At 47.3% G+C, this 71,021-nt stretch overlaps 1 protein-coding gene across 1 annotated transcript; it reads left to right on the forward strand.

Annotated features, from left to right (window-relative positions):
* Positions 1-15,057: 15,057 nt before the first annotated feature.
* RPIA (ribose 5-phosphate isomerase A) lies at positions 15,058-47,941 on the forward strand. Its single transcript, XM_062209830.1, has 9 exons — positions 15,058-15,342; positions 21,455-21,515; positions 23,673-23,728; positions 33,613-33,672; positions 37,051-37,115; positions 37,881-37,949; positions 38,879-39,020; positions 40,833-40,932; positions 46,973-47,941. Exons 1-9 carry the CDS (start codon positions 15,058-15,060, stop codon positions 47,068-47,070), a joined length of 936 nt encoding a protein of 311 aa, XP_062065814.1. The 3' UTR covers positions 47,071-47,941.
* The last annotated feature ends 23,080 nt before the right edge of the window (positions 47,942-71,021 follow it).

Raw genomic sequence — 71,021 nt, forward strand, 5'->3', positions numbered from 1 at the left:
ACTTTTACCTTTATAGTTTCCTTATGATCTTTTTATTTGTGGCTCAGCCAGCTGCTGGGCTCCCCAGGAACCTTACACGTACCTTGCTGTGAGCTTCTAGCTTCCGTGTTGAGCCTCTGGATTTGGGGTCTGGACAGGTGGTCATGGTGAGGCTGCAGACTGGTGTGTTTCCATGGTGCTGGGGCTCCGCCACTGGATGGGGCCCGGGCCAGACCCGGTGTGACCGTAAGTCTTCTCTGCACAATTCTACGTCCTGGATATGTTGGAGAGGCCGTTCCCCCCAGGCATTGTCTTCACATCTGCCTGTCCTCGATCCTGTCCTAGACTTTGCACCTGCTGTGTGAGCCGAGGTCCCAGATGGGTCCTGCCCTTCAGAGCCATCCTGAACACGACGTGGGTGCTCAAGACCCAGGACAAATGGATGGGGAGCTCTGGGGACAGCACCTGTGTCTGGCACCTCAGAGGCTTATTTAGAGTAAGGCTGGCTGAAGCCCTTTTAAATTGGTTGTGGTTTTCTCAAAAGAAAAAGATGACTTAAGATGATGGATACCTTTGTTTTCCATAAGCTGAATTCATTAAAAATGAATATTAGGTAAATGTAACTAGAATGTTTATAAATGAACTCTTTGGAGTTTCAAAATTTTTAAAGATTTATTTATCTATTTGAGAAGCAGAGTTACAGACAGAGAGAGGGAAAGACAGGTCTTCCATCCACTGGTTCACTTCCCAAAATGGTCACAAGAGCTGGAGCTGGCCTGATTTGAAGGCAGGAGCCAGGAGCTTCTTCCAGTTCTCCCACACGGGTGCAGGGGCGCAAGCACTTAGGCCATCTTCCACTGCTTTCCCAGGCCATTTGTGAGGAGCTGTATTGGAAATGGAGCAGCCAGGATTCAAACTGGCATCCATATGGAATGCTGGTGCCACAGGTGGACGCTTAACCTACTATACCACAGTGCCAGCCCCCAAAAATCTTTTTAAAAACTTTAAATTTTAAGTTGAAATTTGTAAAGATTTATTTCTTTACTTGAAAGACAGAGTTACAGAGAAGGAGCAAGATCTTCCATTCAGTGGTTCATTCCCCAGATAGCTGCAATGGCCAGGGCTGGACCAGGCCAAAGCCAGGAGTCAGGAGCCAGGAGCCAGGAGCTTCTTCTGTGTCTCCCACGTGGGTGCAGAGGTCCAAGGACTGGGCCACCCTCTGCTGCTTTCCCAGATGCACTATCAAGGAGCTGGATAGGAAGTGGAGCAGTTGGGACTCAAACCAGCACCCATATGGGATGCCGACTCTGCAGATGGAGGCTTAACCCACTGCCCCACAGTGCCAGCCCCTAAGTTGAAATTAAGTAATAGATACTCAGATGTCTGGGTTATTTCCAAATAACTTAAAATATTAAAACACTAATTATCAAGTATAAGTTTAAAGTTTATATACTTTGGTATCTTTTATTTATTTATTTATTTTGACAGGCAGAGTTAGACAGTGAGAGAGAGAGACAGAGAAAGGTCTTTCTTCCGTTGGTTCACCCTCCAATGGCCGCTACGGCTGGTGTGCTGCCCCGATCTGAAGCCAGGAGCCAAGTGCTTCTCCTGGTCTCCCATGCAGGTGCAGGGCCCAAGCACTTGGGCCATCCTCCACTGCCTTCCCGGGCCACAGCAGAGAGCTGGACTGGAAGAGGAGCAACTGGGACAGAATCCAGTGCCCCAACTGGGACTAGAACCCGGGGTGCTGGCGCCACAGGCGGAGGATTAGCCTAGTGAGCCACAGCAACAGCCAACTTTGGCATCTTTTAAAAACAGATTTATTTATTTATTTGAAAGGCAAAATCGCAGAGAAGAAGAGGGAGGGAGAGAGATCTGTCTGCTGGCTCACCTCCCAAAAGGCTGACATAGTGCTGGACCAAAGCCAGGAGCCAAGAACTGTATCCAGGTCTCCCGCTTGGGTGGTAGGGACTCAAGTACTTCAGCCATCATTGCTGCTTCACAGACACATTAGCAGAGCGCTGGACCAGAAGTGGAGCAGCTGGGACTCAAACCAGTGCTCTGATAGAAGATGAGACTGTTTCAAGCATCAGGCTTAACCTGCCATGCCAGAGTGCCTACTCTGACACCTTTTTTTTTTTTTTAAGCTTTATTTATTTGAATGACTGAATGACAGAGAAAGGAAGAGGAAGAAGGAGGGAGGGAGGGAAGGAGCAGGGGTAGGGGTGGGGGAGCAGAGAGACAGAGAGAGAGAGAATGAATCTTCCATCACTGGCTCACTCCCCAAATGCCTGCAACAACTGGGTATGGGCCAGGCTGAAGCCAGGAGCCTAGAACTTGTCCATTCAGGTCTCCCACAAGCCTGGCAGGAATCCAGGTATTTGGGCCATCATTTCATCATTTTGTGCCTCCAAGGGTGTGCATTAGTAGAAAACTAGATCAGAAGTAGAGTAGCAGGGACTCTGATATGGATGCCAGTGTCCCAAGAAGCAACTTAACTTGCTGAGCCACAAAACTGGCCCCAGCTTTGAATGACTTCAACTAAAATTCCTGAAAGGAACAACTTAAGAGGAAGACTTATTTCAGCTTAAAGTTCGGAGTTTCACAGCCCAAGACTGAGTGCCCCCATGGTTTAGGCATCCAGTGAGGCTGGAGGACAGCAGAGCAATGTTCACACAGTGAACCAGGAAGCAGAGAGACAGGAAACTGGCTCAGCTTGTGCAACCAACTTTCTTTTCTTTTTTATTTTCCTTCTTTCTTTTTAAGATTGTATTTATTTATTTGAGAGGTAGAGTTACAGAGAGGGGGAGAGACAGAGAGAGAGAGAGGTTATACCTCCGCTGGTTCACTCTCCAAATGGCTGCAATGGCCAGAGCAGGGCCAATTCAAAGCCAGGAGCCAGGAGTTTCTTCTGGTCTCCCATGCGGGTGCAGGGGCCCAAGCACTTGGGCCATCTTCCACTGCTTTCACAGGTGCATTAGTAGGGAGCTGGATAGGAAGAGGAGCAGCCTGGACACAAACTGGTACCCATATGGAATGCCAGCACTGCAGGTGGAGGCTTAACCTGTGAGAACCACCACCTTCTGAGGGCAAGTCCCCAATGGCCTCAAGACCTCCCACTGGGCCATTCTCAGATGTCCTCATCAGATCAAGTGTCTGTCCTTAATCCATTAACCGTTAACATAAAACTTGTAATTTAGACATTTGCATGAATCTAGGCAACTAAATCCTGTTCAAACTATAACAGTTACTAAGAGTTAAAAGTTCTAATTAATATGTGGTAACTAAAACTAGAGCTAATAAGAGAAACAAGGAAAGTTAGATGTGTTTTTGATGAGGAACGTTCAAAGGAAGTTATGAGGATATGTGTTTTCTGTTGTTAAGAGAAGGAGTAGGGGCAGACACCTGATGTGGTTAAGATGCCAATTGTGGCACCTGCATCCTCTATCAGTCCTGCATTTGAGTCCCACCTTTGCACTCTGGGAGGCAGCAGTGATGGTGCAAGTAGTTCAGTCTCTGCTGTCTACATGGGAGAACCAGATTGAATTGCTGGGTCATGGCTTGGGCCTGGCTGAACTCTGGCTGTTGCAGGTATTTGGAGAGTGAATCAGAAGATGGATGATCTCTTTCTCTCTGTCTGTCTCTCTTCTCCTGCCTCTCAAAGAAAATTAAATACATAAATATGTATTTTTTTCAATGAAACTAAAAAGAGTAATGTTTTTCCCATTTGGAGATTGTTTCTGAATGATTGAACACAAGAACTGATTGGATAAAACTGAAATTGTTAAGATTTACAATTTGATGGCCGGCGCCGTGGCTTAACAGGCTAATCCTCCACCTTGCGGCGCTGGCACACCGAGTTCTAGTCCCGGTTGGGGCGCCGGATTCTATCCCAGTTGCCCCTCTTCCAGGCCAGCTCTCTGCTATGGCCCGGGAAGGCAGTGGAAGATGGCCCAAGTGCTTGGGCCCTGCACCCGCATGGGAGACCAGGAGAAGCACCTGGCTCCTGGCTTCGGATCAGCGAGATGCGCTGGCCGCAGCGGCCATTGGAGGGTGAACCAGCGGCAAAAAGGAAGACCTTTCTCTCTGTCTCTCTCTCTCTCACTATCCACTCTGCCTGTCAAAAAAAAAAAAAAGATTTACAATTTGAATGAACTCCATAAGATTGCTCCAAGTCAAATTACGTATGATGATGATTATTTTTTTTTTTTGACAGGCAGAGTTAGACAGTGAGAGAGCAGAGAGAAAGGTCTTCCTTCCGTTGGTTCACCCCCGAATGGCTGCTATGGCCAGTGCACTGCGCCAATCCGAAGCCAGGAGCCAGGTGCTTCCTCCTGGTCTCCCATGCAGGTGCAGGGCCCAAGCATTTGGGCCATCCTCCACTGCCTTCCCAGGCCACAGCAGAGAGCTAGACTGGAAGAGGAGCAGCCAGGACAGAACCAGCACCCCAACCAGGACTAGAACCCGGGGTGCCAGCGCTGCAGGCATGACTTCTTTTATTAAATAATCATCATAGGTGGCCGAGCCGAGGCTCAATAGGCTAATCCTCTGCCTGCAGCACTGGCACCCCGGGTTCTAGTCCTGGTTGGGGCGCTGGATTCTGTCCCAGTTGCCCCTCTTCCAGTCCAGCTTTCTGCTGTGGCCTGCGAGTGCAGTGGAGAATGGCCCAAGTCCTTGGGCCCGGCACCCCATGGGAGACCAGGAGAAGCACCTGGCTCCTGCCATCGGATCAGCGTGGTGCGCCGGCCGCAGCAAGCCGGCCGTGGCGGCCATTGGAGGGTGAACCAACGGCAAAGGAAGACCTTTCTCTCTGTCTCTCTCTCTCACTGTCCACTCTGCCTGTCAAAAAAAAAAAAAAAAAAAAAAGAAGTCATGCACCTGAATTGGTGAAACAAAGTTAGCATTTAAAAATATGTACATCTATGGTTAAGTGTAGACTCACAATGGCGTTGTGAGTCTACCACAATACCACAGACTAGGTAATCATATAGAAATGAGGTAAATTTTGGCTGCTGATTGTGGTCCAGGGTCACCAGGTTCTATCTGGTGATGGCCTTTCTGCTAGCAGAGTCCCGAGGTAGTGCAGGCGAGAGGGCGTGCCTGTGCGATTGCTTTGCACTCTCTCCTTCTTATAAAGCCACCAGGATTTATTTACAAGGGCTGCACCCTGATGCCTTGGGCTAATCCTAGTCACCTGCTAAAGGCCTCTCCTCCAAACTTCACAGTCAGATTACGTTTCCCCCCTCTTAACACCTCGCCACGGGGATTAAATTTCAACACACTCAAACTATACCTCTACCTGGTCCTTCTGGAGTCCTTAAAGCTTCCATTGTTAAAAGTTCTGCATTCTGGGGCCTATGCTGTGGCACTGTGTGTTAAACCACCGACTGTGATGCGGGGATCCCAGATGAGCATCAGTTCCAGTCCCGGCTGCTCCACTTCTAACCCAGCTCCCTGCTATTGCACCTGGGAAAGCAGTAGAAGATGGCCCAAGTGCTTGGATCCCTGCCACCCAAGTGGGAAACCTGGATGGAGTTCTGGGGCTCCTGGCTTCAGACTGGCCCTGTCCTAGCTGTTGCATCCATTTGGAAGGTGAACCAGTGGATGGAAGATCACTCTTTCTCTCCCCTCTCTTGGTAACTCTGGCTTTCAAATACATAAATAAATCTAAAAAAACAATCCTTATTCCATGACTCATCACGGAGAAGAGACAGTGATGTAGATTATAGATTGCCATTTCAATGCATGTTTTCTGGTTGCATAGAAGCTTTCTGATCAGGAAGCCTGATTTTATAGTAGTAGCTAAAATGTTATTAGAAAATATGTTCTTCTCATGAGACATTCCTAGAAAATCTCCTGCAATTGAGGGACATTTCTCATTTTTCAGGACAAGTTGTGAAACAGTTAAATAAGATGTTCCCAACACAATGGCATCAGGCAAAGCCAACTGGATCCAATAGATTGCTTTTGTCAGAGGTATTGCAGATTGAAGGCAATCAGACCCGTGCCTCCTGGAAAACTGAAGTCGATCCATTATGAATTAGTCACTGGGAGGCTATGCCCCTAGTAATAGAACTTCATGTGCTTTCCACTTTCCTAAGCTCCAATATGGCCAAATACTGCAAGGTTTTAATGTGGTACGCCAAAGTGTGTGACAGTGTGTTTTCTTCTGGCGAAAGAAGCTTTTCATGATCCACTGACTGAGGCAAATGAAATCCTGCACAGTCGAGATGCCAGAGATTGGGTCTCCAGGAAACGATATCACATCAGAGAAAGACTGTCCTTGAACCTCCAGGAGGGGGTGGTGCCAAGTTCTTCTTATCACCTGCATTGCTGCAGAACTTTGGGGCCTCAAACCTTGAATGCGTATCTTACAGTTCCAAAGGGCATCTCTAGGCCCTCGGAATTGCATACTTATTGGAAACCTTAAGGTGACACTAACCAGGGACGTTTTTCCCCAGAAGCAGATGGTATCCTACATGGGCGGTACGGATCTGGTCTTCATAAAACTCTTACTTAATTTGTCCGTGTTTATGCCTTCCTCTTTCACCTGGTAGGATAATCCTGTGATTAGGATGTCACAGTCAGTTAGCTTCCGTGGCCAGCTTGGCAGAGTGCTGGTTCTGTCATGCCACGCATGACTGAGTAAGTTCTTCAGTCCACCTAGTAGCGAATTTTAACAACATCCCTAGTGCAACTGTTCAAACTGTACAAGTAGTCCCCTTTATGGAGTTAGACTTCTTTTTTTTTAAGATTTATTTTATTTATTTGAAAGGCAGAGTTACAGAGAGAAAGAGAGGGAGAGGGAGAGAGATGTCTTCCAGCCACTGATTCACTCCCCAAAGGGCTGCAATGGCCAGGGCTGGGTCAGGCTGAAACCAGGAGCTAGGAATCTCCCACGTGGGTGCACACGTGCCAAAAGGAGGGCTGTGAGCTACAGGTGACCAAAACCTACAGGTGATCAGAACCAAAGCTGTGCTCCTTCTTCTGACTCCCTACTCCTGGTACCAGAGCGTGGAGTATGAGTGAAACAGAGGGGCCAGACAGCTTTAGGAGGCAGGGGGCCTGAAATTACAACACCCACTGACTGGCCTCTTCCCCCTTTGGTCCCACATGGTCTGGCTGCAGGCCCCAGCAATCTGATAATGCCCTGTGAATGTGTCCAACTCCTGACTTCTCTTTCCTGATCCTATAAAGCTTTCCCCAGACCCCAATCAGGGAGACAGATCTCCCCAGTCTCCATACTGGCCAGTCATGCATATGAAGCCTTTCTTTTCCCAAAAGATCAGTTCTATAGATTGGGTTTGGAATGCAATGAACAGCAAACCTACTCGATAAAGAAAGAACCAGGAGTGGGTATTTGGCACAGCAATTGGGATGTCTGCATCCATAAGAGTCCTGGCTCCTCTGCTTCTGATCCAGTGTCCTGCTTATGCACACCTTGGGAAGCAATAGGTAATGACTCAAATATTTGGGTCTGTGCCACTTACCTGGGAAACCCTGATACAGTTTCAGGCTCCTGGCTTCAGCCAGGCCCAGCTCTGGCTGTCGCAGATATTTGGTGAGTGAACCAGTGGATGGAAGCTCTCCCTCTGTGTCTCTGTGTCTTTCCAATAAAAGTGAAAATATGTAATTATATATTAAAAAATTCCTTCAAAAACAGAAAAGGAAGAGACCAGTTCCTGGGATAAATTCCCATAACTACCAGCAGCAAAGTTAGGTGACAGGTAGAATGTGTCTCCCAGACCAGAGCTAACAGAGTATTTATAATTCTGGGGTGGGAGAGTGTGGGGGGGGGGGAACAGGAAAGCACTGTAACCTCATCTGGGTATAGATAATAGGGGCAGGATAATGTGAAGAGGGCAAAGTTTTGGGGTAGGGGAATGGTCTATAAGAAGTACTTTCTGCTTTTTGACTGGTTGCAGTTTTAAGCAGGATTCAATGCTGGGTTTTGAGTACAGGATTTTATCAAATGCTTAGGAATGTGGAGCAGGTTTTTCATTTTGAAATCCGTTATTAGTTTGGCCCAGGGCTGTTAGCTGAGTTTCCTCTCTTATTTCTTCTCCCCTTCCTCCATCCTTCAGCCTGTAACTAAGTTCAGAACAACTCAGATTTTTGTTTAAAAGATTTACTTTATTTATTTTAAAGGCAGAGTGACAGACAGAGGGGGAGAGACAGAGAAAGAGACCTTCCATCCACTGGTTCACTCCTCAAATGGCCACATGGCCAGGGCTTGGCCAGGCTAAAGATGGGAGCCAGGAACACCATCCAGGTCTCCCCCGTAGGTGGGCGGGGCTCAAATGCTTTGGTCATCATCTACTGTTGGAACAGAAGCTGAGCAGCTGGGACTCAAACTAGTGCTCTCACCTGTGATGCTGGCAGCATCACAAGCTGTGGCTTAACCTGCTGTGCCACAACACCGGCCCTGTAAGTTTTCTGTTATCAAAAAGGTCTTGACTCATCTTTAACAAAATTGTCCATGAAGAACCCTGCACAGAGGAGGAGGAGGGTGGGTATCAAAATTGAGGTCTGAGAGAGTTCTCATTTTCTAAACAATGGAAGGAAAATACCATGGGACAATCAGCGACTTGTTTTGTTTTTATTTTCCCAGAAACAATAAGAGCAATGGTCTTTTCCTGAAGCTTCCTCTCCCACGACTACTACTGTACGTGAGGCCCCATCTAAATGATGTTCGAGACTTGCCCAGATTTTTTTTTTCTTGACAGGCAGAGTGGATAGTGAGAGAGAGAGAGACAGAGAGAAAGGTCTTCCTTTTTGCCGTTGGTTCACCCTCCAATGGCCGCTGCGGCCAGCGCATCACGCTGATCCGAAGCCAGGAGCCAGGTGCTTCTCCTGGTCTCCCATGCGGGTGCAGGGCCCAAGCACTTGGGCCATCCTCCACTGCCTTCCTGGGCCATAGCAGAGAGCTGGCCTGGAAGAGGAGCAACCAAGATAGAATCCGGCGCCCCAACCGGGACTAGAACCCAGTGTGCCGGCGCCGCAAGATGGAGGATTAGCCTGTTAAGCCACGGCGCCGGCCTCATTTTTCTTTTTTTGCCCAGCTTTTCTAATGGAGAGAGCAAAGGTAGCTGACATCAGGTAGCTTCTCTCCTGCTTGAACCTGCTCAAGTGTGAGATGGCTCCAGGCTCAGCAGCCTCACCAACCTCACCAGCAGCCCTTCCCCACCAAGCCAGTGCTGGGCCTGACATCAGGGAGAGTGGTAAGGAGACAGTTGCTGTGAGAGACGTCAGAATGCCATACACAGCATCCAGTAGTGACCACGGTGTGCTTCACACAGAGCTCACTGCTCCAGAGATGCAGAAGAGACATCTGGGAAGGAGCTAGCTCAGTCCATTGAAAAAACCCACATAGTTTCTTGATAAAATTATTCAATGCTTAAACTGCTTGCAAGCTAATGAAAGAGGGAGGTTATTCGATACCTTGGACGAGGTGGAGGAGGGGAACTGGAGGGTGAGGGGAATAAGCCAAGGGCTGCTGCCCTGCACTCATTGATTCTGAACGTGCTGCGATCCAGCCAGGGCAAGCAAGGCAAGTTTGCTGCTGGTGTTTTAGAAAGGAGGGCACAGGGAAAAGGATTGCATAATACGACGATGGCAGAGCACAAGAGGATGATATGATGGGAGTGACGGAGAGACTCGGGCAGTGGCAGCTGAGTCACCAATCAGGGCAGACCTTGGGGTAGCAGAGACCTGAAGGGGGCAAGCGAGCCTTGTGAAGGTCCGAGGCTAAAGTGTGTGGTCCCGTCCGAGAGGGGTCCCTCCAGCTCCCCGGCACAATGCGTGTACACGAGACCACCAGACCAGGTCATGCATTTTCTTCCTCTCACGTCCTTTTTGGAGGACTTGATACCTAGTCAGTTAGGCTGACACTGCTCAAGCCTGAATGAAGACAGAGGCTCCTTGGGGAACAGTGCAGGCCCAGAGGCCAGAGCGGATCCCTCCAACAGTGTGGAAAGGACTGACTCCCTTCCTGTCCTCAACTCCTATCCCTGCCAGACTGCCAGAACTCTATCCTCCTCCTCCTCTCTCCTGGATCTGAAGAGGGGAAAAAATTGGTTGAACTGAAGGACAGTTCTGAGAAGAGGTGGGCACCCAAGGGTGCTATGGGGAGCAAGGAACTGCCAACGTGGGTGGTGGTGTTAGAAGGTGCGGAGTTCCTTGGCGGTAGCACAGGTCTGGAGAAGGCTAATTGTGTAGAAGCTCTGGTGTCGATGAAACAAACTGCAGAGGGAGATGAGCTGCCCAGGAATCCTGCAGAGCAGGGGTGGGCTGCATCAGGCTCCTGAACTCACGTGGTCCAGCCCTGCCTAGGCAACCACAGGCAGGACTCGAAATTCAATCATCTGTAACAGGCTAATTTTTAATTTTTAAATCGATAGTTTCGCATGGCTTGTGAATGCTGTTCAATACCCAAATGGCTATGGGCAGAAAAAATGTTCCCCACCCCCTGCCCCAGAGATTCTTTAAGGCAGTACTTCTCAGTCTTGACACTTCTGACCCTAGGGGTAGTAGACTCTTTGGGCCTATGTGCTGTAGGATGCTCAGTAGCATCTGTGGCCTCTCCCTCTTAGATGCCACTAACCTTCTCTCAAACTTGGCAATAAAAATGTCTTCAGACATTGACAAACATCTCCATGAAAGGAGGAGTAAAAGTCACTCCACAATGACAACCACTGCTGTAAAAATTTGAAAAGGCAGCCTGATTCATAAGCAAGAAATAGTGTTGCAGAGCAGCAAACGATTGTTGGATACTCAGAACTATGTGGTCTTGGTCAACCAGCAGGACTTGGTTTTGGTTAATGGACTGCACTATGCTGCCTGCCTTCCGGTATTAAATGCACAGCAATGTGGTAACACTGATGACACATTTGGACCACTAGACCACCACAAATAAAGACCTATCCTTTTCCAAGGACTTAACTCTTCATTAAAGTTATTAGTAGATAATAGACTTGCCCTCATAAAAATGGGAGAAAGCAATGCAGACCACAGGCTGGGGCTCCAAAGGACCAGGCTAAGTGTGTGAGAGTGGAGGGAGGATGGGAGCGTGAGTAGCTGTTTTTCAATGAGTGTAGCTACCTAACATAAACAAGGCATTCCAAACCCAAGCACCAGGTATCTCTGAGTCAGCATCACGGCAATTTCTGGAGGGATCCTCAAACCCATTCCAGCATTGCTTCGTAGCGCTGTACAGTCTTCCCTGGGAATCATTTTCTAAATGAATACACGTCAAAGAAATCTAGAGGAAGAAGGCAGAGGGAATGGAGGGAAGTAGGAAGGGAGAGTTTTTCTTGCTTCACTGAAGCCCAGGCAAGCAGAGAATGGTGGCTGTGTAGTTCGCTGGTGGTGCTCACATCCTGGCATTAAGGGAAGTGCTGTGATGCCCCATTGCAGACCAGACCACACTAAGCCCTTGCAGGCCCAGGCCCTCCCTCTCACCACCAGCAATAGTACTGGATGGTGGGCTCTGCCCCCTGGGAAATTTCATCCTGTCCTGTAAAACCTTTACTGAAGGTTTTCGTCCCAGCTTCACTCACAAGCGATGAGACCGTGGATAAGTGGGGGCTTCTTTCATGTCTCATTTGTACAGTGGGGATAATAATTCCCACTTCTTAGAGTTGTTCAGATTAAATGTGATAACATTCGTGAAGCATTTAGCATGGTACCTGGGACAAGTTTCAATAATTATGCAAATGAAAAGTACCATAGGGATATGTTGCTCAAACTATTCAAGGATCAGCACAGTCTTCAGCCCTGCTGTTTTCTGGAAAAAAAAAAAAAAAAAAAAAAAAAAAAAAAAAAAAAAAAATTTTTTTTTGAGAGACACACAGAGAAAAGATTATTTTGACATGTTGGTTCACTCCCCAATCCCTGCAATGGCCAGGACTGCTCTGGGCCAAAGCTGGGAGCCAAGAACTCAATCCAGGTCTCCTACATGGTTGACAGGAACTGAAGTACTTGAGCCATTACCACTGCCTCCTAGGGTCTGGATTAGCAGAAGTTTGGAGTCAGGAGCTGGAGCCAGGACTGGCATTGTGGTTCAGTGGGTTAAACTGTTGCCTGCAATGCCAGATCCCATAAGCACTGGTTCAAGTCCCAGCTGCTCCACTTCCGTTCCAACTCCCTGCTAATGAACCCAGGAAGGCAGTGGAGGATGGCCCAAGTGCTTGGGCCCCTTCCACCCACATGGGAGATCTGGATGGAGTTCCTGGCTCCCGGCTTTGGCCTGGCCCAACCCTGACCACCATGGCCATTTGGGGAGTGAACCAGTGGATGGAAGATCTCCACACACCTCACTCAACACCCCGTCTCTCTGTGTCACTCTGCCTTACAAATAAATACAATAAATCTTTTTAAAACTAGGTACTGGATCCAGATGTCAAAACTAGCTATTCTAATATGGGATGAAGGTACCTCAACCTGCCATCTTAACTGTTGGCTAAGTGCCTGCCCCTCTGTTACGGTTTGATTGTGTCCCTCAAGTTTGAAATTTAATCCCCATTGTGAGGTAGTAACAGGGTAAGAACAATCCAAGGATGGCGATGAGAGGTGGGATCTCTGGGAGGTAATTAGGATTAGGTAAGGGCATCAGAGGAGAGCCTCCATACGAATACCAGTGGCCACATAAGAAGACAGAGAACAGAGGATACAGACACACTGGTGTGCTCCCCATCTCTTGCCAGGTGATGTTGTTTGCCACCTCATGCAAAGAACTTCATCAGATATGGTCTCTCGGTTTTGGACCTCCAGAGCCAGGAGTCAAATAAATCTCTTTATAAAGTTACCCAGCCTCTGGTGTTTCAGACTACTTACAAGCCTGAAGAATCACCAGTGGGATTTCAGAATGTCATGAGAGTTACTGGGCATCATTAGTAGACTTAAGACAAAGGATTATCAAAAGGTGAGTAGGAATGAAGAAATGGGTGCAAGATAGAAGGAAAGAGTAAACGAAGACACACAGACAGGCAGACTGTTGTAGAACACTCTTAACCTCAAGATATTAATTTAGCCAGGTGCTATCCACTCCATGATGAATAAAAGTCTCTGGAATCAAGGCACTTGGACTTTTGAGGCAGTCCAGTGAACCCAGCAAGATGGACTATGACAGAGAAGGTACAGTTGAAAGCCAGAACAGCAGCCAGTCCAACTAGGAGTGGTGTTCTGGGTTGCAGAATAACAAGTATCAAGGAGTCCTGAAGAAGATGGGAGAGTTAGAAAGGTAGCATGTGCAAAGACACGAGGCAAGAGTGTGTGTGCAGGGAGTGGACTTCCTTGGGGCTGAAGGTGGAGTATGGGGTTGAGGCATGAAGTCTATCTGTTATTCAGCAATGCTTTAGTTATTTGCTGAGGATTACCTACATGTCAGGTGCAGTTTCAGGAATGGAGTTTCTGTAGGGGAAGGAACAAAGCCCCTCTTCTCAGACATAGACAGCATTTAAGGTGGTTCAAAGAACCTAAAACTGGAGGGGTATAGGGAAGATTGGCCAACACTTGCTCAGTAGACCTTCTGGTAGTGGGTGCTAAAGAGCCTGAACAGGGGAAAGACTGTCCTCAAGGAGATGAAAAAAAAAAAAAAAAAGTCATAAATTTGCTTACCGTGGCCTTCAACTTTGTAAACCAACAAATCCAGGAATCCAGATGTTTTATTCTGCATCTTAGCCAGAACCTGTGCTAACTTTTGAATTCAAATATCCCCTCAAACAACTTTTCTTCCTACAGATCAAGGAGGAGGTCCAGGGGATGACAGCCTCAGGTGCACAGCACAGTAAATAAAGTCTAGGTGATGATGGGCGGTGATAGTGGTTCAGCTGGGTCCTCACACAGGTTAAGCCTCTGCCTGCGGCCCTGGCATCCCATGTGGTTGCAGGTTCGTGCCCTGGATGCTCCTCTTCTGATCCAGCTCTCTGATCCGGCCTGGGAAAGCAGTGGAAGATGCTCCAAGTGCTTGGGCCCCGCGCCCATGTGGGAGACCCCAAAGAAGCTCCTGATTCCTGGCTTCAGATTAGCTCAGCTCCGGCCGTTGGGGCCATTTGGGGAGTGAACCATCGGATGGAAGACCTCTCTCTCTGTCTCTCCCTCTGTTTGTATCTCTGCCTCTCAAATAAACAAACATTAAAAAAACTAACAAAACCAAAAAACTCCCTACATTTGGGGGAAAAAAAAAAGAGAGAGAGAAGGCCGAGAATAGGTTTGAAGATGAGTTCACGAGCAGACAGAAGGGATCCCACGAACATGGACGGGAAACTCAAAAGGCCACGTGCTTTTATGGAAATCCAAGTGATAGGTAAAGCTAGAGCCGGCATTCGTCTCCTCGGCTGTAAGATGGGGTAAGAATCCCTCATCCCTTTCCATTTCAAACACCAAGAAACCTTAAAGATAGACTAAAAAAATTTCTGTCCACACGGAGTGAAAGTTCTCGTCGGCCACCCGGGACTATCCACCGTCTCCAGAGGGCAGATTCGTCTTCGCGGAAGCAGGCCCGGTTTCGCCGAAGCACGTCACTCGACACCACCAAGTGCACAACGTCCAGGGTAGGGCATTCTGAGTCTGCGGGTTCTACCATGAACAACAGCGGGACCCCGGAGTGGCAAGTGCGTTTCCTCGGGCGTAATCTAGAGCAGCCACCTCTAACAGAAGGTCGCGACGTCCACATTGAGACACTGCTGAGGGGTTTTTGTCCCCCGCCATGTTCTCACTGCTGGGGAAAACAACAGGGGCAGGCCTGAGGTCTTTTTCACGGTTGCATGGACGGACAGAAAGCCCTTGGGATTCATCTAACGAAAAGGCTAACACAACTCCCCAGGGTATCCCTGCCCGTGGCTCTCTCGGACCTCAAACGACAGATGCGCCGAAACCCGTCACCGGCGATTTGCACACCCGGTTGCGGTGCATTGTGGGGTTGGTAGTCCCGACTGGGGGGCACGGCTACGGACCGACGAAGCCACAGAACTACATTTCCCAGTAACACCCGCGAGCTGCGTGCCGTGTGCGTGTGACACGAGACTTCCGGACGAGCCAGGGGCGGGGCCGCGGCGGAGGCAGGGGTGAGGCGTCGGCATGCAGCGCCCCGGGCCCTTCAGCACCCTCTACGGGCGGGTCCTGGCCCCGCTGCCCGGGCGGGCCGGGGGCGCGGCCTCCGGCGGAGGCGGGAATAGCTGGGGCCTCTTGGGCTCCCACGTGCAGCCGCCGGGGCGTGCACAGTCGGGGACCCGCGGCGCCACCGGCACCACCAGCACCAGCGGCCTGGACGCCAACAACGTCTGCCCGGCCCCCTCCGCGATGTCCAAGGCCGAGGAAGCCAAGAAGCTGGCGGGTCGCGCCGCGGTGGAGAACCACGTGAGGGTGAGCAGCTCGGGGCGTCTGTCTTAAGCGTGGAGAGCTCGTGCCATTGCCAGGGCGCGGCTGGTTCCTGGCAAGGCAAGGGGCCGCGCGAGGCGGGAGAGGGTGTGCACTTTACCCGAGTTTGGGAGCCTCCTCTCTGCTCTTTCAAAGCTTGTTGGGTGTGGAATTGCCTAGGGGAGAGTCCCTTTAAAAAAATCGAGCTTTCCAAAGACTCCTCGTCCAGCTGGAAGCGTTTGCGAAGTGGAGCGCGGCGGTGTCGGGTGTTTGGAGTGGGGACTTGGAGGCACCTGCCGCCTGGCCTCCATATCAGCACCCTGGGCTGTCTCCAGGTCCCTGCCTCCCACTGTCCCGGGAAGCGCGCGCTCGCCGCGTTTTGGAGGGAAAGGGAGACCGAGCCGAAGGCGGAAACCCGGAACTTGAAACCTCCATCCTTTGACAGGGCCGGGTGGACCCTTTGGAAGCTTGGCGGGTCCTGTCCTTAAGGGAGGGCTGCGAAGATGGTCAGCTGTCACCCCAGTGAGGTCGTGGCCCCGCTTGTGTGTTAAGTGGCAGGTGTGGGGCTGTCATAGTGGAGCCTTTTAACCCATGTGGGTTTGCTGTCACCGTCCCGTTAATTATCTTAATGATAGGGCTTTGTCTGTGGCCGAATGGAGTATTTCTGCCCCATGGTGGAGTTTGGCCTTGTTGGCGTTCTGTCTCTCTTTTCTGTTTCTTAGAAAGTGGTGTCAGGTTCCCTTTTCCCTTCTGATCACAGTTTTTCACATTGGTTAATGCTTTCCTGTGCAAAGGGATTTTGCACCATGCTGTCTTTTGAGGTTCACTACAGGGACCAATGTGATAACCTGGGGCTCAGTGTGTTTTGTAGAAGGGATGGCCAAACCGGGTCACTCCTGTTCCAGTGCCCTTCCACCTGTTCCACTGCTGACCTGTTCTGCTGTGGCTTGTTGCAAGTCTGGTTAGCAGTAGAATTTTCTATGGCAGTTAACAGACACTTTGGCTCTGTATTTGGGATTCGGTTCCCGAGCTGTAAAATTAGCATAGTAAGCTGAACATTCAAAATGCCTGCATAAGTGAGTGGTTAATAGCAGAACAAATGAAGTCTGTATGGTTAGAAAAGAGCCATCCATTTTTTTTTTCTTTTCAACTTTTTTTCTTTTTGAGACCTATTTAAAAGGCAGAGAGAGAGACATTTTCCATCTGCTGGTTTACTCTGCAAATGTCTGCAATAGCTGACCAAGATGAATCCAGGAACCAGGGACTACAACCAGGTCTTCCGTGAGGGTGGTGGGGGCCCAATCACTTGAACTATCGTCCAGTACTTTCTCAAGCTATTAGCAAGGAGCTGTAACGGAAGTGGAGCAGCCGGGACTCAAACCTGCACTCACAGGGGACGCAGGTGGTGGCTTAGCCTGCTACTGTGCCACAATGCTGACTCCAACAACTCCATATCTAAGTTGCCCTGTAGTGAGTGTATTTACATTCAATTTTGGTGGCACGTGTCTAACTGACTTTTTGTTTTTAAGATTTATTTATTTGAAAGAGCTACAGAGAGAGGGGGATGAGAGAGACAGACAGACATAGCTTCCATCCACTGGTTCATTCCCTGGATGGCCAGGGCTGAGCTAGGTAGGAGCCAGGAGCTTCATCCAGGTCTCCCACGTGGATGGCAGGAGCCCAAACACTTGGACCTTCCTCCGCTGCTTTTCACGGGCCATTAGCAGGGAGCTGGATCAGAAGTGAAACAGCTGGGACTCAAACTAGTTCCGGATATGGCTTTACCTGCTGTGCCACAATGCTGCCCGCCCCCCCCCCCCCCCAACTTTTGTTTTAGTTCAGTGTTTCGTTAAATAATAGCCTGCAAGTCCTCACTGCAGGCTTGAGTCCCCAGACACTAGATTCAGGCTGGATCATTCCATGAAGTTACCAGGTGGTCATAAGGAGATCTCCATTGGCCTTTGGAGGCACCTGTTAACATCCCAGTTGTCCTGCAGAGCTTGGTTTAGAGGCCGTTGCCTCCTTTCAGTCTTTCCCTGGCTTCCTGAGGAAAGCAAGATTTCTCTAATTCTGTATTCTGTAGCTCTTTGTACTTCTTAGATGCTTTCTCTTGGTCTCATGTTCTAATCATCTCTATGTTTGTCTCCCCTGTCTCCTAAAGAGTAAACTCCTGGCCGGTAATTAACCTCAACCTTATCTTCACTCCGGGCTGGCCATGGTGGAGCCTCCCTGGTAAATGTTTACTGAATTATGTGGAGCGTGGACACAGATATGGAGGTTGCAAGTTACTGGTGGCCCTTTGCTTAGAACCTTTGGGGTGAAGAGTTTCCAGTCTCCTAGTGCGTTGGTGTTGTGGTGCTGCTTCCACATCTGGGTAGGTGGAGGACTTGGAGAGGTCGTAACTAAATCCTGTGTATAGCCACCCTGGGCTCGGATCCCTGGGCTCAGAACTGCCTCTTTCCAGGGTTAGGGACACCCAGGGTGAGTTAACATGCAGGACTGTCTCTCCTGCGGGTCTGTCCCGCGTCTCTGTGTTCTCTTTGGAGCCTGGGCTTTGTTTTTTGGCTTGCTTAGCTTGAAGAAGCTGAGGGACAGTAGTTCCAAATGGGCAGCAGAAGTTCAAGGTTGCTGTGTTGGCTAAGGTGAGTGAATATCGGATGGTGGACACATGACATGTGGTGTAGTATTACCCATCAGAAGGCCCTTCTGCCGTTTGCCACCTCTGGTTTGCTTTGGCTGGGGCACTGGTTCCTGGGCAGTCATTTGATTGCCAGGCAGCAAGAGCACATGGTTGAAAAGCTTGGAGTTTGGCAGGTCCCTGTAATTCCTGACCTCTTCCAGAAGCCACAGGAGGAGCCCTGCTCCGAGCTGGTCAGATTCCCCCGAGTTCAGCTTTGTGTCGCCTGCTTGTTGGGCGTCTGTGAGTGACTTGGGTGTGTGGCTGAACTTGATCATGAGGAATCCTGCACTTGAATTACAGCATAGCTGGAGCGCTCATCTTCAGGCCAAGTATAAAGGTCAGGTTAAGCCTATCTAAGCACGGCTGTTAGAACATTTCTTGGCGTTGGGATGCAATGGGTTAAGCTGCTGCCTGGCTGCTCCACTTCCAATCTAGTTCTCTGCTAATGGCCTGGGAGAGCAGTAGAAGAAGATGGCTCGTGTCCTTGGGCCCCTGCACCCATGTGGGAGAGCTGGAAGAAGCTCTGGACACCTGGCTTCCGTCTGGCTCAGACTCGGCTGTTGCAGCCATTGAGGGAGTGAACCAGCAGATGGAAGACTCTCTCTGTTTCTCCCTCTTTCTAACTCTGCTTTTCAAATAAATAAATCTTCAAAAGGACGTTTTCTCATTAGTTGCAGATGTCTGTTGAAAGATTTAGACGTTCTGAATATTTCTGTGTTGCTCTGTGCCATTCACTTGCCTTTGGGGTTTGCCCAGGCAGCCAAGCGCTTTCATTGCATTGCCTTCTTAAGGGTATTGCTGCAGGTGGAATTCTGACCTAATGCAAGCTCTGCTGTGGTGGCCAAAGTCCTTTGGTATTTTTGGTGACTGGAACTGTGAGCTAGTCAAAGGGCTTTCTACCAGGTAAAAGATACAGAAACGGATGGATAAAGTCTTCTGTATATGAAAGAGGCCCACCTACAAGCATCTTTAGTATACAAGCATGTGGTTGTGGGTTTTGGCAATATTTTTTTTTTCTTGTAACTGTCTTTACCTGTTGGTAATTCTTTCTAATCTTTTCTGGTAGTTTAACTTTGAGAATGAACATGACCATGACACATAATGACATAACACTGAGGCTGACCTTGGGTCTTCCTGTGGCTTTTGTCCTGTAGGCAGTGGGTTTTAGCTGTGGCCCTCAATTTGTCCCTAGGGGCCTCTGAGGCTTCTCTTCCTCCTACAAAGAAAGTTTCACTTTGGGCTTTCCTTTGCCAAGTGAATTATTAATGAGTTCTTGAAACTTAAGAATGTTGAAATATTTCAGCATATTAAACTTCCTAAAGTTGCATACTCCAAGTGAGGTTGTTAGGGGGAGAGATTGGTTTTGTTAAAAGAAGGTTTGTTTTAAAAAAAGGTAAAATCATGATACAGATATAAAATGAATATGTCAAACACTTTATTAAAGTATTAAGGAAACTGGAAAAGGTGTTAGAACCTGTTCACAGTTGTTTAAGTCTGTTTTGTGCTGCTGTAACAGAATACCAGAGACTGGGTGCCTTTTACAGTGGACAGAAGTTGACTGGCACACAGTCTTGGAGGCTGGGAAGTCCACTCTCAAGGTGCTCACATCATGGGCCCCCATCTCACCCATGATGCCAGAGCTGCTAGAGGTTTCACCTCTTAGTCCTGCTTAACAGCAATTGAATTTTAGCCTAAGTTTTGGAGGTGACAGACATTCAAAACATACCAACAGAAGTCTATACATTCATATGCAGTCAAAAATGTTAAGATGAATGATGATCTGTAATCAGTTGCATCGCAGTTAATTTGCATTTCTGTGGACAAGAATTCTTTGCTTTGTTAGCAGTTTTCTATAAGTTACAGTCTGTCTCTACAGAGCTGTTAGATAGCCTGGTCAAAGACAAAGCTACCCCTTGTGGGGTTAGGTCCCATAAGCAGGTTTCAGCATTCCACTGGAAGGGTATCCAGTAATCTCTTTTGTTCTTTTCAGAGTCCTAATGTTTTTCCATCAGTGTTGAATTAATCTCCAGAGTGGGGAAAAACGGGTCTCTAAGTCATAAGGCTTGTTGTGAGATTTGACTTGACTTTAACATTTATGTCTTCTTGGTGCATGCTAAGTGAATGATTGCTATTACTTTGGTTTTCAGCTGTTTTACCTTAGATTTGCAGGACACTGATCCCAGGAAATGGAGCTGAGCTGAGCACTCCATTAGTTCTTGACTGTTAGTCGCCGGCACTGTTTTTGGTTGTGGTCTGACTGCTCATAGGTCGGTCCCCTTTCATGAAGGTAGACTCGGCACTGTGACACGTTCTTGTCTTGCACCCAGGAGGCACTTCTGTGTATCAGAGAGCCTGTCTTTTTCACAGGTGATGACTGTGTGTCACGCTCCTAACCAAGCCTCTGTCTTCATGGCAGTGTCTCTGAGGCAGGCTTCCACAGAGTGGGGACGCCTTGGCGACAGCTGGACACATGCGGATGTAGTTTACTCTTGAGCTTGCAGAGACCCTCCCCTCTTCTGCTGGCGTTGGGAGAACTCTAGCTGGTGGCTGTGGTGTGTCCCTGAGGCTTCCTGGGATGGTACCAACCTGAGGGTGCCTGTGATTACTCCCCTGCCTTATTATGTTAAGCTTGTGTGAAAAGGCACTGAAGCCAGCCTTACTTGCCACTGTTGCTTTTTCTTCTGACCTTTTTTTATTTTTATTTTTTTTCCTGGGTCTTTTCTTTCTGATTACCTGATCACCCTGGGGTTAGGCAAAAATCCTTCCGTGTTTATTTGCAGGCCAGTTTCTGTGAGACTGACTCAAGTTGTGGTAAAATGTAGAAAACTGAGCCATTTTGTCTGGTTGAATGTAAGGAGGAAGTGATGACATTGGCAGTGTCAGGAGTGAAGGGAAGGGGCCAGCACTGTGGCTTAGCTGGTTCAACTGCTGCCTGCAGTGCCAGCATCACATACAGGCACCAGTTGGAATCCTGGCCGTTCCACTTCCGATCCAGCTCCCTGCCAATGCACCTGAGAAAGCAGTAGAAGATGGCCCAAGTCCTTGGGCCTCTGCACCCGTGTGGGAGACCCAGTAGAAGAAGCTCCTGGCTCTTGGCTTCGGGTCAACCCAACTCCAGCTGTTGAGGCTATTTGGGGAGTGAACCAGCGGGTGGAAGATTTCTCTCTATCTCTCCTTATCTCTCTCTGTAACTCTGCCTTTCAAATAAGTAAATAAATCTTTAAAAAAAAAAATGAAGGGAAGGCTTTGCTGATTAATTGTTCCTGATCACTAGGATGAAGTACAGCACTGAGATTGAGTGGTGATGTTTCTGTCAGCTACCTCACACCTGTGTTGGTGAATTGCCGTTTATAATTTTACAGCTTTAGGAAGTGAGTTGAAGAGGGCGTAAAATGTGACATTAATAAATTTTGATTTTTCTTCCATTTTTTTTGGCAGAATAACCAAGTGCTGGGAATTGGAAGTGGTTCTACAATTGTCCATGCTGTGCAGCGAATAGGTACGTTCTGACTGTCTACTGGATGTTTTGTGTGATTATGGGGGTGCAGTAGAGGAAGTGGGGCACCCGTTTTGCGCTTGTTCATTGTGGCTGCAGCAGGGCCGAGCTGGGGAGAAGGGACTGCCTGCCTGTCAGTAGAGCGTTGCTGCCCTTCTCTGGAGGGGGAGTCTTCAACCCCTTCTGTCCGTTCTGGGAGGTGCCCCTGCCTTTGTTTACTCTGCTCAGCTGGTGGGGAGGAGCTGACTTAGCAGGAGCTCCCTAGGGAGCTTTAATCATCACGATGACACCAGAGGTCCTGTGTGGTCTCAGGCTTCCTCTGAAGCCATTGGGTTTCTCATGCAAACAAATGCGAGGCCAAAGTGAACATTCCCTTCCCCTAGAGCCTGGGCCTCTTGCAGCTGGTAGCTGGTTCCTGAAGGTGCTGACTTCACTCGGATTGCATTGTCTGTGCTTAGGAAAGACTGGGCACTTACCAGTCCCTGTGGCTGTTTAACAGGTTTTACTGCCCTGCTTTTGTTCCTCATAACAAAGCCCAGAAGAGAGGCTTGCCTGAATGAATGCCGCATCTGTCTTCCAGGTGCCTGGGGCCGAGCCCAGAAGGCCAAGTCCAGGAATACTTTGTCATTAAGGAGGACATGTAGTGTGATGGCTTCTGGAAGCCTTCTCATTGGTCAGACAGTGTGCTTTTCTACCTTAACCAAGTATGCGAAGAATTTTAAGGCCCAGAAGTTGCTGTATTTTTTTTTTGGACAGGCAGAGTTGATAGTGAGAGAGAGAGACAGAGAGAAAGGTCTTCCTTTTTGCCGTTGGTTCACCCTCCATTGGTTCACCCTCCAATGGCCGCTGCGGCCAGCGCATCTCGCTGATCCGAAGCCAGGAGCCAGGTGCTTCTCCTGGTCTCCCATGCGGGTGCAGGGCCCAAGGACTTGGGCCATCCTCCACTGCCTTCCCGGGCCATAGCAGAGAGCTGGCCTGGAAGAGGGGCAACCGGGATAGAATCCGGCACCCCAACCGGGACTAGAACCCGGTGTGCCGGTGCCGCAAGGTGGAGGATTAGCCTGTTAAGCCACAGCGCCGGCCTGCTGTGGGTTTTATAATAGTGACATTTAAGCCTTCCAGGATGTAGACTCTGATTAGGAAGACTTGGAATTTTATAAGATTTGTTTTCTTGGATTTTTTTTTTTTTTTAAATAAAACTTTCCTAACAATTTCAAAATGAGTAAAATAAATCCCGTTTAACCGTCCTCTGGGGTCTATAGATGATTATATTTTTTCCTGAATGCAAAACTTAAACTCCCCTGGGCAGGGCAGTGGAGGGTAGCAGTGAAGGCTGAAGAGCTAGGCTGCCTGGGATCCTGCCCCAGCTCTGCCGCGTATGGCTGTGTGATTACCGAGTTCCTCGACCTTCCGTTCCTTAGTTTCCTCATAGCGAAATGGAGAAAGCAGTTGTAACTCATCTTCTGGGCTGTTAGACTTCAAAGAGATCATTCATACAAAGTTCTTAGGATGTTGTCATGCATGTAAAGACGATGAACACTGGTTAGTGCTCCCCTCACCAGGCTTCCTAGTGTCCCTGTCTTCTGATGTCTGAAAGGGTGGTCACCGCTTTTTCACCAAGGACAAGGACACAGTGGAAGGCAGCTGTCAGTGGGAGACAGACCTTGTCCTTTCTACTGGGTTTGAGCAAATAGACCAGTGACAAGAAAAAAAGTGAGGAGAGTTGCAGATTGGTGCCTCCTCAGGGGGCACGAAAATGTTAGGAAAAGAGGTGCAGAATAGAGAGGAGGCAGTGTATGAATTTAGACAGACCCAATTTATTCAGAGAAAAATCCGTAGAGGGAGGTGACCAACTGCCTGCGTGTACAAGATGGAGCATGTGGCAGAAGGCCTCGACTCCCAGGGGCCTGATCTTTTTAAGGAGGGCTAGGCTGGGGTGGGAGTAGGGGCAGCAGGGAGGGGAATTCCAGGAACTGGGTGGGTGGGGGGCTTGGGAACCTGGAAAAGAATGCAGGGTGGGGTGTGACGGCAATAGGGTGTGAGACCCAATTGAGATTCAAGGGCAAGGAGTACATCCCAAAGTTTACCTCCTCTGGGCAGTGAGGGAGAATGGCTGAGGCTTGTGTTCTTGTTCCATCAGATATGCTTTTGTCTCCACAGCTGAAAGAGTGAAACAGGAGAATCTGAACCTTGTCTGCATTCCCACTTCCTTCCAGGTATGTCCTTGCTTTCCATTCTGCATCTGAACAGCTGCTGCCAGGTCCTCTGGCTCTGAGGTGGGCGTGTGGGCAGGAAGGAGTACCAACAGGAGCTTCTGTTCACTTGTGAATATTTCAGGGTAGCTTGAGTTCAGGCACCGTGAACCGTGCCGATGGACCTCTGTCCTCAAGGAGTATTATCCCCATTTACAAGTGGAAAAAAGAGGCGGCAAGGAATTAATTGATGTGTTAGTAATACAAATACAGTATTTTGGTTCCATATCTAATGTACTTTCAGCATGAAATTGTAGGAGCTGGTGGAGGAAAGTAGTAGAACCAAGTAATTACAGGGAAACGTAAGCAAAGAGTAGACTTTGGGAGGTAGAAGGGAAAAGAGGTGCTAAGTTGGAGCCCTGTCTTGTCTCTCTTCTGGTCATTGAGGAGGGTGTGTGTGTGTATATATACATATATATTATATATATATAATCTCATTGGATTAGCCAAGGTGAAATTTACTAACTAGAAAAGTAGGTTGGATTTACAGGTGGCTAGTGCTTTGGGACTTCATGAACTTAGCTTTGGACAACCCAGACAGCCTAGTTTTCCTAGAAAAGCCTGAAGCAGTTCTGGTTAAGGGAGGGACTGGGTAGCATTCTTCTGAGCCATGTGGGAGGTGCAGCCAGACAAAACAGAGGGTGGAGGCAGGGATTCTAGGTAGTCAGGCTTAGGAGTTAGACATGCATACTAAGTATGTCCATCTAAAGGGGTTGAGGGTGAGGGAAGTGTGCTTTTTTTAAATGAAAAGACTTGAGCTGTTTGATTCTTCAGTCCTTGTGTGTGTGTGTCCCTGTTGCGAGCACTACTTGTCACACAGCTCGACAAGGTTAATGTGACGTGTTGGAGCACGGGTAAGAATCACACAGAATTGTGATAGTCTTTTCAATACCACTCTATATATATTCAGTGCACACATCTAAAGATCAATACCACTCAATATGTCATTAGTCCACAGGTCATAACACACATCTGGGAGTAAGGTAACTCACAGAAATATCCAGCAATAGTAACAAGTATAACACGTACAAAGCATAAAAGCATAACCAATCTTAACACTCATGGCTAAGGATGTAATATGAATGCTGCATTCTCAAGGTTCGTATCATGGTCATGAAAAGTCAAAGTCTAAAGTCCAGAGTCCAAACGGATCTCAGAACAGCCACTTATGGGCAGGAGTCGTGGGTTGGCTGGCACTCTGGGCAGTAGGCTCGAAGTTCCAAGATGGACGACAAGGAGAAAGGTTGGAGAGGTCACCTGATGAGAGGTCTGGTCCAGCTCCGGTGTTGGGTCCGGTAGCAGCTGGGACACCCAGGCTAGGTTGGCTCCAGCGGAGTGGTGAGCAGAGCTTCAGTCAGTGAAGACTCGGGCAGAGTTTCACTTGCACTGAGCCGTGGTCCCCGAGAGGATGCAGAGCAGTTGGGAGGCTTGCCTTTCTATCCCCTCTCTGGAGTAGGTGGGTGGTGAGTGTGCTCTAGTGTGCCACCAATCACAGGCTCATCTTTTTGGGTGTCACCAACCAGATGTTGGTGTTTGGGTCTGACCAGTGGTGTGTTGGGGGTCGTCTTGGTGTGGCCAGTCATGTAGTAGTGTGGGTGAAGTAATGCAGTAGCCAGCTGGTTGGCTTCTTCTTATGATGTAATGTCCCCTAGTCCTTATCAGGCCTCACCACCTGTGTCTGTTCTGACAGATGGTCTGGGCAGTTCCTGGTGCTTAGTGGCCTTAGCTTAAGTAACTCCATTTTGGTTTTGCTTTTTCTCTTTCTTTTTGAGTTAGCGGTGCTCTGTAACTCTTTGGGGACTCCTGTGGAATTCCCCACAATCCCTGGCCACAGCACAGATAGACCACATGGTGTTATTAAGGCAGGCTACAAGATAAAACTGATCATATTTGTGAGCTGGAAGGCCATGCCTTCACCACACCCATGTGACCTCATGCCTCTACCTGGCCACACCTGTGTGCCCACCTGCCAATCAGGCTAATTAGCCACTCCCCTTTGGAAGTGGATTAAAGTCCTGGGACACAGTGGGCCCATCCCTTCCTTGGCCTTTTTGGCCCTTTTCCCTTTTGCGCTGGACCCGCTTGCTGTACCTTCAGGGCGTGTGGCCTTCGGGCCACCCGCCCTATGCTTTCTAGCCTGCATGCTCCTCCACATGGCTAGCTCCTGGTACTCGGTAAGAATCCAGATTTCCCTCTCTTTTGGATAGGGCCCTCACTCTCCTATGCATTTCTTAAAAACGCTGCCTCGTTCATGTATGCCAGTATTCAGAATTCTTCTCTGACTATTAGGCAAGAACCCACTGGCTCTTTAAGGGGTATGCCTCTGATTACATTTGGCACCCCAAATGGGATTTTAAGGGGTCTGTCTCCGATTATAGGGTGCTGATTTCTCTTCTTGCCTGTCCAGTAAAGTAAATTTTGCCTTGCTTTGCTTTTCTTCTGTTTCCTCTTCCCCTCCCACTTCTTCTTCCCTGCCTCCCCCCCTTTCCTAGATTGCTTTATTCTCTTACTAATTCAACACCAAATTCTTGGTCAGGTGGGAAAATCTGTTTTTCTGGCAGTGGATATCTCACTCCATCAGTTTCATCACTTGTTGAAGTTTGGGTGGGTGGTGCTGTAGGCTGCTGTACTCAGCTGTTGTCTTTGGGTCTCCTTTTGTTCTGGGTGAAATGACAACAGAAAAAATTTTACTACCTCAGTTCTTTGTCTCACATGGAAGAAGAATTTCCAAGCGGACAAGCAGAGAGATTTAAAAGCAAGATTTATTAGAGACCTCCAGCCTGAGTGGCATGGAGGGGGATCCAAGAGAGGAAAAATCTAAGGGGCCGGTAGTACTGGGGTTTTTAAGCACAATTATGAGGAAGAAAAAAAAAAACAAAAAAACAAAAACTTGACATTCAGTTATAGGGCAGGGACAAAACCCATTGAAAGACCTGATTTGCAATCCTTCATTCTATCTGGCTTGCTCTTTTTTTTTTTTTGACAGGCAGAATGGATAGTGAGAGAGAGAGACAGAGAGAAAGGTCTTCCTTTTTGCCGTTGGTTCACCCTCCAATGGCCGCTGCGGCTGGCTCATCGTGCTGATCCGAAGGCAGGAGCCAGGTGCTTCTCCTGGTCTCCCATGCGGGTGCAGGGCCCAAGGACTTGGGCCATCCTCTACTGCCTTCCCGGGCCATAGCAGAGAGCTGGCCTGGAAGAGGGGCAACCGGGATAGAATCCGGCACCCCAACCGGGACTAGAACCGGGACTAGAACCCGGTGTGCCGGCGCGCCGCAAGGCAGAGGATTAGCCTGTTAAGCCACGGTGCCCGCCAAGCTTGCTCTTGATATAACAAAAAGACCCATGAGAAGGGTGGGATACTTAGTTTGTTTTACAGTAAACTGGAGCTCAGAAGGAATTGCCATTCCCTTTGCTGTTCTCATAAGATTGGAAGCTTTCAAGGAGTGGGCAGGTAGGCACTTTTGCCTTGCTGAAGATTTTGCACCCTCAGTTTCCACTGGGACCACCCTAACTGCCTGTTACCCCATCTGACTCCTCGCACTTTCACAGTTTGGAATTTTTTTTTTTTGAGGGTTGATTTGTTTATTTGAAAGAGAGAGTTAGAGAGTGAAGGAGAAACAGAAAGAGCAAAGGCGAGACACAGAGAGATCTTCCATCTGCTGGTCCATTCTCCAGATGGCCACAACAGCTAGGGCTGGGCCAGGCGGAACCCAGGAGCCAGCAGCTTTATCCAGGTCTTCTGCATGGGTGGCAGGAGCCCAAATATTTGGGCCATTTTCTGCTGCTTTTCCTAGGCCATCAGCAGGGAGCTGGATCTGAAGGGAGCAGTGGGACTCTAACCTATGTTATAGGTAAAATGGCAGTGAAGAAAGGTGACCTTGGTTCCTGTTTCACCTGGAAGAAGAATTTCCACGTGGACTAGGCAGTGAGCAAAGCAAGATTTAAGTTGGAAACTTCCTGCTGTAGCAGCCAGGACAGGGCTCCAGGAGAGGCAGACTTGGGAAACTGATGGAGTATTTTAAACATCATTTTTTTTTTTTTTTTTTTTTAAAAACAGCAGCTAACAATCAGGGTGGGCACAAAGCCCATCAAAAGGCCAGAATCCGTAATCCTGTCTAGCTTGCTTATAGTAAAACAGAAAAGCCATCAGAACGGTAGGATAATCTTTGTTTTCACAATAAACAAAAACTTAAGAGTAGAATCATTACTTCCTTGCTATTCTCATGATAAAACTAGAAACTCAGAGGAGTATTTTGCTAACAGCTTCTGAGGAAAAGCATGTATTTTGTACCCTCTTAAAGAGACTTCCCCTTTCCTCATTCCATCTGGAACCCAACCTAACTGCCTGTTACTCCATCCACCTCCTCACACCAATACCCATATGGGATGCCACCAATGCAGGTGGTGGCTTTAACCGCTAGGCCATAACGCTAGTTCTGGGAAATGTAATTGCTCTGTTTCTTGATCCTGTTTCCTCTGCCACCCCTGACCCTTTTAGTTTTCATGATGAACATCCTGTAGGTAGCTGGATTCCTAAGTGCATAGGATGCAGGTTTGACACTGGAGGTCTGAAAACCTCTCTATTCTACCCTTTCCCATTCAGTCATTTGACTTTGTAGTCAATTCTATGTTAAATAATTTCCTGGGAATTTTGAGGATAATTTCTCTTTAGTCTGGTTTTCAGTTTGCTCTTGAGAAGCTCGATACATTCTGATCTGTAATCTGTTCTTTGAAATCTGCTTTTAGTTTTCTCTCAGAACTCATTTATGTTCTCTTTTGCTTTTCTTCAGTATGGGTATATATTTTTTATTTTAAAGATTTATTTTATTATTTGAAAGTCAGAATTACACAGAGAGGAGAGGCAGAGAGAGAGGTCTTCCATCGGATGGTTCACTCCCTAATTGGCCGCAGTGGCTGGAGCTGTGCTGATCCAAAGCCAGGAGCTTCCTCCAGGTCTCCCACATGGGTGCAGGGGCCCAAGGACTCGGGCCATCTTCTACTGCTTTCCCAGGCCGTAGCAGAGAGCTGGATCGAAAGAGGAGCAGCCGGGCCTAGAACCGGTGCCCTTATGGGTTGCCGGCGCTTCAGGCCAGGACGTTAACCACTGAGCTGCAGCGCCAGCCCCCAGTATGAGTATATTTTCATCTATTGTATTGGACATTTCATCTTGAAAATTTGCACTTCAATTTTGAGAACTTTTTGCTTTTATTTTTGGGTTTTCGCCCCACTGTTTTCTTTGGTTTTTCTTTCTAAGACCCTCCTGGTGGCTTTGTGGACTGGCTTAGTTTAGCTATCGCACTGGGGCTGTTGGGACCATTCTGCTGCTGTGTAAACAAGCAGAGACTAGATTCCTGGAGGAGGAACGGCCATGAGCACAGTGGCTCTAGGCATGCGAGTGAGGCCATCTTACACTCGCCATTCTTATACTTGCCAATCCAGATGACAAGATTTTCCAGTGAGTCCATGGAATCATGAGAAATCATAAATATTTGCTCCTATAAGCCACGGAGTTTAGGGGTAGCTACTGTGTGGCAAAAGCTCACTGGAGCAGTAACTAAGACTGGCTGTTTGACCTACAGAGAACCAACCTGCCACTTCGGGGGTAGGAAAGGAAGAGGTGGAGGTGTAACAGCTTCTTAAGTTACTTTTTTTTTTAAAGATTTATTTATTTGAAAGAATTACACAGAGAGAGGAGAGACAGAGGTCTTCTATCCACTGGTTCATTCCCCAGTTGGCTACAATGGCCGGAGATTTGCTTATCCGAAGGCAGGAGCCAGGAGCTTCCTCCTGGTCTCCCACGCAGGTGCAGGGGCCCAAGCACTTGGACCATCTTCCACTGCTTTCCTAGACCACAGCAGAGGACTAGATCAGAAGTGGAGCAGCTGGGACTTGAACTGGTGCCCTTATGGGATGATGACACTGCAGGCGGCAGCTATACATGCTACGCCACAGTGCCGGCCCCCTTAAGTTACTTTTCATTCAGTCTTCCTGTTTTACTGCTCTGTTGTATCCACTTCCTGTAGTTTGTAGATAATCCCAATTCCTCAATCTTTCGGAGGTTCTGTGATGTTTGTTTGGTTGTTACTTGTCTTTTTCCACTATTGGCCTAGGATTTCTCTCATTTCTGCCATTTACCATTGTCTATCAGTGGGCCAGCTTTTAGAAATTTGTTCAAGTCCTGGCTGCTCTACTTCCAATCCAGCTCTCTGCTAATGTGCAATGGAGGATGGTCCAAGTCCTTGGGCCCCTGTCACCTATGTGGTAGACCTGGATGGAGCTCCTGGCTTTGGTCTGGCCCAGCCATAGCCATTGTGACCATTTGAGGAGTAAACCAGCAGATTGAAGATTTCTCTCTCTGCCTCTCCCTCTCTGTAACTCTGCCTTTCAAATAAAAAAATAAATCTTTTTTAGAAATTCCTTTTTTGTACTTTTTAAGAGGTTTTGATAAGGAGCTAAGCTAAATATATGTATTCAAACTGCTATTTTTAACTGGAAGTCTGATCCTGTGCTTTTTTATGATAACATACTCCTAACTTGTATTATAGTGATCATTGATAACAGCAGATCCAGACTGGAAAATACTGGCCAATTTTAGTTAATTAGGCTGGAACAAGTATTCAGATTTCACAGGATTTTTTATTTATTTGAAAGGCAGTTAGAAAGAGAAAGAGAAATCTGCTGGTTCATTCCCAAAATGCCCAAGATAGCTGGTGCTGGGCCAGGCCAACGCCAGGAGCCAGGAGCTCCATCCAGATCTCCCATGTGTGTGACAGGAGTCCAAACACTTAGGCCATCTTCTGCTGCTTTTCCAGGTACGTTAGCAAGGAGCTGGATTGCAAGTGGAGTAACTGAGACTTGAACTGGCGCTCATGGGATGCTGGTGTCGCAGCTTAACACCCTGCACCACAATGCTGACTCTCACAGGGTTTCTAAAAATTCATTTGTTCAGTTTTTTCCCCCTTTAGATTCAAATTTACTTTCTGTTAAGTTTGGTCAGATGTCATCTTTAAAATGGTTGAACTATAACAATTTTTAAAAAAGATTTATTTATTTATTTGAAAGAGTTACACGAGAAGGAGAGGCAGAGATAGAGAGGTCTCCATCTGCTGGTTTATTCCCCAATGGGCTGCAATGGCCAGAGCTTGGCCAATCTGAAGCCAGGAGCCAGGAGCTTCTTCCAGGTCTCCCATGCAGGTGTAGAGGCCCAAGCATTTGGGCCATCTTCTACTGTTTTCCTAGGCCATAGCAGAGAGCTGGATAGGAAGTGCAGCATCTGAGACTCGAATTGGTGCCCATATAGGATGCTGGCACTGCAGGCGGCAGCTATGCCACGGTGCTGGCCCCTGAACCCTGGTTTTTAATATAAGTAAACCTATAGGAATTTAAACCTATAGGATTAAACTAAACCTATAGGATTTTCAAAATGAAGGATCTGACCTAAGCCCCAGTAGCATTTATTATTCACTCTTGCTTCAGACCCGCATTAATTAGATGATAAAAAGAAAATGCAATGTGTTTTTAGGTTTTATGGTGAAATTTATGTAAAGCAGAAAGACTGCTGGCCCTCCACATGCCCCTGTCTATAATTACAAGTGACACTTGGGAGCACAGCGGAGGAGTTGCAGTGAGAAGGCATTGTTTCTTTCCTTTTTGCAGAAGCAGGAGCTCATCATTCGCTTCCTACTCTGTGCTTCTTCAGGAGTTTTTACTGGAAGAGGCAGGCAGACAGGAGGCTCCTTAGCCAGCCATCTGGGAAAATGGTCCAGCACTGGTCTCAGTTGAGCACCTGAGGCTGCACATTCTGACTAAGCCAACGATGTTGTGTTGAACTCATTGTACTTGTTTGCTTGGGCTGCTGTACCAAGGTACCATGAACTGAACGTGTGTGTGAACGTGCCACTCTGCCTGCCTTGCAACATCAGTTATAAACTGACCTTAGGGATCACACCATCACCTCTGCTGTGTGCTATTGGTCGTGTAGACCAGCCCTGGACAGTGTGGGAAGGGGTTACTCAAAGGCATGAGTACCAGGTGGTGGTGATCGTGGGGAAGTGTTGGAGGCTGCCTTCCAGAGGTTGACATGTTCCTATAGCCGCAGTGTCTCTGGGATTAGCGTGATTTCTCTATTACTGCTTTTGGAGAAATCTAGAAACTGAAATAATCCAGTAGTACCATTTTTTTTTGTGTTATTTTCCCTCTTAATTATTTTCCTTGGTAAGTACAAAATTGTATTTTTTTAATTTATTTTTTCAGTGAACATTTTTTTCTTAGCTTTTCATGTGGAGCATTTCGAACTTGAAAAGGGATAAAGAACAGTATAATGAACTTCCTTGTACCTGTCACCCAGTTTCAGCAGTTATCTCATAGCCAATCCTGTCTCATCTACACACCATTCCTCTTCACTCCTTTTTTTCAAAACACTCTTTAGGCATAGTATTGTTTCATTGTGTACATTCAATTGAGTCTCTTAGAAAAAATAGTCTTACAAACATCACAACCATGCTAAAAAATATTTAACCACAATCTTACACCGATAACTAATATTGTCTTCACTTTAAAAAATACTTTTTATAGTTTATTTGCATCAGGATTCCAAATCCCTTACGTTACAGATTCCAGGGTGTTTGTTTTTTACTACTAAAGTCTTAGCATTTTGTATTAGAAGATTGGCCTTGGTATTCACCCACCCCATCTCTTTAGAAATGAGAACTTTTGCCAAGAGCCATGTGGCTAGTTATTGAAAATTAGAACCTAGACCTTCTGATTCTCAAACTCAGATGCTTTTTATTTTAAGGAGTAGGTATTTTGAAGCGATGGCTTTGGAAAAAAAGTTTCCTACTCTTTGGTTCCTCTCTGTATTTAAAGCAGTGATGTAAACACAGACCCTCATCACTTGCACTTGTGTGGTCAGATGTGAGCCTCCCTTGAGCTATGTGTAGTCATAACCACTGCTTTCCCTTTTTGTCAGCCTGGAGGCATGTCTGTGAAGTAAATGGTGCTGTCTTTTTTTCACAAACAACCTAAATCTTTCCTAGTCTGGGATTCTACATTTGCTGAATTCCTCATTCTGGAAGTCTTGTCAACATATTCTCTTCTGAGTACATAGATTCTCTTGTTTATTTTGCTTCTGTATCATTCCATAGTGATCTTCAGTCTTTTTTTCATATTGTTGGGTTATTTTTAAAGCTTTTCTAATGTTTTGTGTGCTTATTCTTATTTTTAGAATTTTTTTTTTTTATCTAAACATATGTTGCCAGAAGGTTTATTTAGGAAGTGATAGCATGGTTTTTTAAGATTATTTGAGAGGCAGAGCTACAGAGAGAGAGATTGATTTTCCATCCGCTGGTTCACTTTCGAATGGCTGCAATGGCTGGTGTGGGCTGGGCTGAAGCCAGGAGCCAGGAGCTTCATCCAGGTCTCCCATGTGGGTGGCAGGGCCCCAAGTACTTGGCCCATCTTCCACTGCTTTCCCAGGTGAAAGAGCAGGGAGCTCAGTTGGAACTGGAGCAACTGGCATTTCAGCTGCCACCCATATGAGATGCTGGTGTTGCAATCAGCAGCTTAACTCACTGTGCCACGGTGCCAGCCCCTTAGCAGGTTTTGAGTAGCCTGTCTCCAAGCAGCAGCTCTTAGCTAGCACTGGAATGGAGCCTTCACTGGATGCTGTTGGCCTTTCTCCAGCTCCCAGGCTGAACTAGCAGTTTCAGCATTTGTGGGGCTACGTCTCTTACCTCTTGGTGGGTCATATCAGGAGTAAGCGTTTGATGCTTAAATCCAGAAATATTCTGAGAATCCTTGCCATGTTCTGAGAGCGAATGATTGTGGGTGATTTTCTCTGTTCTCCCCAGGCCCGGCAGCTCATCCTGCAGTATGGCTTAACCCTCAGTGACCTGGATCGACACCCAGAGGTGAGAGCTAACAGACTGCTGTGTCTTTCTCTGTTTTGATGGTGCTCACTTGTGCATGGCTCTGGCTAGGGAAGAATTTAGTCAGTGGCACCAACTTTTCTCCTAAAATTCTGAGTGTTAATCCTGCCTGAGGTTGTCACAAATGGGGAGGTGATTAGTTTCCTGTATATCCCCTGTGGTTTAACCCTAAGGGCTCAGTATGGGTGTAGCAAAGGGGAGCTGGACAGGGCTGGGCTGGCAAAACTCAGGGCATCGTAGGTCCTTTTACAGAGGTGCAAGGGCAAGCCGGCTCATGGAGCTTGCCACCGAAGTGGAGATAAGAAATAATCTGAGGCAGCCACGGACAAGTGAAAACAGATGAAATTAAATTTTGCGGTCAGGATGGTTGAACGTGGGGCAGGCCAGAGGAGACTGAAGTTGTCAGGATGAACAGTGTCACACATCACCCCAGCCAGCACCATCCGAGTTAATTACTACATGCCAGGTATTATGCTAAGGGCTGTATTATGTTAAATTACTTAGTCTTCAGGATTCTTGAGGTTAGGTGTCAGATGATTTCATTTTATATGTGAAAAAGTCAGAGAGAGAGTCATTTGCCTAAGGTCACACTGTTTTTAAGTGGCAGAGCCGGAATTTGAACTAGGGCACTTCTGGCTCTCGAGCTGTGCCAGTTGGAAGAGTTTTGCAAGAAGAGGTAGTTTGTGCTGAGCTGTAAAGGCTGGGAGGCAGGGGCAGGCGAGAACATTTCAGAGAGGGCAGGTGGGAACCATGGGAATAGTTCCACTTGGGCACATGGGCCTGTACAGACAGTGTACAGCCTGGGTGCTTTGGACAGAGTACGTGGAATGTGTCGATGCATAGGGTGAGGGGCTCCATGCGGTCTAGAAACCCTTGGCCTCGAGGGATTACTAAGAAAACCAGGGGATTCCTATGCACAGAGCCAGAGCACAGGCATCATCACCTGTTTAGCAGCTGTGTGGAGAGTGGTTTGGGCTGCGAGTAGGCCTAGAGCCCAGACAGAAAAGGTGCCTACTTTTCAGGCCCCAGAGTTGCCACCGCATAGCTTGACCCTGAAGTTAATGTATGTTTGGGGAAGAGTGGTGCAGGCTGAAGCTTCAGACAGAGGCTAGAATGTGTGAGTGGATGGAAGTGAGAGCACCACATGTCAAACCTGTAGGCTTTACACCTGTGCTATGCCAGCTAGGCCAAGCAGCTGCACCATGGGTGCAATGTGTACCTTGCACAACACTGTTTTTAAAAATATTTATTTATTTGAAAGTCAGAGTTAGGCCGGCGCAGTGGCTTAACAGGCTAATCCTCTGCCTTACGGCGCCGGCACACCGGGTTCTAGTCCCGGTTGGGGTGCCGGATTCTATCCTGGTTGCCCCTCTTCCAGGCCAGCTCTCTGCTATGGCCCGGGAAGGCAGTGGAGGATGGCCCAAGTCCTTGGGCCCTGCACCCGCTTGGGAGACCGGGAAAAGCGCCTGGCTCCTGGCTTTCGATCAGCACGATGCGTTGGCCACAGCGGCCATTGGAGGGTGAACCAACGGCAAAAAGGAAGACCTTTCTGTCTCTCTCTCACTGTCCACTCTGCCTGTCAAAAACAAACAAACAAACAAACAAAAAAAACAAAAACAACTTAAAAAAAGAAAACAAGAAAAAAAAAAGAGTTACACATAAAAAGAAGGAGAGACAGAGAGCTGTTCCATCCTTTGGTTCACTCCAAATGGTGACAACAGTGGAGCTGGGCTGATCCAAAGTCTGGAGCCAGGAGCTTCTTCAGGATCTCCCATGTCCGTGAGTGGGCCCAAGCACTTGGGCCATCTTCTGTTGTCTTCCCAGGCACATTAGCATGGAGCTGGATTGGAAGTGGAGCAGCTGGGACTCCAACCCATGCCCATATGAGATGCCAGCATCGCAGGCTGTGTCTTAACCCGCTGCAGCACATTGTCAGCCTTACTTAATACTGTTTTTAAAAACTTGGGTGCTGATGTTCTGGTGTAGTGGGTTAAGACACAGCCTGCAATGCTGACATCCCACGTGGGCATGAGTTGGAGTCCTGGCTGCTCCGCTTTCGATCCAGCTCCCTGCTAATGCACCTGGGAAGGCAGTAGAAGATGGCCCAAGTGCTTGGGTCCCCTACAACTCACGTGGAGACCCAAATGGAGTTCCAGATTTCCATCTGACCCAGCCCTGGCTGTTAAAGCCATTTGGGGAGTGCATAAATGGATAGAAAATCTCTCTTTCTGTGTCCCGCCACCCTCTCTTTACTCTTACCTTTCAAATAAATAAATAAATACTTAAAAAAAAAAACAAAACTGCTTGAAGTGTGTGTTGTCCTAGCAGAGTATCATGAGTGATGAGAAATAGATAGCTTCATTGGCATTAGCAGGAAGTAAGGACTGAGAAAGAGCAAGGTCTGGAATCCGGGCATCCGGCTGGTGTCTTCTACTTCCTGATTTGATTGTTGAGAGATGATTGAACCCATTTGCTCCTCAGCTGCTTTTGGGGCTGGTGGTAGAACTTCCTCATGGAGGGAATGGGCAGGCCCAGACAGTTGCTTTGGGTCTTAGTGGGAATGCCTCAAGTAGTTTCTAACTCAGGAACAAGTTGAAATTTCTTGTGTGTCTGCCCACTTCAGTGCAAAGACTTCTCTGTCAGGGTTTTTTTTGTTTGTTTTCTTTTTTTAATTGACATCACCGCCCTGCAAGGCCCCCCCCCCCCCACAACAGGACATTTAATAGCACTGATATATTGTATATCTGTTTATGTATTTGTGGCTTTTTGGAAGGCCAAAAACCATTGAATATTTAAGGTTTTTCACCCCTCCCCTACCCTCAAGAGACAGTTTTTGCTTCCTTGGGAATTTTGGTACCCACATTGAGAATGCATGCTCTAGGTAATTCTAGCTTGTCCACAGAGAAGTCCTTCAATGATTAGAGCAAGTATAGCATTGTGGGTAATGGCTAATCAGGTTTGAGTCCTAAGTCTTCTGCTTGTTTCCTTGTGACCCTAGTGAAAGAGTTTAATCTTGGGGCCTCAGCTGCTTTTTTAATTAATAAATTTATTTATTTGAAAGGGAGAGCAACAGAGAGAGATGGAGAACTTCCATCTGCTGGTTCACTCCCCAGATGGCAGGTCTGAAAAGCCGGGAGCCAGGAATTCTATCCCGGTTTCCCACATGGGTGGCAGGGATCCAAGTTCTTGTGCCATCTTCTGCTGCCTTCCCAGGTGGCCTCAGCTTGATTGGTTAAATGAGAATATTGGACCTAGCTACTAGGGCTGCCGAGGGTCTCATGGGCTGTGCATGGGAAGGTTAGCAGAGACTCCCCTCATGAGGCTTAGGGCTTTTTGTGTCTGTCTTTCCCCTCAACACAGATTGACCTCGCCATCGATGGTGCTGATGAAGTAGATGCTGATCTCAATCTCATCAAGGGTGGTGGGTGAGTGTTGGGGACTTTCTTACTAAAGAGCACCTGCCAGTTAATCTTCGCCAAAGCAAAGTGCAATGCAGTGGAATTGCCACTGTGATATATGGGAGTCTGTCTTTCTACCAGGATGTTGATGGCAAATGTCCTGAGAGCTGGACTGGCATGTCTGGCATTAGCAGCAGTGTGGTGTCCAGGAACCTGGGCCTGTTCAGGGAGATGGGTGATTCATCTTCAGGGGCCTTCTGTGTGTCTGTGTTCTGCTCTCTCAAACCTTGAAAACCAGGCAGACCAAAGCACATATTATTGGGCTAGCTGTGGGGTCAGTGTGTGGCCTTTGCTTTAAAGGTCGTCTTACCTCTGTGGGCAGCTAGGGATGCCATTCATTTATCTGGAAAATATTTACTGGGTTGTTCTTAACTAGCTATTTTGGATCAGGGAGTGGTGAGTTGAAGAAGGTGAAGTCTCGGTTCTCACAGTCAAGTCGGTACAGAATGGTGTAAAATCTACTTCATTGTCCCTAAGATTTTCTTCTGTGTTGCTTGGTCTTCCTGATGGCAGACGTGAGGTGATGTAGCTGGTCAGCAGTAGGGGCGGGCCTGATCCCAGGTCTGCTGATTCTGCGTCCAGGGCGTGCTCCGCTCCATCACCCTGGCAAATTACGTGGAATTTCTCTTTAAGTGTTAGGTCGAGTGGATTTGGGGTTCCTGTATCTGATCTTAGTTCCCCAGTTGAGATTCTGTCTTAATCCTGTACTCGTTTCTTTTTTCCCATCCTCAGAGGCTGTTTGACCCAGGAGAAGATCGTGGCAGGCTACGCCAGTCACTTCATCGTGATCGCTGACTTCAGGTACAGTGCCCAGTGTTTTGAACTGCCTGCTGGGAAATAGAGCGAACAAACAGGAACTTGTGGTGAAATAGAGACTCTGTGACTTTCTGAGACTGATTGCTAGGACTAAGATCTTTTTTTTTTTTTTTTTTTTTAAGATTTATTTATTTGAAAGGCAGAGTTACAGAGAGGCAGAGGCAAAGAGAAAGAGAGGTCTTCCATCTGCTGGTTCACTCCCCAGATGGCCGCAATGGCCGGAGCTGCGCCAACCCAAAGCCAGGAGCCAGAAGCTTCTTCTGGGTCTCCCATGTGGGTGCAGGGGCCCACGCACTTGGTCCATCTTCCACTGCTTTCCCAGGCCATAACAGAGAGCTGGATGGAAAGTAGAGCAGGCGGTAGCTTTACCTGCTACACCACAGTGCCAGCCCCATGATCACAGCATTCTTAAGCTGAGTGGGGATCTCCTGTGCTGTTTCATATGTCCATGAGATAGGGAAGGAAACACTTGTAACCCTACTAGCAGAGCAGGTACTCATGTGTCACTCATCAGATTGTCACAGGGAACCTCTAAGAAGCAGGCCATGTTCTGCCATGGGCAGTGACTCAGTGTGCCCTGCCCCCTGCAGAATGTGCCACACATGACTTGTGTTGCAGACAGTCTTCAGCCAGGCTCCCAGAGTCTCCTTCAAGGAGTCTGGCTGAGGCACGTGCCTGTGTAAATAAAGTCTGTACGTCCACAAACCAACTATATAAAATTCTAACATTTTTGTGATATTTGTTTAAAATATTTCTTTCCCACAGTGGAACAGCCAGTGCACGTGAAGCCCTGTGTATACTGGTCCCATCACTTTCTTTCCCTTCCCAGCATCGAATTAACCCCGTTCGTGAATGTGGTCTTTGTCTGAACCATTGAGCTTATTATTTTCATGGTACTTCTTGACTCTTCGCAGGAAAGACTCAAAGAATCTCGGAGATCAGTGGCATAAGGGAATCCCCATCGAGGTCATCCCAATGGCTTACGTCCCAGTGAGCCGAGCAGTGACCCGGAAGTTTGGGGGCGAGGTTCAGCTTCGAATGGCTGTGCACAAGGCGGTAAGTGGCCGGGGTGGGGGGGTTCTGCAGAGGGCACTCCAGTCTGTGTTACCCTCCTCTCTGCTCCTGTTTGGTTCTCTGTGCCTTGACCAGGCAGCCGGCTTTTTACTTATTTTTAACCGTTTGTTTAGAGTTGGCTTTATTCATTTCTGTAATCAATCACATGAAGATAAGACTATACCCAATATAGTGGACATCTCATGTATAGATGGGGAATGAATCTTTCTGTCTCTTGGAATATTACATTCTTTGGGTTATCTGACCTTCGTACTGGAAGCCCCTCCCCACTGCTTAACAGCTGCTGACCGGGGTTTGGGACAGACTGTAGGTTCCATGTGCAATTTTCTTTTTAAGTAAATAAAAAAGATTATTTATTTGATAGGCAGAGTGATGGAGAGAAGAGGCAGGCAAAGAGAGAGACTGAGGTCTTCATCTACTTCCATTCTGAAATGGCTGCAGCGGTGGGCTAGTCAGGGCCAAAGCCAGAAACCCGACACTCCATCTGGCTCTCCCACATGGGTAGTGGGGGCTCAAGCACTTGGGCCATCATCTGCTGTTTTCCCAGGCACGTTAGCAGGGAGCTGGATCAGAAGCAGAGCAGCCAGGACTCGAACCAGCACTCTGATATGGGTTACTGGTGTTGGTGTTGGAAGCAGAGGCTTACCCAGCTGTACCACAACACTGACCACATGCATAATCTTTTTTTTTCTCCTTGCTTCTCTCATCCTGTGTATAAATATGACAAGGTGTAGAATTTTAGCAGGGAATGTGGACTCCTTCATAGGAGTCTACTCCAGACACTTTAGTCCAAATGTTTCTCTTTGGTTTTTACAATGGGTTGGTTGCAAAAAGCTTTTTTTCTTTTACATGTAAATAAGCAAAAGAAATAATTCAATCTAACTATACTTATACTCTATATAGCGATTTATATGCTAAATAAAAAGTTTACGAGATATAAAGAAGAAACAAAATGATCTGTGACTAAACTCTGGCACATTTTTAATTTAATGTGTTTGCTTTCCAGTGTGTTTGTGACTTAAAAAAAAGAAAAGTGTAGTCCTAACCACAGTGGGTTTTCCCAGGCTGTGACTCTTCTGTGGCTCGCTTTAGCTGAAGGGCCAGAGCAGGTTGTGGGATTGTTTATAGATGGTTTTCTCCAGGCAAGAGCCTTAGCTCCTGCCTTCATGGAGTTGTGTGTGTGTGTGTTTTCAATTTTTTTAGAAACATTATTTATTTGAAAGGTAGAGAGACTGACAGAGAGATCTCCCATCTACTGGTTCACTCCCCAAGAGCCCACAAAAGCCAGGGCTGAGCCAGGCTGAAGCCAGGAGCCAGAAGCTCAACGTAGGTCTCAAACACTTGGGAGGCGGAGAGCCATCACTTTTACTGCCTCCCTGGGCGTGGATTAACAGGAAGCTGGAATCAGGCAGAACCCAGGCACTCTGATGTGGCATGTGGGTGTCCCAAGAGGTGTCTGAGCCACCTCTGACGCCTGCCCCAGAGTTCTTACTCAGCTCCTACCGCTTCTCCTCTAGTCTGGAGGGCAGCCCTAGAATCCCTGCCCTTGACCGTGGTGTCTGTCAACATTTGTGTTCCTAAACACTCCTTCTGCTTTTCTAGTATTCAGAGCTATTGAGGAGTTCTGGACTAACGGAAGTAAACCTACCCCTGCCTGTCTGACTTCAGAGCCTATTGCTGCTCATGTTGGGCAGTGTTGGTAATCTGTTCTGTGGTGATTTTTCAGTATAGTGACAGCTGACTTATTGAGCCCTTACTGTGAGCCCTCATTGTGGCAAATGTATTATCTCCTAGGGTCCTGTGGTGACAGATAATGGGAATTTTATCCTGGACTGGAAGTTTGACCGTGCACACAAATGGAGTGAAGTGAACATCGCTATCAAGATGATCCCAGGTAACGTGAGTAGCGTTTACTGGGCAGAGTCACCGTGCCCTTTGTCACTGTCCCTTCATTGGCCGCAGAAGGCATGATGGACGTGGGCTTTGAAGGACCTGGTTGGGAAGAAGAACTTGGTTTCTTTTCACTGTGTTCGGGGTCTCTGGCGTGGTTTCCTTTGTCTTTTCTCCCCAGGAATAACTGATGCATAACTGGCTGCTTGGCTGCTTGTCTCTCCCAGACGTGGGGGTTGGGATAGTCCTGGAGCTGATGGAAAGTCAGAGGGCCACCATCTCTGGGCAGAGTCTTTCCCGCCAGGAGCTGACTGAACCTGCTTTGGTTTTTCTGGGCTGTCTTCTTAAGTAGTGGGGAAATTGACTCAGTATACCTACAGTCATTGGATACGTGCCATGGGCAAGATCCTGAGCTAGGTGCTACAGAGGAGGCTCCGAACGGAAGAACATGGACAGAATCTGTGCTCAGTAAACCTGGGAAAGCTCTGTGTGGCTGTGTACAGTCCTTGCCTACAGACAAGACAGGGGAATTCCAAGAATACACAATGTTGCTTCTTTTGGGGAATGTGAGAAACTTTGGTGGTAGGGAGGTTTCTGGTGTAGATGTAGGCCTGTGTCTTAGCGCAGCATCACCTAGACAGTGCTGAGTGTCTAAAAACGTTTCACTTTGTACCCACGGTGATGAGGCCGCTCTAGAGGAGGACACAGGCTGGGGAACATTGTGCACTGTAAGCAGCGGCTGCAGCACCAGCTGGGAGTCCTTTGTTGTCTGCCCGGACCCTGAGCTTTAATCTACTTGCTCAAGTGCCAGGCTAAGGAGAGGTTGTGTGACCTGAACGGTGAGAGCAGTGGGGGCCTCTCACCCAGCTTGTGCCTGGGAGTGGTGGGGTGGAGCAGGAGGGCTCAGGGTGAAGGCGGGGTGGGCAGTGCAGAGATGGGTTTTGACGCCTTAGCCTCAGTGACCAGAGGAAGAACTGAGGGCGCCCGTATGGGGGATTGGAAGGAGACGAGGCGTGGGAGGTATCAGTGCCTAGGAGTCTAACTGGGAGTTTTCCATGTCATGGAACATTCTTGAGCCAGAACTGACTTAGGAGGCAGACAGGCCAATTTGGTAGAAAAGGCCAACTTAGTGGCTCAGAGCAGCTGCCTGGGTTCAGATCCTCACCCTGCCACGCTCCAGCACTGTGAACGCTGAGCAGTTAGTGGACATTTTCTGTGCCTCAGATCCTCCTCGGTCAAGGGGGCTGATTCAGGGTTGTTTGGAGGATTGATGTGTGAATTGAATGAACCCTGGGAAGAAAGGACACCACGTCTTCAGCAATAGTTAGGTGTGTGGATTCTCAGTCATCCACGCTAGCTGGGAAAGGAGATGGTGTGACTGTGTGCCATGTAATAAAGAGCCGATTCTTCCAACTCTGCTTTAGTTATCTTGGTCTTCTGCTGCCAGTCTGCTACAAGGTTTTTGAGTCAGAAAGATGAGTTGAACTCTACTCATTCTCTTGCTTAATGCTGCCTTCAGTGGAAGAATTAAAGAAGCGAGAAGGCAGGAGGGAAAGAAGACACAGACACTGCTGTTAGTAAACTAGGGGAATTTGCCCACGATGATAATGCAGACAAATGCGGGGGCCCAGGTGGGAAACTGCTGGTCCGTGTCGGTGCTGTTTTTCTCTAAGATAGGGTTCTTGCAGTGTCCACTAGGGGGCTCTGTTGCACTGTTCAGACTTTTCTTGGCTGATGGAGCCTCTGAGGTGTCCCTTGTGGGGGAGTTTCCCTCCTGTTTGCTTTCTACCTAGGCATGTAGAAGCTACATTTAGAGAAACTTGGAGTTTTATTAGGAACCTGGAGTGAGGAGAATGTAAAGAGGTTAGCTGTTAAGTCAGATAATACGGTGTCAGCAGGGCCAAAGCTGTTTTGGGTTCTTCCCTCCTTGTTCACCTTAGCATCCTCTGACCTTCCACTGTATTTTGTCTGAGGTGGGAGAGGCATCGGTCTTTACCAGCAATTCTTTTTTAAATTAATTTATTTATTTGAAAGAGTTACACAGAGGAGGGAGGGAGAGAGCACAATCTGCTGGTTTACTCCCCAGATGGCTGCAATGGCTGGGGTTGGGCCAGGCTGAAGCCAGGAGCCAGGAACTTTTTCCAGGTCTCCCATGTGAATGCAGGGGCCCAGGCATTTGGGCCACCCTCTGCTGCTTTCCCAGGCACATTAGCAGGGAGCTGGATTGAAAGTAGAGCAGGGGCCAGTGCTGTGGCATAGTGGGTAAAGCTACCGCCTGCAGTGCCAGCATCCCATATGGTTGCCGGTTTGAGTCCCAACTACTCCACTTACGATCTAGCTCTCTGCCATGGCCTGGGAAAGCAGCAGAAGATGGCCCAAGTCCTTGGACCCTTGCACCCACATGGGAGACCCAGAAGAAGCTACTGGCTCCTGGTTTCAGACCGGCCGTTGTGGCCATCTGGGAAGTGAACCGGCAGAGGGAAGATCTCTCCCTCCCTCTTTCTCTGCCTCTGCCTATCTGCAGCTCTGCCTTTTAAATAAAAAAAAGAAATCTTAAAAAAAAAAAAAAAAAGAAAAAGAGGAGCAGATGGGACTTGAACCTGTACTCATATGGGATGTTGGCACTGCATCCAGTGGCTTAACCTGCTACAACACAGTACTGGTTCCATCTCTTTTTTTTTTTTTTTTTTTAAAGATTTATGCGTTTATTTGAAAGGCAGAGTTACAGAGAGAGAGAGAGGTCTTCCATCTGCTGGTTCACTCCCCAGATGGCTGCAATGGCCAGCGCTGGGCAGATCTGAAGCTAGGAGCCAAGAGTGTCTTCCAGGTCTCCCCCATGGGTGCAGGGGCTCAAGCACTTGGGCCATCTTCTGCTGCTTTCCCAGGCACAGTAGTAGGGAGCTGGCTCAGACATGGAGTTGCCAGGACTGGAACTGGCACTGCAGGTGGCAGCTTAACCCGCCCTACTGCGCCGGCCCCTCTGCACTTTCTTTGCGGCCTTTTCTCCGCATGATCTGACTTCCTTGGGTCAGAACGGTTTGAGAAGGATGGGTCTCCAGTGGCTGCTTTGCTTATACTTGGGAGGCCCTGGTTGTGGAGGCACAGTTTGGTGCCAGGGACTTTTGTGTTTTGGTGGCTCACTGCTCCTTTTTCTTTGTTTATGGTTGGCTGTTTTTTAAATTGTTTTGAAATTATGTAGTTTAAATGAGTAACTAGTGGCAAGTTTCCTTCCCCATTTCCCAACTAACTAGTTACCATATCTGGAGGCAGCCAATGTTAGAAAAAAATCGAGTGGCCTTTCAAAACATTTTTATTTATTTAATTATGTGTATATGTACTTATGGATTTTCATTTTATTTGAAAGGCAAAGAAACAGAGAGGGGTGGGGTCAGGGAAGAGAGACAGAGGTCTTCTTTCTGCTGGTTCACTCCCCAAATTACTCACAAGAGCTGGGCTGGGCCAGGCAGAAGGCAGGACCTGGGAAGTTAGTCTGGGTCTTCCAAATGGGTGACAGCGTGAAGTCCTTTAGCCAACATCAGGATGTGCATTAGCAGGAAGCGGGAGTTAGAAGTGGAGCTACAGCCCGGGCACTGCACTGAGAGATGTTGGGGTTCCAGGTGGCTGCTTCACCTGCAGTTCCATAGCACCCACCCCTGCCTTTCCACAGTGACCGCATACTTCAATATGTGTCCTGTCCCTGCCTTTTCTGTCTTGGGGATCATTACATACTGGCTCACAGAAGAGCTTCCTCATTCTTTCCTCTTTTAAAAATAATTCTGTGGCCAGCGCCGTGGCTCAACAGGCTAATCCTCTGCCTTGTGGCGCCGGCACACCGGGTTCTAGTCCTGGTTGGGGCTGTGGATTCTGTCCTGGTTGTCCCTCTTCCAGGCCAGCTCTCTGCTATGGCCCAGGAGGGCAGTGGAGGATGGCCCAAGTGCTTGGGCCCTGCACCCCATGGGAGACCAGGAGAAGCACCTGGCTGCTGCCTTCGGATCAGTGCGGTGCACCGGCTGCGGCGGCCATTGGAGGGTGAACCAACGGCAAAGGAAGACCTTTCTCTCTGTCTCTCTCTCACTGTCCACTCTGCCTGTCAAAAAAAAAAAAAAAAAAAAAAATTCTGCTATTCATTTTATGACTGTATAATAGAGCACTTAACTGGATCCCATCCAGTGGACATTTATGTTTCCAGTGCTTTGCTGGAATGGAATTACTGGATCAGAGGACAAGCAAGCATGTCTGATTTTGCTAGATGGTGCTAGCCTGCCTTCTGTGGGCTGTACTCATTGGTTGTACCACCAGCATATGCAGGTACCTGATTACCAACAGATAAGTTTATCAAATGTTTTTTCTCTTAATGTTATCTCATGAGTATGTGTGTGAACATACAAATATTGTTGGTAAAGATCACGCGTGGTTGTACAGCTGTCCCTTGGCATCCCTTGAGGCTTGGTTCCAGGATTCTCTGTGGATACCACGATCTGAGGGTGTGCTAGTTGCTTACGTAAAACGGGGTACATAACCTGTGCATAGCCTCCCGTGTACTTTAAGTCATCTCTGGGTTACTTAGAATACCTAATGCAATATAAATGTTGTGTAAATCATAAATCGCTGTTATACTCTAATGTTTAGGAAGTAATGACAAAAAGGTCTGTACCTGTTCAATATAGATACAGTTTTATTTTTTCAAATATCTTTGAGCTGTGCTTGGTTGACTCAGTGAATATGAAATCCACAGATGCAGAGAGCTGACTGCGGTTAATTCTCATTGCTGAATAGTGTCCCATCGTCCGTGTGCGTGTGAGAGAGAAATATGTTTGTGTTCCCGATGGGCATTTGACTCTTCTGTTTTCAGTTATTGGAAAAGTATGGCTGTGAACATCTTATAGATGTATTTTCACGGCCATACGTATGTCTGACAGTTGTATATCTAGAAGTAAAATTGCTGAGTAGTTAAATATGAATTTGTTCAACTTTACAAGATGGACTAATCAAACATTCTCCAAAGTGGTCTTGCCAGTTTACCGTCCATCGTCGGCGTATGAGAACATTTTTGCAACCTAGCCACGTTTCATCATTAGACTCATTTTTGTGTAGTGATAGTTTGTAGATATAATTTGTGACTAATGACTTTGGGCACCTTTTCAGTGTTTATTAGCTATTTGGTTAGGGTTTTGTGTGTGTGTGTGTGTGTGTGTATTTATTTACTTGAGAGAGAAATATCTTTCATCAGCTGGCACATTTCCCAAATGCCTGCAAATGGCTTGGACAGACCAGGCTGAAGCCAGGGGTCAGGAGCTCCATCTGGGTCTCCACGTGGGTGATGGAAATCCAAGTGCTTGGGCCATCTTCTGCTGCCTTCCAAGGTGCATTAGCAAGGAACTGGATTTGAAGTAGAACAGCTGATACTCCAACCAGTGCTCCGATGTGGGATGCCAGCAATTGCAAGCGTAGTTTAACCCACTGTGCCACCATCCCAGCCCCTTTTGTGAAATACCTGTTCAGATCTTTTGCCCATTTTTCCATTAGGTTGTGTGCTTTTTTAATACTTTGTGGAGTTGTTTATATATTTTGATATGGGTCCTTGTTATGTTAGATATACGCCTGGCAAATGTCTCTTTCCACTCTGAAGAAATCCTTCAAGGCCAGTAGTGAAGCTAAAAACAGCTAGGAGTGGGGGCTGCTGGGACTGGTCCTGGGGAGTCTGTCCAGAAGTCAGCCTGTCATCTGTGGTATCGGAGACGTGGAGAATCCTTCCTGGAAGCGCTTGACTGGTTCAGGCAAAGGGAATGGCGTCAGCAGAGGCCTCGAGGAGTGACCGAGCTTGGCCCTGGGTACAGAAGGAAAGCCAAGAGAAGAGGGGAGAAAGAGGCGACAAGAAGATTCAGACAATCAGGATCTCTCTTCACTGCTGTGTGGGAGAGGAAGGCTTTGGCTGTCATTTGTCCGGTGCTGCCTGTGACGGCTGCTTCCGGGGACCCCCGGGTCTGATCCTCTTGCCTTGGGAAGCTGGCACTCACTGCTTCTTTCCGTGCTTTGTCCTTCAGGCGTGGTGGACACAGGCCTGTTCATCAACATGGCGGAGAGAGTCTACTTCGGGATGCAGGACGGCTCCGTGACCGTGCGGGAGAAGCCCTTCCTTTGACCCCACGAGGAGCAGATTGTTCACCTTGGTCTCCAGCCCACAGCCAGGGTGGCCGTGCCTGTCCAGGAGCCTTTGCCTTAATGTATCTGTGGGGGGTGGGGTGGGGTGGGGTCTAAGCCCAGTCGTCTGCAGTATTGTTACTATGTGTCTTTTTAAACAGAGAAATTTAAAGATATATATATATATATTTTTACTATGAAAAATATTCAGTTTTTTATAAAGTAGAACTTGATTTCATGTTTTATATGAAACATTTACCAAAAAATAAATAAATAAAAAAGAATAGGGCAAGAAGGGGGAGACTGTCTTTCAAACCTTTGACTTGAGCCTGCTGGGTTTGCTGAGACAGGAGTATCAGAGCTTGTCTTGAAGCAGGTCACATGAAGGACCTGGCCAGCAGTGACCTCCTGATGCCTGACAGGATGCTTGGTTTACTTTTCTGCCACTCCCTGTGTGTTTTTAGTTCGTTCTCATTGTAATCACGCACAATGCAGCTACTTCTGAAGATGAGGTTTACAAAGTCCGCTGAGTGGAGCAGTGTGACGTGTAGTGACTTGGGATTGGAATGTAAACTCCCGGGGGCAAACGCGGTGGCACCTTCGCTAAGATCGGGGCTTTGTTCAGATCCCTGTTGTGGGAAGCAGTTGGCCGGAAATACTCGCCAGTGCTGCCGGAGCACTGCTGTGAAATGTGAAATAGTTGTTTTTTTAAATCATTTTCTTTTTGTTGTTACTTATTTTTCTGTTGCTTTATTATTACTGGCCTGGTTTGGCATCAGATGTCATCACCTCTCTATGTTCTTTGAAGGTTGGAATAAACAGTGTGCTGCCATTTTGACTCTGTCTTCTCTGCAGAATTGGTTAGGAAATGGGGATCAGTGGGGCTGATGTTTGACAATGGGTGGAATTCACTGGAGAAATCGTGAGCCAAAGAATACTTTATTTCTGGGAGAGCTGGCTTCCGTTGCCTGAGGAAATGCTTGTCCCATAGACTTCTAACAGTTGAACAAAGTCAAAATTCTCAGTTTTATATGAATCAAAGCTTGTTTAGTTGTGAAAGCTGATAAGCCACAGAATAGGTAACCTGAAGTTCCTTTGTAGTGTCCCCACCCTGTGAGCTCAGACATCTGCCTAACAAGCAGTGAACTGGCCAGAACACAGTGTCACAGGCGCAGCTCGGCGATAGTTCTAGATGGACCTCAGAGGACCCGTTCTGTTGTCAAAGGCTTTCTGCTGGGAGCCTGGTTTCTCTGTGCTAACTTTGCACAATGCTTGGACAGTCATTCCCCCTGTTTTCCACCTGTTTTAAAGCTTGAACTATTACTAAATTCCTGCTGAATCACGTTGCAGAATAAAAGTTAATCAGGGCTGACTGAGCATCAGAGACTTCTTGTTCCTTGCCACATTCCTTGGTTTTTGCACTCCCAATGTGCTCTTCATAATGTCTCATCCTGTGTTAGGAAACCTGCTGTTAGGAGTACATTGTTTTTCTTTCAGACTTCCTTTGGTAGGGTAATAATTTTTGCACAAAACAGGTATTAGATCTTAGTTGAACACTTGGTAGAGCAAATTTTTTTACATAATCCTTTAAAACTTTTGTGGCGTGGATTTAATTCAGGGATGAAGATGAAGTTAAACTGGGTTTGTGAAAAACACCTGCATGCTTCATATCACATGTAAATTTTCTGCTGGTTTGTAACACTCACACCTGTGACTCAACAACCGGGTCTGAATCTTAATATGAGGTTTTTCTTCCCTTGAAAACAAACACCTGTGATACTCTAGGCACAAGCAAAACAGATTGCTCCAGAGACAAAGTTTGCTTCAATAAAATAGTTATTCAGTGTGATTTTGCTGGCAATAGGACAGAAAAAACAATTCGCTTGTACCTGAGATGAGTTTTGAGAGACTCAGGACAAGCAGTAAGTTTGGGGAAGCTGCCACACTTCTGGGAGGCACCCAGGAGAAAAATCACTTGGATTCAAATAAAATTAATCAATTTTGGCTTCGGCTAGCACTTCTTGTAAGGTTCTGACACTTATCAGATTTCTGAGCTCCCGTCATGGACCAATCCCTGGTGGTCACTAGGGGAACGGAAAGGGTGGGACACACATGAGCAAGATACTGCCTGTTCCCAGCTGCTTCCAGCCTGGTGGGCAGGTGGACAGGTGCGCCACGATGGATGAGTGTGGAGTGCTGGAGGGGTTGGCAGCACCAAGGGCCGGAGGGCGCCATCAGCAAGGAAAGTGGTTACCGTGTGACCCTGGTGGCAGCCTGGGCCACCACTGCTGCCTACTGCTACCAAAGCACTTCTACCCGAAGTTAAATAATGGCCAGTTTGTGCTGGAGGCACAGGGCTGAAGAGCTGGTCGCAGGCGTAGCCAGTTAGTGAGCAAATGAGCTAGCCTCGGACCCTTGGTTTCCAGGTCGGGGGCTTTATAGACTGGGAGGATTCTCATGTTGACTATAAGAGGTATCACGGATGTCACATTGTGACTTCTTGTGGGAAAATTCCAGTGGATTCAGGCAAGTTTCAAAGAAAAGCTAATTTTAGAAGGATCTTTTCAAGAGGCTGACTTATTTCCAGAGACGAGCTTTGCTTTAATGTAATGTTTCTAATGTGCTGTTTCAGTAGCGTCCACCTTGAGTCTGCAGGTGGTGAGGAGGGGTAACGAAGATCATATCCGAGTGCTGTGTACCAGGCACTGCTCTGGGCCTTTGCCCGTTGTCCCACACAGCTGTACCTAGCACTTCTCGGTTTGCAGGGTTCAGAGAACCAGGCTCGGTTTAAAGCAGCTCATCACACACTGGGAAGCAGGCTAGCCTTCTCTGACTCCAGGCCTCCCACCTGCTTCAAGATCATTGTCACACTTGGAATAGTTTGTGTTTCCTAATTGTGTCCATCACTTGTTACTTGAGTTACAAGTCATTTTATTAAAGAACTGAGGGCCGGCCGGCGCCACGGCTCAATAGGCTAATCCTCCGCCTTGTAGCGCCGGCACACCGGGTTCTAGTCCTGGTTGGGGCTCCGGATTCTGTCCCGGTTGCCCCTCTTCCAGGCCAGCTCTCTGCTGTGGCCAGGGAGTGCAGTGGAGGATGGCCCAAGTGCTTGGGCCCTGCACCCCATGGGAGACCAGGAGAAGCACCTGGCTCCTGCCTTCGGATCAGTGCGGTGCGCCAGCCGCGGTGGCCATTGGAGGGTGAACCAACGGCAAAGGAAGACCTTTCTCTCTGTCTCTCTCTCTCTCACTGTCCATTCTGCCTGTCAAAAAACAAAACAAAAAAAGAAGAACTGAGGCTGAGTTGTTCTCTGGAACACAGGGAGGCAGCCTGTCCGGTTTCCCCCGCCTGGCAATAAACCTTCTCCCATAAAAAAAAACAAACAAACAAACAAAAAACAAAACCAAAGAATTGAAGCTGGTGAATGGTGCGCACCTGTTTGTACAGGCCCGTGGTTAATATAATTCTATATTCTGAAGGCCGTTCTTTAATGGGAGAAGAAACAGAACATTGCGCACGACGTGGGTGGGCCAGGGGAGAGCATCTGTCACTCTGGAGTGAAGCCTGACAAACATCGCTGTTTTTCCTGTCCCATGTGGTTGTCTGCTTTACCTCCTTTTCTCCCAGAGACAGAGGCACAATGACAACCACAGGCCTCCTTAACCTGGAAAGGGATGGTGATGGGTAAGGATTGTTGGTTCCTTTGTATCCAGAAAGCGTTCAGGAGCACACACGTGCTTGAACAGAGTTGGGTTTATTGGCCCATTGAGTGAGAGAATTCACTTGCTGTGTGTAGTGGCCAGTGTCTCAAGGGTGTCACCTTCCTTGGGTTCAAGGAACTGGATGTTGTCGGAAAGCTAGATTATTCTGTGACTGTCTTAATTTTTTTTAAGATTTATTTTTTATTTAATTGAAAGGCAGAGTTAGAGGAGGAGGAGGAGAGAGAGAGAACGAGCAAGCGTGCTTCCATGCACTGGTTCACTCCCCAAATGCCTACAATGGATTTGTCTGGACCAGGCTGAAGCTAGGAGCCTAGAGCTTCTTCCAGGTCTCCCATGTGAGTGCGGGGGCCCAAGCACTTGGGCCATCTTCCACTCCTTTCCCAGGCTTATTAACAGGGAGCTGGATCAGAAGTGGAGCAGCTGGGTCTCCAACCAGCACCCATATGGGATGCCAGTGACACAGGCAGGGGCTTAACCCACTATGCCACAACATCAGCCCCGTCTTAATAATTCTTAGCTAGAAGGTAAGAAGGTGGAGGAAGGCTGGAGCCGGCAATGATAAAGCAGCAGCAGGTGCTCCCTAGCCAGGATGGATGTTTGGTCACTTCTGTGACTTGGACAGTGTTCAGGTTTTGTCCGTGTTGAGATGATTCGATTGTAGCCTTGTTTTCGTCTTCATCCACCATGGACTCAGAATGGCTTTGTCTGATGTTGATGTTCTGTGAAATGGTGTGGGTGGGTGCCGGGCCTGACTGATAGAGCCAGGTCAGCCCCTGGCTGTCGGGCAGGATCTCTCTTCCTCGGGATCCAGAGGTCCTGAGCATTCCGTAATCAGCCCTTCAAGCTCCCCTTGTTAATTGTATTTAGCACTTACTGTGTGCTGGGCAGTGGGGTGGAGGAGTTGGGCTGCAGACACCCTATGATGTGGCTCCAGCCCTGAATTCATTGGCACCATGACAGTCATCTCTTGTGACTTCTCAGATGCCTGACTTCGCTCACTTCCTGTCGCACCTAGCAGCTGATGCAGACAGATCTAGGATTGCATCAGCCTTCACTCTCTACTAACCCAGCAATCAGGTGGTGTTTTTGACAGAGGTTCAGTGCCTTTGCGTTTTTAGTAACTGGGTTGTGTTGCAGGGCAGCAAAACACTCCAATATAGTCTAGCATTCAAATGTGCCCCAGGCAGCCTCAGAAGGTAAACATCTTCTGGGTCTTTGGGGGCGGGGGGGGGGGGGGGGGAGTGTGATATTCCTGAGGGCAGTGAGGTAGAGGCAGAATTCAGAGGGAAGAAAAGGTCTTCCCTGGCAAGGCAACTCCAGTGTTGTGTGCAGGTGCATGGTGCAGGCCAATGGACAGAATAGATCCGGTGTTGAAACCTCATTCTGTTATCACCGACGACCACCTCTGCTCAGCAGCAAGGTGGGAGAGGAGGAGCTCTGTCCCAGAGAGCTGAAGTCTCAGCCCCGTGGAATAAGACCCCTGCCGTCCCGTGGATGACAGCACTCCATGTTGATGGCGTTCCAGAATTCCAGATCAGAGAGTTGTGCTCACCTTCATCTTACTTCATTAGCTGTTCTCAGTGGAAGGCAAGCCCTGGCTGCAGTCACTGATGGCTTCAGAAGCTTGAGCCCGTGTTCCTCTGTGCCAAGGGTGCTTCTCCTGTTCCTTTGTGAACCTTTGAGAAGCATTCACAAAGTGAGAGCCCGCAGCTGTGGGCACTAGCTCAAATACGGTCAAGAACAGCACTCCTTATAGGAGTGTGAGCCTTATGTGTGATTTTATGTGTTCTGGTCACCACACTCAGAAGGTAAAAAGAAACAAGTAAACTGAACCCCAGATAGGTAAAATACTACCGTTTTAATACACAATCAGTATTTTACATTTTTTGGCATTGTCTTGAGAATGCTGTGTGTATTTCACTTGAGCATGTCTCATTGGACCAGCCCCATTCAAGGGCTCAACAGCAACCTGGTGAGTGACTGCAGTATGGAGGTCACAGAACCAGAATTCAAGGCCAATCCTGGCACGGCCCTTGTTCTGGCTTATTTAAAGCTCCTCTGATTTCTTGGAGTAAGCCTGGGGGTTCTCCTGTGGTCTTTTTTTTTTTTTTTTTTTAAGATTTATTTATTTATTTGAAAGTCATAATTACACAGAGAGAGGAGCGGCAGAGAGAGAGAAAGAGAGAGGTCTTCCATCCACTGGTTCACTCCCCAATTGGCTGCAACAGCTGGACATGCGCTGATCTGAAGCCAGTAGCCAGGAGCTTCCTCTGGGTCTCCCACACAGGTACAGGGCCCAAGCACTTGGGCCATCTTCTACTGCTTTCCTGGGCCATAGCAGAGAGCTGGATTTGGAGCAGCCAAGACTAGAACTGGTGCCCTTGTGGGATACCGGCACTGCAGGCAGCGGCTTTACCCGCTACGCCACAGTGCCAGTCCCTTCCTGTGGTCTTAAGACGTTTTCACAGGCGGGTGCCACCCACAGCAGCCAGAGTGGCTGCAGCTTGCTCGCTCCCCAGAAGCTGCCCCTTCCCTGGGGTCATCATGGACAGTAAGATGGCGCCTGCCAGCCGGGTCGTTCAGGTAGTCAAGCCACATACCCCATTAATAAGGTTCCCTGCCAGAAGAGACGAGCCTAAACCCAATGTGTCTGAAGTCTGAGATCAGCTGGACTGCCATGTCACTCTTCTGCAGTTGCACAGCGTGCTAAGGAAACAGACCACCGGATTTGCTGATGGATCAGGGGCCACCGGACACTGCCGAAACCATTAAATCGCTGCCTCAGAAGGACAGAAGGAAACCTGTACCTCAAGAAGAAATGGAATTTGTCCAACGTGGAGGTCCCGAGTAACCGCTGCTTGTCATCGGACAGAAGAATTGTCTTTATAATAAAGGACTCCCCCAATGACAAGTGAAAAATTGTATATTAAATAATTTATGGGTCTGGGTCAGCTTCTCTATGAACTTACCTAATTGTTTGTTTGTTTGTTTGTTTGTTTTTTTGACAGGCAGAGTGGACAGTGAGAGAGAGAGACAGAGAGAAAGGTCTTCCTTTGCCGTTGGTTCACCCTCCAATGGCCGCTGCGGCCAGTGCACCGTGCTGATCCGAAGGCAGGGCCCAGGTGCTTCTCCTGGTCTCCCATGGGGTGCAGGGCTCAAAGACTTGGGCCATCCTCCACTGCACTCCCAGGCCACAGCAGAGAGCTGGCCTGGAAGAGGGGCAACCGGGACAAAAATCTGGCACCCCGATCGGTGCTAGAACCCGGTGTGCCAGCGCTGCTAGGTGGAGGATTAGCCTAGTGAGCCGCAGTGCCGGCAGGAACTTACCTAATTGTTTATGTACTTTATACTTACTAAAGTATACATTTAAAAAAAAGGTGATTCCTAGGACCACAGAAAGTTGAGTCAGGTGGAGAGCTACCCCAGAGGGTCAACTCAGTAGCCCCACTTGAACTGAGACCTTCATCTCTGCTTCCAGCAGATGACCTTGACCTTAACTCCAGGAAAGAGTACCATCCTTTCAGCTTCTAAGCTAAATGAGTGTTTTAGTTGACAATAGGCTAGTTTTTCTAAGAAGTAAGCATGATGACGTTAATAACTAAGTTAGAAATCCCATTCTTGTGTATGTGTGTGTATGATATTTTCTGTAATAAAATTGTTGAAATGGTTTGTCAATTTTTTGAATTTACCAAAAGAAAAACCTTCCATACAGTATGTCATTTAGGTTTACTTGGGTGTGTGTGTGTGTGTGTGTGTGTCTTCTACTTGGAGATGTCAGGGAAAAATCCCCAGAAGTAGGTGGTTTTCAGTTGCATCTTTTTAAAAACTGTCCAGTATTTTTACAAGCTTTATTGAGATATAATTCACCATACTTAATTCACACATTTAAAATATACAGTTCAATGGCTTTTAATATATGCACAGAATTGTTCGACCACCACCACAATCAGTTCTAGAACATGTGCATCACCCCAGAGACAAAGTCACTCCGTATTTCCACCTAATCACTCTGACCCCCAAGCTCTAGGCAACCATGAATTCACTTTCCACATAGCCTTGACTCTTCTGGACATTTCATATAAGTGGAGTTGTATAATATCTTACATCTTTCTATTTTTAAATTTATTGTTATTTATTTGGAAGGCAGAGAGACAGAGACAGACAGATCTTCCATCTGCTGGTTCACTTGCCAAATGTCCACGACAGCTGGGGCTGGGCCAGGCCGCACCGGGATCTAGAAGTTCAATTCAGATCTCCCATGTGGGTGACAGGGACCCAACTATTTGAGCTATCACCTATTGCCTCCTGGCTGGGATCAGAAGCAGAGGTGGGATTTGAACCTAGGCACTCTGACGTGGGATGCAGGCATCCCCAGTGGCATCGTAACTGCTGTGCCAAATGTCTGGCTGTTCTTAGTTAGCATAATGTCAAAGTTCATCCATGTGGTAGCATGAGTCAGTGCTTTATTCTTTTTATTGCTGAATATTATGATCTAGATATGCGTTTTATTAATCCATCAGTTGATGTTTATTTGGGTGTTTTCCACTTTTTGACTACTATGAATAATGTTGCTACAAATTCACATACATGCAAATTCATGTACAAGTTTTTGTGTAGACTTATGTTTTCATGGTCTGGTATTTTGTTGTTGTTCCTCTGCTCCTTCCTTCCTTTCTTTTCGCTTAAATAAATAAATAAGTAAATACATATGTGTGTATGTATAATATAAATATATACATATATATATGATTTATTCAGACTGATATACTTCATTGTCGATCTTTAAATCCCAGGAATAGGGAAAGCTAGGAAGCACTGTAATTACAGGCACACATCAGTTGAATTTATGAGATTGAGGATCACTTTTTTATGATTTTATTTATTTGAAAGGCAAAGTTAGAGAGAGGAAGAGTTCGACCTGTCATCCACTGGGTCACTCCCCAAACAGCTGCAGCTGTCAGGGCTGGGTCAGCCCAAAGCCAGCAGCCAGGAGCCAGGAGCCTCCTCTGGGACTGGGGCCATTCCTTGCTGCTTTCCCAGGCACATTAGCAGGAAGCTGGATTGGAAGTGGAGCAGCTGGGACGTGAACTGGGGCCCATGTGGAATGCTGGCATTGTAGCAGCAGCTTAATCTCTACCACACGCTGGCTCAGGACCACTTTTATAGGAGCAAAAGAAATCATCTCACTGGGTTAATTTTTACTGTTCACCCACCATAGGGTGTGCATGAGCAGAAAAGTTGGGTCAGAAGAGGAGGTAGGGGGCTGGTGCCACGGCTCACTTGGTTAATCTTCTGCCTGCGGTGCTGGCATCCCATATGGGCACCGGGTTCTAGTCCCAGTTGCTCCTCTTCCAGTCTAGCTCTCTGCTGCTGTGGTCTGGGAGGGCAGTGGAGGATGGCCCAAGTGCTTGGGCCCTGCACCCACATGGGAGACCAGGAGGAGGCACCTGACTCCTGGCTTAGGATCGGCGCAGCACTGGCCGTGGCGGCCATTTGGGGGAGTGAACCAATGGAGGGAAGACCTTTCTCTCTGTCTCTCTCTCTCTCAAATCTAAATGAAACAGTAACAGCCAGATGCCTTTTCTGCCTGGGAAGTTACCAGATTATTTAATGTAATCAAGAGCTGCAGCAGGCACGATGAGACCAGCTTTCTTAGATGGCAGGTGGCATTGTAAACTGGTCCAACATTTCCTTCCTGGGGATTTTTGGGCAACACGTGTGCCAAGAATCTTAAAATAGGTCATTCTTTTTAGTCATTTCCAGGAATTCAGCCTCCGCAAATTCTTAGAAATATGGATAGAAATTTATGCACAAAGATGTTCATACTCATGTTATTTTTAGTAAAAATTGGATACTTGAATTATGGAAGTCAATAAAGATGTGACGTAATAAGGTGTGCACTCATTGGGCAAGACTTGTAAAGAACTAAGATATAGAAAAACTTCAAAGGAATAATACTCAGTGACACATTATTAATTAAGCAAAAAATTAATCAGAACCTACACATGTGGCGCATATCAGGCATGACCCAATCAGGGGAAATACCCCCGACTCCAGGATTTCCAGCGAAGGGCAATCCTTCACAGGTGAAGAACGGAGAACCAGTCATTCGATGAGCCCCAACAGGAAGCCATGCCGCCCTCAGGGCTGGAGACGGTGGTGCTACCTGAACCCCCAAACTGGATACCAGTGAGGTCTGGGACCACAGAGCAGGTGCAGTCACTGTTGGAAACTCCTTCCTCAAAGCAGAGAGGAGAAAGACCCTGGATTATCCCTTCCTCTACTCTCTGGTCTCTGCCGGGGCCTCCCACTGGCCGCATCTAGCTGGAAGTCAGTTGCCAATGGAGCCAGGGACAGGAAGTAAATCTGACAGTAGATGGACAGTGGCTGCCACACAGCATGATCTCAACCAGACCAAAATTATGCTTAGTAAATGATATTACGAGTAGTTATTTTTGTGGATGGTTTTATATGAGAACATAGCTTTTCATGTTTTTCTGTATGTTCTAGAGAACATGAAGAATAAAATACAAAGTGAGAAATGTGTGTGTGTGTGTGTGTAGGAGATGCCAGAAGTATTTTTCAAGAAGAGAATGAAATAAAACCACCTTTGGAGGCCAGTATTGTGGCGCAGTCTTGAGCTGCTGCTTGCGATGCCAGCGTCTCATATCAGCTTCAGGTTCTGGCTGCTCTGCGTCCCATACAGCTCCCTGCTAATGCACCTGGGAAAGTAGCAAATGAAGGCTCAAGTGCTTGAGCCCTGCCATCCGTGTGGGAGACCGGGATGAAATTTCTGGCTCCCGACTCCTGGTTCTGGCTTGGCCTAACCAGACCTGGCTGTTGTGGCAATTTGGGGAGTGAACCAGGGGATGGAAGATCTCTCTCTCCGTCTCTTCCTCTCCATCACTCTGACTTTCAAATAAATAAGTGCTTTTTTAAAAAAATAAGATTATATATGTGAGCATGGATGTAATGCTGTCCACAATGGAGTGGAGACTTACACCCTAAGCTTTAATCAGTGCCCTTCAAAGTTTGGGTGTTCGCCCTTCCTGTGGCCAGCAGGGGGCGCTCCTGCCCAGCACATCAAGGCCTCCGCTGACAGGTTGCTGAGGCAGCCACTGTAGAGCAGGGTCCCTGTCCTCTCCATCCCAGAACTGACCGTTTCTTTGGTTTTGGGCAAGCTTTTGCCAGGATTTATGATAAGGCCGTATTGTGTAGCCCCGAGTCTCGAAGGGCCTTCACTGATCCTTTAGGGTGCTGGGCACCTGTGTCCATTCTTGTGTTTGTACTGATTCCAGGTGACCTAAAGGAACTTGTCCAGAGGTACCAGCGGCCACTGCTTAGAGCTGTCAGCCCCGGGTAACAGTTCACAGTCATGCACTTGTAAAACCACTGTGTTTTTTTCCCAGTAAGTCATTCAAGTCGCTGTGTCCAGGGCTCCTTGTTTTTGCATTTCTGCTGTTTTTTGGAGCCATCTCACCCTAAGTGACTGACTCTGGGAGACCAGCAGTGTGACGAGAGCTTCATGATGGCCAAGTGGCGAGGGGACGTCTCCCTGCAGGGAAGCTGTGTGTCCCGACTGATAGCCTTGCGCTCCTCACCCCATCTTTGCTCTCCCGGGCACACATGGCTGCGTGGGGGCCAGGCCTGCTGCAATCCTGCCTTCAGGCGGATGGTTTTCACTGAACATCTCCCTAAGAGCCCCCAGGAGTCAGTGGAAATTGTTGTAGGGAATGGCAAGGCTGTCCTATGGGAGAAAGAGGTCAAACAGCTAATGGGGGACATTGCAGGAACACAGCAGGGCTCAGATCTGGGAGGCAGCTGCAACCCCACAGGCAGCCCCTGGGCTGCACTAGGGCTCCCACAGTGAGCACTGCCAGCCTGCTGCCCGTGCAGAAACTCTGGGTAAGGTCTGGGTCCTGCGTGCCCCAGGCCATGTGCCCCTCACTGTGTGTGTGTGAGTGTGTGTGTGTGTGTGTGTGGTGGGGTGCTGTTAAAAATTCGAGGCAGGTGGAAGAGTGGGTTCATGTAATGTTTTACAATTTGGCTTTTCCACGTAGCCCTCTTCCCATCCTCCCCGCTGGGAGAGTGGGAGTCTCCTGTCCCTCAGCGAGTGCAGAATGCTCTGCTAGTTCATGCCTTTCTGTTCTGGGACATAGGTTGAAACCAACTGAAGGAGAAGGTCACTTTGGTGAAACATAAGGAAATTGTGTAGGCAAAAGACATTCTTCAGGGTAAAGAGGGTTCCGGGTGCAATTTTAACTGTGAAAACAAGGCATGGTTTCATCAACATCAGATATTGCAGGCATGGAAAATTGAGTGCCAGAGGAAGCATTATCCTGGTCTCGGAGATTCTCAAAATACTTTGCAGAGCTGAGAGTTGTGCTCTGAGCTGAGAGCCCAAGGGGACCAGATCTTCCCTGAGTACAGTTTTCTTGGGTTTTATTTCATGCACTCTTATTTTTATTAGATGTAATTCATATGCAATCAAATGCTCATAATGCTGTCCTATCTTTAGAATGCTATATTTGTTGTAAAATGTATGAACAAAATTTTATATTTATGTTTAAAGGAGAAAAATTTTATATTTATGTTTGAGGAGAAAAAAAAGGAATCCTCCTTTTGCCAAGTAACCATTTGGGGTTGATTTTTAATTGCATGCATGTGATAAGTGCTCATTAATTCTAAATTCATTTCATGGACAAAATATATTTCCTAGGTACTCTGTCCTTGAGGGAGCCCACAAGACCATCTGTAATTCTGGGTTTGCATTTGAGTATAAATAATGGCAGTGAGTAAATGATCCAAAATATTCATCCAAAGGAAAGACTGCATTCTCAATCCATTAATGGAAATAATCAGCATTTTTATAATTGAATTTTTTAGTAAGAATAAGTCTAAACAAATTACAAAAGTTTTGGTTTCAGGAGTAGTTGATGTGAGTTGTCTTCAGAAAGCTCATGGAAAATGTGTATTATGAAAAAACTGTGTATATATTTCAAAAAAAATTTCCCCCAGTATAAACTTACCTTTAATTCCATTTTCCACCAGCTTTCTCAAAGTGCCTTCTTGTAACCTGTGCCTGTGAGCCTTCGCTTACTCCTAACACCACGTTTGGTTTCAGTCCACCTTAATGAGAATACCAACCTCCTTTAGAGCCTAAAGATTTTATTAAAAATGTCTCGGCATGGGGTATATGGAGCAGTAGAGAGAATTACTTGCCAGCCGCTTTTCCCCAGTATCTGAGTATTTTACCAGATGCATGGGTTACCTTTCACAAAATTAAATGGGAAATTTTCAGTAATGAAGTCAGTTAAATAGATGATGATTTCAGTTTTTTCTTTAACATATTTTGGCTTCTTGAAAACTCTTAATAATGGAGCTACACAAATGGATGTGAGGAGTCAGAGAAGAGTGACCTGATACACCAGATCATGCATCTACCTACCCCCAGACATTCCTTGTTAATTTGTTTTAGATGCTTGTCTCAATCTGAAATATTTTCAGTTCTCAGTCCAGAATGGTTAAGCTTATCCTTAGGGCTCACACGGCATTTGCCAATGGAAGGTAATTCATGATTCTGGTGAAATTTTACCTCTCAGATCACTTACGTTGGGAAACACTGATGCTAGTCTGGTTAAGGAATGGCCCTTGGTGTGGCATGTGGGGTCACCATGGCCACGGAGTGACCCACCGAGGACCAGCAAGGACCGACTGCTTCCATCTCAATCTGAACACAAGCAAAGGTTTATTTCTTGTTTCTGCTCTGTGGTACTGGCAGATTGTTCCTCCTCTTTTCCTGGTCTTGAATGCTGCGTATTGTAGAAATGACACTCCAACAACACAAATGGTGAAGGAAGTAACTTCATAACCTTGCACTTGACTGTAGCAGCTGTCCGTTCCTTTTCCAGCCATCTTCCGTAGCACACACATTTTACACGGAGCTGAGTGTAGGGCACATAGAACTCCACACTTTACAAAAGCCTTATTACTTGGTAGTTTCCCAGGCTGCTGATTAGATTTTAGAAGCCTCTTTTCAATGGACTGTGAGTCAGCCCATGGAGTTGACTTCCTCTTATTTCCTTGGTCATTTCTTATAACTTGGGCATTTAGGAGTTTTCTAGTGTTTGATTTTTCTAGTGTTTAGACTTCTTGAAATTACTGAGTAAAGAGAATGGGATTTTAATAGCTTTTGATACATGTTACTAAATTCCTTTTCCAAGAGGTGATACTGAGTGACAAATGCCAATTCAGTGGTCACAAATGTTATTTTCCACCATTTAAGCTTTGTCTTGCAGTTTATTTTCACACATCTGCGTTTTTCCTCTCTATTCAGCAAAAGAAAGTGCTTGAGGGTGAAGTAGAACGTGGACCTGTGTACATGCGTGTGTGTTCATGTTTATTGTGGATGCCTAAGCTTCAGACCCTGAATTCTATGAATATTCTCTTACTGAGAAACAGAAATCTCCAACTTAGCTCCAGGCCTCCAGTCTGGTCTTAGTTCTTATTTGGCGATTCAGTCCTGTATGTTTTTGTCACAAACCCTGAACAGTGAAGTGGAAGCTTCGACTTTCTGTTTCGATGACCGCAGGTGTCTATCCAGAGAGAGGGAGCTGAGGGAAATTGTTCCTGTGGGTGCAGTCATGTCGCTGTTCGACAGAGTCGGGAGAGCAGGAGGGAACGTGGAGGCCCCGGGCCGGGAGGCTCACAGGGCTGCCTTCCCATGCAAGCAAATGGCCACTGCCCCCATTCCTGGGAGCTGTCGTCCAGAAGCCGTGTGCACCAAGCCTGCACAGCATTTTCCTGAACACGGACCATCGCTGAACCTCGTGTAAGAGTGTAGGCAGGTGCTTCTGTCCCCAGTTTCACAGTAGCTGGGGAACTCTGGCATCAGCATGCCACAGGGGCAGAACAAAACCCAGATGAATGCTTTCAAATCCAGTGTTGCCTTTTGATTCCCATTTCAGGCCCCTGACTACTTGCAGCCTGCCATCTGAGAGTGGTCATTCCCAATGGCCATCGACAGCACAGACTATGGAAAATGGGGTCACGTGCTGTGGCAAGTTTGTCCAGTGTTGACATCTAAGCCAGGACACTTAGGGGTTTCTAGATTTAATTTGCGTTTCCTTCTGACTACATTGTCTGAACAACCCAGGTCACCCCCTGATCTCCTTGAGCCGTGTGGGTGCATTCCCAGCAGCTGTGGGGATGAGCGTGTGTTTCAGCGGGTTGGTTCTTGCAGGTGTATGGAGGCCTGGGGCCTGGCACAGGGCCGCGCCCTGGGGAGTGAGAGGACAAGCTGCACGGTGGGCCCAACCTGCGTCTGCCGCTTTGGCTTCTCTTCGGCTGCCTTACTTCCTCAGCGCAGCTCTTCTTTAAGTGCTGCTTGAAAGGACGCCTTCCTTCCAGGCCTCTTCCGAGTACGATGATTAGTTCCCCATTACACATAGCAAATCATGCTCCAAGAAAGGACCTTACATTTTTCCCTGTTGCCCTGTGGCGGTCATGACCTTTTAGATGAGAAGGGGACCTCCCTAATCTCTCGGTCCAACCCCTCATGTTACACATGGGGAAGCTGAGTGTCCCTAAGGTGGTGGCAGAGGGGGGACTCCAGCCCACTGCCTTTGTGACTGCCCACTGAGCGTCTGCTATGTGCTCTTATACGAAGGGAACCAGAGCAGCAGAGGGAAAAAGTCCCTGGTTTAGAGATCGGAGGCAGCTGAGAGTCCTGGCTGCAGCCGCACCTTGTAGCTGTGGAGTCTGCTACAGTTCATAAACGTTGAAACACAAAGAAGCGTGGGTATGGGAGGCAGGGCTCACTTGCTATTTTATGAACGAGAGCCCAATTCACCAGCATTTTACCCCTGGCTAGTACTGCAATGTGTGAGACACTGAATCATCAGGAGAATTAAATCATTAGAGAAAGGAAACCAGGTCTCCTGGCTTTATTTTCCTTCAGTAATGATTTGGAATCTGTTTGGTGTAACTGGAGTAACTCATTCCTTAAGGAAGGTAGCTAACATGGAATTTTCCGAGATTCCTCAATAACTTTTGTCAGTTTCTTTAGCACTGCATTGAGTATTTTGTTTCATCTGTTGCTAAAGAAATAGAGTTTTTGGATTCTTTAAAGCTTTTTAAAAATTAATTGTATTTGAGACACACACGTGTGCACACACATACACACACACAGACGGGGCAGGGTGAAGGGGAGAATGCTCACATCTGCTAGTTCATTCCCAAATGCGTGCAAAGGCTGGGGCCAATGCTGGGAGCTGGGAATGCAATCCATGTCTCCCACAGGGGTGGCAGGGATGCCGTCACTTGAGCCATCACTGCTGCCTCCCAGAGTCCGCACTACTAGGAAGCCGAGTCAGGAGGCAGAGCCAGGGATCAAACACCCGGGTACCCTAACGTGGGCTGTGGCTGTGGGCGTCTTAACTCATGTCTTAACCACTAAGCTGAACACACACCCTAGGCTTGTGGATTTTGATTGCTGCATATAGCATATAAAAATAATTGTTTGATAAAGCGAGGAGGTCTAATGACATGATTTAAAACAAAAATTTGTAAAATCCTTCAAGTTTGAGTGACAGGTTCTCGGACAGAGGATGCTACCGAGTGGCCTGTATCACAGGTGCAAACTCAAGGACAGGATTTGATGCTCATGTTCTGAAAAGAAGAGACACAGTGGTGAAGCATCTTGTCTTGAAAACCATAAACAGTGTTCACATGGAGGTTGATAAAATTAACACGTAAAAATAACAAGAATTACCTTTACCTAGACCCTGTGTTAGGTGCTGTCATGTTGTCACTATTACAATAGCCATCGATGAGGCACTCTGTTATTGTCTTTTTTTGACAGGCAGAGTGGATAGTGAGAGAGAGAGACAGAGAGAAAGGTCTTCCTTTGCTGTTGGTTCACCCTCCAATGGCCGCTGTGGCCGGCGCACCACGCTGATCCGAAGGCAGGAGCCGGGTGCTTCTCCTGGTCTCCCATGCGGGTGCAGGGCCCAAGGATTTGGGCCATCCTCCACTGCCTTCCCGGGCCATAGCAGAGAGCTGGCCTGGAAGAGGGGTGTCGGATTCTATCCCGGTGCCCCAACCAGGACTAGAACCTGGTATGCCGGCGCTGCAAGGTGGAGGATTAGCCTGTTAAGCCACAGCGCTGGCCATGTTATTGTCATTAAAAATTACAGATGGGGGCCAGCGCTGTGGTGTAGTGGGTGCCTCTGCCTGCAGTGCCGGCATCCCATATGGGCGCTGGTTGGGGTCCTGGCTGCTCCACTTTCAATCCAGCTCTCTGCTAAGGTCTGGGAAAGCAGTGAAGGATGAACCAAGTCCTTGGGCCCCTGCACCCACATGGAAGACCCGGAGGAAGCTCCTGGTTCCTGGCTTCGGATCAGCGCAACTCTGGCTGTTGCGGCCAATTGGGGAGTGAACCAGCAGATGGAAGACCTCTCTGTCTCTGCCTCTCCTCTCTCTGTGTAACTCTGACTTTCCAATAAATAAATAAATGTTTTAAAAAAATACAGATAGGGAACTGAGGTTTATACAGTATTGGTAATTTGTTCAAGGCCAAGTTAACCAGGCTGTGGCAAAGTTGGAGTCATAGTCAGATCTTCCTGAGTCCAAGGCCCCTCATCTTCCCTTTGCACTCTTATGATTATGTTTAAGTAACTATAATGAAGATATTTTTCTGCCTTCCTTGACAGTTTATCGCTGTGTCTAACCATTTCCTTTTTTTGAACATGCTGAGTAGGAAGCTTGGGATCGTAACTCCTCTGCCTCTAACCCCTGGCTGGGTTCTCGTCCCACTCCTCCCGCGGTGGGACTGCACATGAGCCAGTCCCTTCATTCTCCCATGGGTGTCATGGAGACGAGCTATGCAGTGACTGAATGGGAATCTGAGGAGGAAAGCTGCCCGCCCCCATGGGGTGCAGCTCGGCTACAGCTGGCTCCTCCAGTGTGGCTCATGGAACCTCTGCCCTGGACCCTCACACCAGCCCTGTAGTGAGAAAAGTCTGTTTTCGTTTCTTCTTTTGCCAAGCCCATCTGGGCAGAGCAGGTGCAGGGGTGGACTCTCAAAATAGAGTCTGTGTTCCGTGTGACGTGGCACTGTGGAAACCCCCTAGCAGAATTCTTCACCTGTTGTTCACATTAAGGAAATGCTCTCTGTCCTCATCATGGCCTTCTCCTGACTTCTGTGTGACCTTCATTGTCGGTTGACCTTTCTGGTTTCTTCATTGGTAAAATGCAGGATTTGGCCACCTCAAGATCTCTCCTAGTTTTGATGTTCTGTGCCCTTATTTCTGATTAGGGCTCTAGTTTGGAATCCACCTTCTCTATCTTGCTTAACTATTCCAGCAATATTATTCTAGCAAGAATATCTGAGGTTAAAAATTATTCTCGATGGTTAAAGCATATCGTCCACCACTTGGCATGCCATTTGCTGTGTACCATCCAACCTCTCTTGTGCTGGTGACAAGCCCGTAAGTCCTAATGTGTGTGCTTAGGATCACAGAAAACAATAGGTGACTTAATTTGATATTAAGGAAAGAAGCTTCCATGACAAGGACTCTTCCTTTTTGGCTTAAGTATTAAATATTCCTCTTGAAGTTTCTAAATCTTAAGAGATTGACTTTAAAGAATTGATATTTATTAAAATCCTCAGGCTTTTTTCCCCTTGATACTCAAACTTAGGACCTGAGCCTTACTCTCCTTCTCTATAATTAGAAATAATAATACCTTCTTCTTGGGCTTGTCATGAGAATAAAGTGATAACAATGATGTGGCACTGTCACAAGTGTCTGACATCTACTAGGCACTTGGGAAATGTTTGCTGGGGGACAAATAGTGAATTCTGTTTTCTGTGCTTTGAATGCTGGCTGTTGATTAACCTTGAGGCTGGAAAATAAGTTTAAGCTGAACCCTTTGATCTAAGATAGCAATATTTTAAAAAGTTTATTTATTTATTTTTATTTATTTGAAAGGTTGAGGGGAGGAGAGCACAAGCTTTGGTCTGCTGGTTTCCTCTTCAAATGACTGCAGCAGCCAAAGCCGGGCCAGGCTAAAGCCAGGAACCAGGAGCTCCATTCAGGTCTCCCATGTGGGTGCTAGGAACTCAGCCACTTCAGCTATCACCCACTGTCTCACGGGATTGCATTAGCAGGAAACTGGATTGGAAGCCAAGTAGATGGATTCAGACCAGGCACTCTAATATGGGATGTGAGTGTCCCAAGAGGTGGGTTAACCCACTGTACCACAATGCCCATCCCCCAAACAGAAATATTTTAGATGAGACTAACTATGAGTACGTGTGAGACAATGAAAGAAGAGTAAGTCAGGATAAGATCACTTGCTGCATTGGCTAGAATGTGCCCTAGGCAGAAGAGGTGCACTCTCACAATGAGTCAAAATTTTCGGGAAAGTTGGATGCCAGCATAGCTGATCATTCTAAGAAAAAGCCCAGACCACAGGTAATATTCTAAAAAATATGGAAAAGGCTAAATAATTGATGCACCGTTAGTAAGAAGAAATGATGTGTATCATTCAAAATGGTCAATATAATAGAAATAGAAAAAGAAGTCCCATGAGAAATTGAACCCAAACTGTGGTAATGGTATGAATGACCCTGTGGCTCTGTGTGAAGATATAGGATAAATTTTAGAAAAAAATATGATGTGAGGAATTAAAATAATACATACACTAGGGTGATGGGTGTATGGATGAATCGCAAAATCATTTCTTTTGTTAGACCTTCACTTTTAATAATTGAAATAAACCAGATATTTTAAATGATTTTACGTGAAATAATGACATGGATTGAATAATATATCAGTCCCTGGGGCAAGATTTTTCTCTCTGGTATTCAACATGATCTGTGCTTTGAATAGCACAGAAAAAGGCAGAAAGAGAGAGAGAGATCATCCATTCACTGGTTTACTCTCTATATGCTCGCAACAGACAGGTCTGGACCAGGTCAAAGCAGAAGGCCAAAATTCAGTTCCAGTCTCCCATGTGCATGGCAGGGACCCAAGTACTGGACTCACCGTCTGCTGCCTCCCCAGGTGCACATCATGGGAAGCTGGGAAGTGGAGCAGTCTACACTTGAACCAGGCACTCTGATGTGGCCACTCAACCACTGTGCTGCATGCCTGCCCTGGATTTTTATCAAGAGAAAATAAATGCACAGGTCCAGTAGGTGATGGAATCCTCTCTCCACCATTTGCATTTTTGTGGATCTTTCTTCCCAGATTACCTGCAAACTTAACATTGAATCCAAAGGAAGGGAGAGGCCCTGAGAACTCTGATAACCAGCCTCAGGGATTTGTCCTGCTATGTCTTTAGAAAATGCCCAGTTCTCTCAAGAATCAGTGAGCTTAAAAAGAGCCATATATCCCTTCATGCAAAAGCAATAACTGGCCAGCGCCGCAGCTCACTAGGCTAATCCTCCACCTGTGGAGCCGGCACCCCGGGTTCTACTCCCAGTTGGGGCTCCACATTCTGTTCCAGTTGCTCCTCTTTCAGTCCAGCTCTCTGCTGTGGCCCGGGAAGGTAGTGGAGGATGGCCCAAGTGCTTGGGCTCTGCACCAGCATAGGAAACCAGGAGGAAGCACCTGGCTCCTGGCTTCAGATTGGTGTGGTATGTCAGCCTTGGTGGCCATTTTGTGGGTGAACCAACAGAAGGAAGACCTTTCTGTCTCTCTCTCTCACTGTCTAACTCAGCCTGTCAAAAAAAAAAAAAAAAAAAAAGCAATATCAACTTAGCAAATGGATAATTCAAAAGATGATTTAATTTTACTATTTTTTAAAAGAGTTATTTATTCATTTTGAAAGACAAAGTTACAGAGAGGCAGAGGCAGAGACAGAGAGAGGTCCTCCATCTGCTGGTTCACTCCCCAAATGGCCGCAATAGCTGGAGCTGGGCTGATCCGAAGCCAGGAGCCTGGAGCTTCTTCTGAGTCTCCAACACAGGTGCAGGGGCCCAAGGACTTGGGCCATCTTCTACTGCTTTCCTAGGACACAGCATAGAGCTGGATCAAAAGTGGAGCAATATGGACTCAAACTGGCGTCCATGTGGGATGCCAGCACTGCACGTGGCAGCTTTATACACTACATCATAGTGCCAGCCCCTAATTTTACTTTCACAGATGGACACTTCACTTAAAATAAATGTTTCTTTTTTAAAAAATTTATTTATTTATTAGAAAGTCAAGAGTTATGTAGAGAGAGACAGAGAGAGAAAGAGAACGTCCATTCACTAATTCACTCCCCAGATGGCTACAAGAGCCAGGGGTGATCCAGGCCAAAGCCAACAGCCAGGAGTTTCATCAACATCTCCCATGTGGGTGATGGTGCCCACTTGGGCCATCTTCCACTGCTTTTCCCAGGCCATTATCAGGGAGCTAGATTGGAAGTGGAGAAGCCGAGATGTGAACTGGTGCCAATATGAGATGTCAGTATTGCAGGTGGTGGCCTTACCAGCCATGCCACAATGCTGGCCCTACAATAAAACTTTCTACAGGATACAATTGGGTAGGAGGAATAATTTCTAATGTTTGATGGCACAGTAAGATAACTATGTTTGACAGTAAATTGTTTATTTCAAAATAGCTAGCAGAATTTTGAATGCTCCTAACACAAAGAAATGATAATTGTCTGAGGTGATAAATGTGTCAGTTACTGTGATCTGATAAATGACATGGTAATGTCATGCTGCACCCCATAAATATGTGCAATTATTATGCATCAATGAAAAAAATTTCCTATGAACTTCCCTTAAAAATGTTTTGAATTTTCAGGAACACAGTAGCTCCATGCAGTGACTTCCGGTGTAAGTAGTAATATATTCTTAGGGCTGGCCTTTCCACAGCTTGAATGTTTGGGTCCTTGTTAAGGGGAAAAAAAATCTGATGAGATGCAACACAGCTGTGACCTTTGGTGATCTTCCAGCTCTCCATCTGATTCAAGTCACATCAATTCAACCTTGCATAAGCACCAGTCCAGTACTAGCTGATCCAGTCCAACCAGGCTGAGAATTGCTTGGGTGTTTGTGCCAGTGAATCTAATGATCAAAGCATTGCCTCTGAATTAGAAAAGGGTGGCTCATGTTGTCCCCTAGTCTTCCTTGCAACCACAAGGAAGCCCGAGACCCTTTCTCACTGTGTGTACCAATTTCTCAAGGCCTCCTAGTCTAAGTTTGCTTGGCAACGTAGAGGAAGTAGAACCAGACATAAAACCTCAAGACCTGACTTCCAGTCTTTGTTCCAGTTCACCTACTAATAGCATTGTCAGTCAACCGCTCTAAGCCTGTCTCCTTATTTGTTAAAATGAATAGAGTAGTCTGATTTTTCTGACCACTTTTTTTTTTATAGAAGTCTTTTTTAATTTTTTTAATTTATTTGACAGGTAACGTTATAGACAGTGAGAGAGGGAGATAGAGAGAGAAAGGTCTTCCTTCCGTTGGTTCACTCCCCAAATGGCCACCATGGCCGGCGCCGCACTGATCTGAAGCCAGGAGCCAGGAGCTTCTTCCTGGTCTCCTATGAGGGTGCAGGGGCCCAAGCACGTGGGCCATCCTCCACTGCCCTCCCGGGCCACAGCAGAGAGCTGGACTGGAAGAGGAGCAACCAGGGTTAGAACCCGGTGCCCATATGGGATGCTGGTACCACAGGCGGAAGATTAACCAAGTGAACCATGGTGCCGGCCCCTTTTTGGCCACTTTTGTTTAGACCTCACAGTCTATGAATTCGCCTTCAATTCTTTTATGCAATTTTTTGACTGATTTTTTTTAAAAAGATTTATGTAATTATCTGGAAGGCAAAGTTACAGAGAGGCAGAGGCAGAGGGAGAGAGAGGTCTTTCATCTGCTGGTTCATTCCCCAAATGGCCCACGTGGGTGCAGGGGCCCAAGGACTTGGGCCATCTTCCACTGCTTTCCCAGGCCATAACAGAGAGCTGGATCAGAAGTGGAGCAGTCAAGACTCAAACTGGTGCCCAAATGTTATGTCCACACTGCAGGCGATGGCTTTACCCACTATGCCACAGTACCAACCCTGACTATTCGGATCTGGTCCCAGTCCCTTTGTTACTGTTAGTTGGCTCTTCTCAGAGCATTAGCGCTCAGTTTGGAACATTATTATTTTTCCTTGTTTGTAAAAGTGTTTTTTGCAAGGATTGTATGTGGTTTTTTGTCCCCACACACAGTCTCCTTGAGATGTTGTGTTACCCATGAGCTATTTTATCACTATGCCCTACACTCTTGGGGTCCTTGTCAGACCCTTCTCACCTGGTTTCCTCATGGTCCTATTTTTGTTTTGCTTTCTATGTATTAAGCAGTTGTGACTCAAGAGTAAAATGTTACCAACATTCTAACTACAAATCTGGGATTTTAGTAGATTTAATATTTTTTTGAGTAAAATTTCATGAACAAGTTTTTTTCAAAAATATATATTCTTTTTATTAAATGAGGTTGTTTGACAAATTGGTCTGGAGACACACATTCCCCAAATGTCTTCTCTGTCAAGGCTGACTCAATAACCTCCTGCCTAGCCCAAAGTGAATTCATCCTCTTGACTCTAAGTGTCGATTGTATGTGCATAAAGGTGGTGAGAGTGGCCATGATGCTGGGGAGCGTGTGGAGTTGGTGGACTTGGATTAGATTATCTGGGATCATGAGAAATGCAAATTCATTGCTAGCTGGCTGGCTCCAGAAGGTGCAGTCTCATCTGTTTATGAAATGTGCTTTGGAGTTCAAGGCAACATAGAGCAAGTTTGCTGTGCAAAGATGGCAGAAGGACCAGAGGAGCAACCCTTGAAGCTCATAGTTGGCGAGTGCATTACAGGTGCAGCAGGGCTGTAGGAGGCCTGGATCATCCGCTCCAATGATGTTGTTCCAGATGGATAGTTGTGTGGAGCAAAAATGCTTGAAATCAGAGGGCAGGTACCTGGGAGATAGATTTTCCACTTAGGCAAGTCTCTCCATCTTTCTGGTACTGATTTCTCATCTGTAAATTGGGTCACAACCTATGAGTTGGTGCATCCAGAAAACAAACATAACTACATACAGAAAAACAACCCCTATAACCATCCTACAAACTTACATTAACCATTAGCAGTGTTTTTATTCACTCACTCATTTATGTATCCAACAGATTCCTGTATGGCCAAGCATTCTAGCTAAGCACTGAGCTAAAAATAAAAATGTGTGAAGATCAAAGTGCAAAAATTC

This window comes from Lepus europaeus, chromosome 13, assembly GCF_033115175.1.
Source record: "Lepus europaeus isolate LE1 chromosome 13, mLepTim1.pri, whole genome shotgun sequence".
Taxonomy (NCBI): domain Eukaryota; kingdom Metazoa; phylum Chordata; class Mammalia; order Lagomorpha; family Leporidae; genus Lepus; species Lepus europaeus.

Coding starts and splice junctions, on each gene's coding strand:
- RPIA (XM_062209830.1), top strand. CDS start 15,058: ATGCAGCGCCCCGGGCCCTTCAGCACCCTCTACGGGCGGGTCCTGGCC. Junction 37,116..37,880: donor AATCTCATCAAGGGTGGTGG/GTGAGTGTTGGG, acceptor TCCCATCCTCAG/AGGCTGTTTGACCCAGGAGA. Junction 39,021..40,832: donor GAATGGCTGTGCACAAGGCG/GTAAGTGGCCGG, acceptor ATTATCTCCTAG/GGTCCTGTGGTGACAGATAA.